The 72,089-nt window shown below is 44.5% G+C and overlaps 1 protein-coding gene and 1 long non-coding RNA gene across 2 annotated transcripts in view; one reads left to right on the forward strand and one right to left on the reverse strand.

The window, feature by feature from the left end:
• LOC306914809 overlaps window positions 1–26 on the forward strand; it is a 5,059-nt gene extending 5,033 nt beyond the window's left edge. Inside the window, exon 3 of the long non-coding RNA XR_013788745.1 lies at window positions 1–26. This exon is cut by the window's left edge and continues 296 nt beyond it. This is a non-coding gene — a long non-coding RNA (uncharacterized lncRNA).
• Window positions 27–22,559: 22,533 nt separating this feature from the next.
• Window positions 22,560–23,213, reverse strand: LOC306915007 (ras-related protein Rab-5A-like; the record flags this gene model as incomplete). Its single annotated transcript, XM_079492249.1, has 1 exon — window positions 22,560–23,213. The coding sequence occupies one exon, from the start codon at window positions 23,211–23,213 to the stop codon at window positions 22,560–22,562; it is 654 nt and encodes a 217-aa protein (XP_079348375.1).
• Window positions 23,214–72,089: the final 48,876 nt, after the last annotated feature.

A 72,089-nucleotide genomic window follows, 5' to 3' on the forward strand; every position in this document is an offset into this window, starting at 1 on the left:
AATGTATTAAAATTTGTTCAGCCCTGTTTCTGTTCATTGTTTCACAAGTAAATGGCTTATATCCAGAAAAGGGATCACTGGGCTACAGGATGTGTAGTGAAATTTATTTTATTTTAATCGCACCAATGACTCAAAATTCCTGCCACAAAAACTGGCATGCATGAGTTTGGCAGCATGCAACAGTCAGTATAGTGTTCTTTCAAATGAGTGCTTATATAGGTTCATAGCTGTCCGTTCCAGTGGGGTGAGAGTGAGCTTATAGAGCAGAGGCCATGGCATTGTGAGAGTTGTGAGAAAGTCTGGCACACAATTAAGATCGCTCCTGCATGGCTGGGAATTCTTCAAAAAGAAATAATGAACAATGCGGTCTCGAGTCAGCGGAGAGATCTCAGGCGCAGATATAACCCTCCATTTTCATTCTCATCACCTCTGGATAAGGGAAGAAGTAGAAGAAGAAAAGAAATATATGGTTTGCAGCCCCGGTATTGGCTGTGAAAACTGAAGTGATTTAATTATGGGAGAAAACTTCATAATTATCACAGTATTGGTCCTGATGAGATTAAAAAGCGTGAAGAGGGGGGGGAAAAGTATGTTGTCACTGCGTGTGCTTCACTGTTGCATGACAATATAGGCTATATGGCATTTATTTACCAAAAGAATGGAGATATGATGTTTCAGCCAGACAGTGACATTAGGCAGATGGACTGAGGAAAGATATCACGGACCTTGAATTTCTTCCTACTGCATGCCAATTCAGCCTGAGGATTGCGATAACTAAATGGAACATTCTAATGCGTGCCAGACCAAGAAGAATGTCTAAGTCCAGACACCTTGAAGAAGGTGTCTGGTTTTTGTGTATTGAACTCCCTGGCATCTGTTGATGAGAGAACACATTTACTCCGAGTTCCAACCAGACGAATGAGCACGTCGTCGTTATCGTCATTTTAATCAGGAAACCTTGTAACTCCACATTTCAACTTTTTTAAATGTTTATTTTCTTTCGTTGGGAAATGAATGTCCTACTTTGTGTCGTACAAGTGTGTCATGCGGAAGTGGTGAAAAGAGCTGATTTACAAGCTCGCAACGTGACAATGTTTGCTTTTTTTTTTTTTTTTTTTAAATGATAAAAAGTGAAAAGTTTTTCTTTGTGGTTTGTGTATACATTTAACCAACGAAAACAAGAGCTTGTTTTTTGATTGACTGAATACTTTATTACTCTCAAATGTAAACGGCACAAGCTACAGTCAGACATTCAAGCCAAAAGCAGAACACCGTAGTCTTGGGGACTACTTGTCGTCATTCCATTGTGGTCTAAATCATGTGATAACTATATTCAATCCATTGAAAAACAAGCAACTTGTTTGGACATACAAGGTTTCCAACCCACAGCGTTGATAATAGCGACACACCGTTTCTTTTCAGACCGATAGCGCCCACAGAATCAAATTGCTAGGAACACATATCGACGGCTGGATCGAGAAATCTTGAAATAGTCTCCCATGGTTTTCGAGACAGACATGTCATTATGAGGTGGAGTTGGCCCTCACATTCACATCAACGCTGCGTTAACGCTTCTCTCGCCCCCAGGAATCGGGCCAGACGGCATTAAGAGTGGAAGAGGAGGAGGATCGTCCCAACTCAAGCAAGAGCTTGAGTTGAAGTGGAAGTGGGGGAATGGAATGGTCTCTATTCTGCCAATGGGATTGACCGGCTGCTCAGATGGTTTTAAGTACATCTACTAGTGTACCATACAATCTTGAGGTTTTATTATTGGAGTATTTCGTTTTTTCTTTTTTACTTTATGGTTCTATTCAACGGGGGAGGCTTTCTAAAACAGAGTTTCGGGGTTGAAACCTCAATTACCACCCTATAGCATCCCTGTTCCAATGATCTGGGCATGTGGAAATAGGTGAATTTTCGAAGAAGACATTTGGAGTAGAAGGAGAAAATGAGGGGGGCCGAGGCCAGACCACTGGAGGACGCCGGTCAGCGAAGTAAATTAGGGTTTTACCCCTTTTTGGTGTTAGCATTATGTTATGCTTTAGCTATTGAAAAATAGCAGATCTACAAGCTCATAGCGCGCCACCGAGTGGCGCGCTACGAGCTTGTAGGTCTGCTATTTTTGAAAAATCAAAGAACGACTGACATAGAAACGTAGCTTTTTCAGAAAACTGTCAGGATGTAGAAGACATTTTCAGAATCTGATCTCAGGTCAAAATGGGTTGTAGAAGTGTGTAGAAGCTGCACGACGCCATGGGTTATTATCACACAGACACGCGGACCAGACCATCCTATCAGCACACAAACACCAAGACCCCACTATGTCTATGAATCATATTGACGCTGTCGGGTGGATATCTCATACTGGATGTCCAAAACTGTCACTTAATGAGGAAATAGAAACACATGACCAGGCTGTGTGTGTTCCAATGGATCCATTCCTATTCAGTGGTGGAAAGTAACCAAGTACATTTACATAACCCATTTAGGCCTGACGTCGAAATTAAAAAAAAAATCTTCTAAATCCTCCAGTTTTCTGAAATAAATATTTTCACGATTTAAAAAAAATAGCAGACCTACAAGCTTGTAGATCTGCTATTTTTCAAGAGCTAAAGCATAACATGTTTAAAACACAAAGGGGTTCCCGCCCAAAATAGGGAAATGAAAAATAAATTTTTCACACTTTTAGAGCATACATGTATCTGTGGTCATCATATGGGCATACTTAACAATGGATGTCAAAACAACGGGAACATTTTCAATTTTGTGTATTTTTATTATATCAAAAGTCCATAAAAAAAAAAAAATCTACTCCACTACATCTTGGATGATCCAAATATTGTTACACCATTACATTAACCACTTCAGCCCTACAGGTATACATTTAGCTTTTAGACCATTTGAAAATAGCCAATCTGCATGCTCATTCATTGTGTAGATTGACGCATTGTGAGCTTGTTGATTGGCTATTATCAAAATATATTTGAAAACTTGAAGTGGGACATTCGGCACAATGAGTAGGCTACTTTTACCATATTATCCCATAGCACTTGGCGTAGCACTTGCCCTAGCTTCGACGACCATAGAGGCGTCTGCAAAGGCTCAACTTATGTAACTTAGATAGCATTTTATGTAGACATAGCACTCTATAGTATATACACATAGTTTCATAGATATTCCACTGTTCTTAGCTTACGAATGATTCATGATGACTATTTTTATGTATATGATGTATTACCTGTCATGGTCTGTAGCTCTACAGGCCATGTCTCCACGCCTCCCACTCTCCATTCCCTCTCTCAGTCACACACCTGTTTCCACCCCCTCTTCAGCCCAACAGTGCCATGCCCATTCCACACCTGAGAACACTTCTGCAATCACCCTGTTCCCTATAAGACTGGACTCATTCCACAAACACACTGTCAGTACATACATTGTTGTTGCAGTGATCTGCCTTGGACTTCTGGTTTGTTATTTTGGTCTCCTAAAAGGTATCTTCGATTTCATGTGCTTTGTATAACTTTTGGACTTCTGGTTTTTGCATTTATGCTTTGAAAGTAATGCATTTTTGGACTTCCTGTGATTTTGCATTTTTGCTCCTGAAGTTTGCATTTTTTGGATTTACTTTTTGCATTTGACTGTTTACTTTGGCTAAAGCTTCGCTGCATGAATAAATAAGTTAATTCAAGACTATTCTGCGTTTGTCTCTGCACTTGGGTTCAGTCCTTCACTGCGAACCGTGACAGAATGTACTGACCAAAAATGAACCCAGCAGAGATAAAACTTTTTCATAGAAAAGTCACAGAATTTGAAAATGTGGTTTCCCGTCTCTTGGCCTCTCCACCTACACTGCGTGCTGAACTCCAAGTGGAGATATCATTGCAGCAGCAGTGGTTAAAGGAGAGACCATGGGTAAGCCATTTTGTCCCCCACCTGGATGTGGTCCTTGGGAGGCTCAAGAACTTTGAAAATGCCTCAATTCCCCATGCGTCTCAACCAGTTCCCTGCTCTCTCAGGCTTGGAGTGGTGAGTCTAGAATCTGCTAGCCCTGATAAGTTTCCTAACCAGCAGAAGACTCAGTATATGGACTTGCGTTCCTATTTTTGCAGTAAGGCCAAAATTCCAGTTTTTTATGAACAACTTCACGCCCCAGATCCTTATCTGGGCACACGCCTGGCTCTGGGAGGTCCCCGTAGGGCCAACAAACGGGGCAACATCTCACAGGATCGCCCAGCAACCAAGCCCACCCGGCCAGCCATCTCCAGTCTGCTGTCAGCCCCTACCCAGAGACCTTCAGTGTCTGCAGCTCCCCCTGCAGGCCTGCCTCCCATTTTGGCCGTTCCACCTCCAGTGTCTGCAGTTCCACCTGTGGTCCAATCTGCAGCATCCTCCTCATCTCCTGGGTGTGCAGAATCATCGTCTCCAGCATCCTCCGTCTCTCCTGGGTGTGCAGCATCCTCCGTCTCTCCTGGGTGTGCAGCATCCTCCGTCTCTCCTGGGTGTGCAGCATCCTCCGTCTCTCCTGGGTGTGCAGCATCCTCCGTCTCTCCTGGGTGTGCAGCATCCTCTGTCTCTCCTGGGTGTGCAGCATCCTCCGTCTCTCCTGGGTGTGCAGCATCCTCCGTATCTCCTGGGTGTGCAGCATCCTCCGTATCTCCTGGGTGTGCAGCGCCCTCCATGTCTCCTCAGTGTGCAGCTCCGCCTGCAACCCCGCCTCCTGAGCCTGCAGCTCCGCCTGCAGCCCCGCCTCCTGAGCCTGCAGCTCCGCCTGCAGCCCCACCTCCTGCAGCTCCGCCTGCAGCCCCACCTCCTGATCCTGCAGCTCTGCCTGCAGCCCCACCTCCTGAGCCTGCAGCCCCACCTCCTGATCCTGCAGCTCCGCCTGCAGCCCCACCTCCTGAGCCTGCAGCCCTCCCTCCTGAGTCTGCAGCAATGGCTCCTGCAGCCCTGACGCCTGCAGCTCCGGCTCCAGAGCCTGCAGCATCTCCTGTGACGTCGCCTCTGCCTGCAGCTTCTCCTGTGGCGTCGCCTCCAGCCTCTGCGGCATCCCGGGTGTCGCCTCCCAAATTCTACATCTCGGCTCCGCCACCTGGCCGACCTCCAGACGACGCGTCCTTCGCCTCGTCTCGGCCTCCCGGCCGTCCACCCGACGACAACTTCACCGCCTCGTCTCAGCCTCCCGGTCGTCCACCCGACGACAACTTCACCGCCTCGTCTCAGCCTCCCGGCCGTCCACCAGATGACGCCACCTCGTCTCGGCCTCCAGGCCGTCCGCCAGACGATGCCTCATCTGTCTCGTCCCAGCCCCCAGGCCGTCCGCCTGACACCTCGTCCCAGCATCCTGGCCGCCCACCTGACGTCATCTGCTCAGCATCAGTTCCCCTCCCCCAGACCCCCTCCACCCACCCTGCTCGGTGTTCCGGTCCAGCGTGGTGGGACGTCTGGAAGCCGTCCCTTAAGAGGGAGGTACTGTCATGGTCTGTAGCTCTACAGGCCATGTCTCCACGCCTCCCACTCTCCATTCCCTCTCTCAGTCACACACCTGTTTCCACCCCCTCTTCAGCCCAACAGTGCCATGCCCATTCCACACCTGAGAACACTTCTGCAATCACCCTGTTCCCTATAAGACTGGACTCATTCCACAAACACACTGTCAGTACATACATTGTTGTTCCAGTGATCTGCCTTGGACTTCTGGTTTGTTATTTTGGTCTCCTAAAAGGTATCTTCGATTTCATGTGCTTTGTATAACTTTTGGACTTCTGGTTTTTGCATTTATGCTTTGAAAGTAATGCATTTTTGGACTTCCTGTGATTTTGCATTTTTGCTCCTGAAGTTTGCATTTTTTGGATTTACTTTTTGCATTTGACTGTTTACTTTGGCTAAAGCTTCTCTGCATGAATAAATAAGTTAATTCAAGACTATTCTGCGTTTGTCTCTGCACTTGGGTTCAGTCCTTCACTGCGAACCGTGACAATTACCATGTTTTTGTTCTTGCTTACTGTAAATCGCTCTGGATTAAGAGTGTCTGCTGAATGCCTAAATTGTAAATTGTACTTTTACATTTTGATACCAATACTTTTGTGCTTTTACTCAAGCAAATGTTTCATTCCGAAAAATGTCATGAGGAGGGGGGATATCCCCTCGACTTTTGCGCAAAACTACGCAGATAATTGCATGAGGAGGGGCGGACATCCCCTCAACTTTTGCACAAAATTACGCAGATTTTCCGCGTTTTTTAGCGGATTTCACAGCAAAACACATGCAGCCACAGCAAAGCCAGCCATCCTTACCTGATTGTGTGTGCGCTGTAGAAAAACTGTGGCTTAATTGAGGGCACAAGCAGCAGTGTCTGCCTGCAGCATATTCTTATTCTACATGCTGAGGCATCAGGCATGACTGTCCTCTTCTTACCATTGATGATTGACAACGTAGGCTATTCAACTAACGTCATATGGACTCAAATGTTCACTCTTTGTTTTCAATAGTTTGAAAAAAGTTCCCAAAGATCCAGGCTCCAGTACAGCTGTTTATCTGTCACTTTATGTTACCTAATCTAATGTATTCCCATCAGTGTGCGTGGTTGTCATGACAACGCAGAGCGTTTGTCAGGAAAGTACTGTAAGTAGCCTAACAAAAGTCAAAGGGTTTTATTCCTGTACAAATAAAAAATAATGAAAATAAATAATAAACTAATCAAATAAACAAAGCTACTAATATGACTGTATATGAATTGTTTGGGGACAGGTCGATTTAAAAAAAATGTACCCCTATGAAGAAAATGTACCCTATATAAATTGCCAAATAGTCTATCTAACTGGGGGAAAAAAATCAATGTCCCCAAGTGATAGAAGCAAAAAGATGAACCCTCCTTAGGGTCGTCGATCACCATCGTCGAGATGCTGAATACTTTAATAGTCTCTCTCTCTCTCTCTCTCTCTCTCTCTCTCTCTCTCTCTCTCTCTCTCTCTCTCTCTCTCTCTCTCTCTCTCTCTCTCTCTCTCTCTCTCTCTCTCTCTCTCTCTCTCTCTCTCTCTCTCTCTCTCTCTCTCTCTCTCTCTCTCTCTCTCTCTCTCTCTCTCTCTCTCTCTCTCTCTCTGAGAGAGAGAGAGATTTGACTGGGTCATTCACACTCTGTGTTGATGGCTTGTTAACGACCGTCACTGTCTCAATGATTGACTAAACAACTCCAACTACAGCTCTCTCTATCTTGCACTGAGGGCTTTGCAATGACAATAATAATAGGCTACCTGACTGTTTGATTTGCACATCTTTGCTGCTACTAACTTTATCTCCAGTGCAGTGGAAGCCAGTGGTACATCTATCTATGTGCTCAGTAAGGATAGGGGATATATAACCCCCTCCTCATGAAAGTGAGGGGGTCGATCCCCCCCCCCCCCCCCCCCCTCTCTGCGTGCCTAACGATTAGGTTAAATATCACACAGGACTCCTGGAGTGAGCGTCGAAGTTCAGACGTTCACCCTGAATATCAACCGTCTCCACCGTGTCCCCGTGCGGTTCACTCTATTTTATCCCCCTCCCCGGAGTCTATTGGTCGGACCCTCGTACCATTGAATCCCTCCAACACCTGTTCGACTTTCTCTCGCCTTCGCCACCGCGTCGCTTCATCCCCCCCACCCCCATGCCGCCGCACGTGTCAAGACGGGACGTAGCAATACAGGGGTGACATTTCGAGCAGACAGATTAGGCCTCCTCTCTCTCCAATTAATTTTGCTTTCCTCCTCCTCCCGTTTAAATACACAATCAAGCAGAAGGCGAAATGTCAGTGAAACAAACGACGAACCGCCGCTGCCGCCGCGCCAGGCTTGACAATTACCCGCCAAGCACCTCAGAAATGCCAATATGTTAAAAAGAGGAGCGGGTGGGAGATGAATGGGGGGACAAAGGGCGGCGGCATGCCGGGGGGAGAGCCTCAGAAGATGGCTGGGACTGTCATCGTCTGTCATGGTGGGCGGAGGCGGAGGTGACACGACCCAAGATCAGACACAGTTGGAAGGTCGTAAGTTTCTTCCAGTTTGAGCAAAATCGCCAACTACCTTTTTTCACTGACAAAAACGAAATAAAAACTAAGCTATGATGATGAATACCGAGACTAAATATAGTGATAATTGTGTCATCAAATAAAAACTAGACTAAAATGTTAGGGAGGGACTAGTGGAGAAGAGATCCAGTAGAACAAAAAGACAAGTACAATACAAAATAAACTGTTGATTTAGTCAACTAAAACCCAATAACCACCAGGATGAATTAATAACTTTGATATAATTCACGGCAGGATTAATTTCCCCCCGTTCAACCGTTATTTTGAAGAGCCAAAATCCGCGACCGGATGTTACAAATTAATGTTACTACTACTGTGCGTGTTGTCGCATCCACTCCCGGTCTCCCGATCGGCACTGAGAAACCCTTATGGCGACCATCAGTGTCGGCTATGGGCCGTGGAATAAACCTTGTTTTGACCAGAAATGGATGACCACCTGGGACCTTAGAGTATATATGAATAGAGACGGCACCCGAGTTCTCCTCCCATCCACTTGCATTAAGTTGCTCTAAAGCGCATGAGGCGATTTCACTCCTCCTTCCGGGTAGGAACAGAGTGCATTCTGGGATGGATTTGCCCCAAACACATGAACGCGCTGCCGTTGACTATCATTGCACGCGTTCACGTGCGTCCACGTGTCATCGTGAACGTGCACAATGATAGTCAACGGACCAGCGCGTTCATGTGTTTGGGCCCACGCTGCAATACCAAATTCGGCCACTATGTCCATTTCTCCTCAGGGTTTTCTCCGGGTGCCGTCTCTATTCATATATACTCTAAGCCTGGGACAAGGAATTGGAGATACAGGCGATTGAAAGAAACAGATGAAATTTATGTTTTGTTTTGTTTGTGCAGAAATCTAAATGCTTTGGCAGAATCGACCCTCATAGGTAGAATAAAAGTGCGTTGCCCTTAAGTAAAAAACAGAATCTGAATTCTACCACTCTAAACACCTGCTTCTGCAAACCTTTCATTCATGCATGGCAGGGCTATTCACTGTAGCATCTTTACAAGATAGGTATTCGTACGTCGTGACAAAAACCTTTCATTTGGATAATTACTGTCTCAAGGTTCACTGGCATTGAAAGGAACAGTCGTTGCTTCATTATTGACCTGATATGTCTGCCTGCAGTGGTGGAAAGTTGTACTCAACTAGTGCATTTAATTAGATTTTGAGGTACTTTTATACTTTACTGAAGAATTTCCAGTTTACTTCTACCCCACAGTCCCACTACATCTCAGACGGAAAATAATGTCTTTTTTACTGCACTGGAATTATTTGAAAACTTTAGTTACTACAGTAGTTCATTTATAGATTTTGATTATTATTACAAAAACATTAACATTAACTACTTCAGCCCTATTTGAACTTTGGCTATTTGGATATAGCTGATCTACATGCTCACTAACACGCCACGATGCAATATGTGTTGTGTGCTTGTAGCTATTTTCAAAATAATAATAAATTAATACATTTTAGACATGATAGCTTGATATGATATTCGTGATATCCTGCATAATATTCTGCATTTACTTAAATATACATTTCTGCACTGCTGTATTGATACCATTTACATGTGTACATGAAGTACACAAGCTTCCATTCCCTTTGTATTAAAGTACTCAGATACTTTCCAACATTGACAAAGAATGCATGTCTGCATTATTCAGGTAGGATGTTGATTTGTGGTCACTGAGGTCACATTAAACCCTAGCATCCCTATTCTTGGAGGGGACAAAAAACTAGCAGATCTACTAGTACAACCTCACAACTAGGGTTGGGATCCGGAACCGGAGACACCAGATCCAACATTGAGGAACCAGGAATCGGTTGCATCACATTTGGAACCGTTTCCGGAACCAGTTCTATCACGCTGTCAGAGATGGTATGTGGACTCACTTCACATCTGATATGAAAGTACAAAACCAATGGTTCTCTTCTCACACTTTATTTGTTTTCTTTTTTTAATATCACAATAACTCTGAGAGTGTAGGCCTGACGTTTCCATGTGTACATCATATACAGACCTGTATGGGTACATTTGGAACCACCTAGGTATTGTTAAAGGGAAGGGAACCGTTAAGGAATCATACTGTTAGGGGGGAATCATTAAGGAACTGGAATATCGTTAAAATCCCTACACTCACAACACAGCGAAACGCATATTACTTTAAAATGTAGGGATTCTTGACACACGATGTTCTCCGACGAGGGTGCACGGTCCCATCAGTTTGGGGGTCCTTGACATGAAAATGTTTGAGAACCAATCACCGGGTTAAGTCGACCTTCTTCTGCCAAGATGCACACAGCCGTGTGATCCTCTGTGATGGACTTTGGCACGCAGCCACTTCCAATAGACTTTTGTAGCGTATAAATGCTGAATCGATGGGTCATTAGACTAATGAAATGACACGACAGAGGGACATGATGGGAGGATCAAGGTCCTTTATAACTGGTCCGCTGCCAAGATATGTTTCACTGAGGCTAAATCATCTTTCTTATTCTTCCGTGGTGATGATGAAAATGGCCTTGAATCCGGACGGTTGCCTCAATTTCAGCTTTTTTTTGGGTTTGTTTTACAGGCCAGGGTATATTGCTCATTACTCTACTTTTCTCTTACATGCATGCACGGCACATACACGCTCACACGTGTTTGTATTACCAGAGCAGAGAGACAGGTTGAGAGGAGAGCAATGCTAGCGGCACTTTTTTGTGTCTTTTCTTTTTTAATTTTTTTATCCCACAATATTTGCAACCCGTATTTTTTCCACCCAGTGTCAATTATCTAATGTAATCCTGGGCGCTACACTCCCTCTGCCAACCTGGAGAGCAATGGACTGACCTCGATGCTTCCTTCTATGTATGAGGAGTACAAGCCGCTTCTTTTCACCATGGAAGGAACACATTATTCCAACCAGTTCCTTTCCCTTCCATCAGGCGGGGCCGCAAGGTGCATATAACGTTGGTTAGACATACCAACAGTGCTTTAGGCCCAGGCCACACCACTCTGGATCTTTTGCAAAACGGATATTTTCGTCCTCCGTTTTAGAAAAAATCCCTGGCCATACGCAGTGATGTAAATAGGGTGCGTTTTGCGTCCCAAAACGCACTTTATAGTTTTGGGCCGCAACCTGCGCTCATCCTTTGCGTCCCCGGGATGCACTACTGTACTCAGTCAGCATGTACACAGTAATAATAATCCACGTTAAAAAAAAAAGAAATCGCGGGGGGGAAAAATGCGGTAAAACAATAATCTACGGACACGATCATTTTGCATGCCCGCATCCGACCTCATTCTATGTTATAAAACATAAAATCCACGTAGGAATCGTTCTTGTAGAACCACTAGTCTGTAACAACATTGTCAACACAGCGCGCTGTGCGCCGCCATGTTGGCTCTGACTGAGCGCACTCAGCGCAGCCTCTAGACTAGAGCTGTTTAGAGACAGAGAGTGACGACAATGGAGTGATCAGTGACGCATGCAGCCCCACGAATAAGCAGTGAACGGAGATGTCGCAACTCTCTCAACTAAACGGCGCTGCCTCCGACAGAAATATTTAGGGGAACATGTTTTAGCGTGACAAGCAGACCCGATTCAATGGGAAACACACATTGTGTAACACACGCCGATATTTTGACTAAGTATAATAATTGCAACTGCAAACAACTTTTGGTTGGTTTAAGCTATGTTAAATCCACTGTTGCCCACTATTAGTATTTCTTACTGAGTTGTGCTTGCTAATACTACTAGCCTACATTAACATAAATATACTGTATAGGCCTATTTGATATGTTTATATATATATTTTTTTTTTTTATAAAATAAAATAAAAAATGTTTTATTATTATTATTTTTGAGTGGTGCAACCACTCCCTTACGGAGCTATGTGTGTGGGTGGGTGGCTGGGTGTCTGGGTGTCTGGGTATGAGCACGAAAACAGCATGGTTGTTTTTCACCATCTGTGCGCAACCTAATGCACACACAAACACACACGTATTAACTGTATGCTTTCGGGGGTGCCAGTACATTACAGTACAGTAGAGGGGCCGCCACACGGTAACTCTGTCATTCTCAACCGTTTCGGACGTGACGCGGCACGCCGGAACCGGCCCGGCCCCCTGGGCGTGTTCCTGGGGGTCTGGAACACCCCCCGCCCCGCGAACCCCAACACGGAGTTGCATCCCCTCACTTCACACAGGTGTGATTTTTTTTGGGACTCATAAGAATTTTTTGGGACTCATTGGAATGACCACCTGTGCATCCCGGGACTCATTACATTGAAAACCTATTTACATCACTGCATACGACAGAGATATCTATGTCCACACCCAAACGCAGAAACGCATTGAACACTGGATAAAATCACTGCAGTAGCAGGTTTCAATTGTAGGCTATATTATATTTGATTTTATATTTACACTTATGAGGTGCCAATCATATTTTTAATGAAGGAATAAGTACCGCATTTTAAAAGCCACCTAAATTGTGAGTGGAAGTATATGTTTCTTTCATTGTCTGTCAGCAAGTCACACTATGTGCGTAAATCTCCAGATCCCGACTCTCGACTTTTCTCTCCATATAATTTAAAAATGATAGACACTTTACCATTGCTCTGGCGACCTGGCAAGTCCTGCACAGAAATTAATAGCAGAGTCAGACCTATAAGTGTCCACAACCAGTTGTGAGCTTGTAGAGTGGCTATATTTTAGGCTAATACAAGTTCACGCGCACATTGTCAGCATGTAGGCACAGTGACATGCAGTCAATGGTGCGCACTAAACATAAGAGATGTGCCATAATGTGCACGCACGATGCGATCCCATTCACACCTCTCTCTCTCTCTCTCTCTCCTCACATGACCATGACCATGATGCAAAATACAGCACGATATAGTTTCACATGCGGCTATGCACACACCACGCATATACTTGTTGGTGTAGGCTACTGCGCAATGGCATTTGGCCTGGGTCCTTATTGGTAGGTTAATATCCACAGTTTATCTGTAGCGGTCCGCAATGAACCTATTGGCTTCGCACTCGGCACCAATACAAATGAAACTATTTGAATAAAGGTTGTACACATCAGTGAAAATCCCTAATTGAGAGTGTAGACCTAGCAAGCGCACCACAGCTCATATAGGCTGCATGGCTATACGGGCTTGGGCACTACCCTACCATCTCTCTATATCATTTGATGAAGGCATATTAAAAACATGACTTGTACACCCAATGAAAATATAAACTTCACGGAATATATACCACTTCGAATTATAACAATCGGTTGAAGATTATCTGAATATAGCACGAGTAAAATCTCAACCTCTTTGCGCAACGGGCCATTGCGCTGAGGACTGGGCTGGCAGTGTTTTTTTTTACCTATACTTGTGAGGACCTCTGCTTGACAAGCTGCATGTGGGCGGTGGCGGTGACATCATCGTTTCTCAAAAACTCCGTTTCGCATGACTACACCGCTCCACTGATCCGGATATTTTCGAAAATCTTCACTTATTTATCCGTTTCAAAAAACCTCCGTTTGAGTGGCCGAAAACGCCGTTTGCATGTGGCTGAAAGGCCCAAACGCACAGAGAAATGTGCGTTTTGCAAAAGACCCATATACGTGTGGCCTGGGCCTTAGTCATGCAGACAAAGTCAGACAAATCCGTGGTGAGGGTTAAAAATCACCCGTGCTGCAGGTAAAAAAAATCACCCACACTAGACCGCAGGTTAAAAATCACCTGTGGCTCCGGACATGCGTGTCGGGTTAAAACTAATCCGTGCTGCGGGTTAAAAATCACCCGTGGCTTCCTGTAAGGTAGGGTTAGGGTAGGGTTTGTGGAGGGTGTCTGACTAAACACATGCACACCTGCATGACTGCATGTTCTTTGTGAGGGTACCTACCTACCCTAGAGGACACGGTATGATGGCCAGAGTCACAATTGACTCTGCATTGACTAATTGAATAATTAACAGTCCATCACCACTTAACGATGATTGACACCTGGCAATGTCCCTGCTCAGGACTGAAGTTGCCACAGGTGTGTCACTCAGAGTGGGAGAAACAGTTTGTATGCTGGCAGCAGCACTGCATTATCCTGACTCCGCCAGATGGGGCAGCAGAGAGTACACTGGGTTCCCCCCTCCTGCTCCCATCTGGGAACTCTCAGGCAGACTTGATGCCCGGCCACAAAACGGCCTGGCCAATCAGCAGCAGCTAGAGGCGGGAGAGCTGCTGCTGATTGGCCAGGCCGTTTTGTGGCCGGGCATCAAGTCTGCCTGAGAGTAGGAGGGGGGAACCCAGTGTACTCTCTGCTGCCCCATCTGGCGGAGTCAGGTTAGCACTGCATGACAGTTGTCCAGCACTCTACTCATTCTTGTGGTGCTTCCCCCAGCAAACTGTTCAGTTGGTTGGATCAAGGTTTTGTACTCAATGCTGGCAGCAACCAGGAGCTGATGGGAGAAGTTTTTGGCTGGTTGAAGGACCAGCCGTGCTACGGCTTTCTGGACCATTTGGAGGGGCTTACGTGTGCCTGTCGGGAGGCCAGAGTTACAGACAGTAGCCTATAGTCAAGCTTTAAGATGACTGAGGCCTGGATAAGGAGCTGGGGAGGGGGGCAGTCTCCTGGGTGAGGAAGGGTCTGATCCGTCAGATGTTATGAAGTGTAAATCTTCAGGAGAGAGTGGCTGCTGCAATGTGGGGCTTAAATGGACAGCTGACACCCAGCTCAGGTGTGTGTGTGTGTGTGTGTGTGTGTGTGTGTGTGTGTGTGTGTAAAGCGGCTGCTGGTTTTACCATCTAATCCATGTGGTTTCCAGGCAATAATGCCCCTCACTCTATCCACGTTTTCCCCGCCAAGGTACTGGGACTCCTTGTGTGTGTGCTTTGCTTCCTACAGGCCGTGTTGCCATGTCTGCTTATTATAAGCAACCTTTGACTTGTTTTTTCTGTCACTTGCAAGTCACTTGCAAATAAATTATTGGTAGTTGCTGGTTGACGTTTTTTTGGGCTTGATTCTAAAATGTATAGTAGTTGCTTATTTGGGCTTGCTTCCACATTTCTTCACATCAAGGAACCCCAGATTAATATGTAATTGTCCACAGACATCCATCTGAACATATTTTGTGCCTTTTTCCCCCGAAATATTTCGATTTATTGTCTCCACCAGGCCGAAGGCATGGGGAGAGAGTATGTTTTGCACTCCGTCCGTGTGTCCGTCCTTCCGTCCTTCCTTCCTTCCGTCCTTCCGTCCGTCTGTGAACAGCTAATCTCCGGCACCGTTAACCCGGTCGATGCCAAACTTTGCACACACACTCCCTGGATGCCAACGATGAACCTCTGCCCCACATTTTCCAGAACGGCCTGTTATAGCGCCACCATGAGGCAGCTTTTCACATTTTTTTTACCTAAAACTGCACCGATCTGTGTGAAACGTTGCATGCACACTCCCTAGAGGCCAAGGACAAACCTTTTACCTGCATTTTCCGCATCTGCCTTTTATAGCGCCACCAGGAGGCCGACTTTTGTAAAACAAATTTTTTGATATTACTCCTCCAGATTCTGTCCAAAAATCTCACAAATAGTTACACAGTATCTCTATGGTCATGTGCTCAAGTCGGATCTGTCTGATATTTCATATTCCATCCTAATTGCCTATAATTGGCTTTCACAGTTTGCAAGATTGCCCCGTTTTGAACAATAGCCTCAAATCATGAACGCAGCATGCAATTTACGTGAAATCTTTCACACATTTTCTTACTAGGCTGAGGAATATATCGCACCCTTTTCACATTGGCCTGTTATAGCGCCACCAACAGGTTGATTTTTGCAAAACACATTTTTGGAACAAAATGCCTCAAATCATCCAATTGCCATCAAAGGCAAACATGTTTATATTACTCCTAAACATTTTGCCAAACATCTCACACAGTCCTATCCTCCTGGTGGAGACCTGTGCCCAGAAGGGCACTTTTTTAGTTTTTTTTTTAGTTTATCATGAAATGATGACTCGCTGTACGGCTGTAGTGCGTGTGTGTGTGTGTGTGTGCTGCTGTACTACCTAAATAACTCATTTTTAGGGGTTAGGGCATTGTAAAAAAACGCAAAAATAATAAAATAAAAGGTAAAAAAAATATTGCGCGCCCATGGATGTACAACCTCACAATGTGTCGCTGTGAGCTTGTAGATCAGCTATTTTCATTTGTGCTTGTTTTCATAGACCTGGCCACTTGTTTCTCTTGCAAAACTGGCAACACAGCAACAGAAAGAGGAACTTATGCACACACAAACGCAATGCACTATGGGCTGTAAGAAAAAGGTGAATACACCATGATCATGAACAGATAGCTGAAGCCATGTCCCACATCTTAAATGGGTGCCATCATGTATACAGGGGACATAATTGTGGACAACATATATCATGCTGTACTATAAGCATTATTCCGTGAAGCCAAGCATGATTAGCCTGTGTAATGATGATCCTGTGTTCTCTAACACACCTGATGTCATTGTTGTTAATGAAAATCATAGGGAAGTGTTCCTTCTAGAGGTTGGCTGTACCGTTGATTGAGGAAGCCTTTCTCACAAAAGTGCTAAAATATCACCAGCTAGAGCAGACCATCTCACAGTTAGGCTCCAGAGATGTACAGTAGGCTACAGATTTGCACAAGTTAATTATTAGGGGCCTTCAAACGGCCGGCCTCTCCAAATGGAGGGCCAAACAGTTGGGGAGGTATACTGCTCAGTATCAGCTATTATAGGAATTTAGCGGAGGTGTTGTTTCCGTCATCCTGTAGCACAGTGTATCTCAAAGTGGGGTCCGGGGACCCCCAGGGGTCCTTGAGAGTTCCATGGGGTCCCCATGCTAAATGATAGTTTGGAACAAAATGGACCCTTATGTGTCTGTAACTCTGAGAGTGTACAAATGGAATTTGTACATTTGTACACTCTCAGAGTAAAATTAACATTGATTTTACAATATAAATTGGGGGTCCCAGAGATAGAAATGCGATTAAATTGGGGTCCGTAGACGAATGCATGTCAAACTGGGGGTCCTTGAAATTAAACGGGTTGAGAATCACTGCTAGAGCCATACAAATCTTCTCTTATGGGAGTCCCTGGCATATCTTTTCAAATGGGGGTCTGCGGGTGTCAATTTGTGGGTCCTTAATTGACATGAAGAAGTTTGGGAACCACTGCTGTAGCCTATGCTTAGTTGTCCATGGCTCTCTATACAGTATGTTCACTGAACTCTTTCTTTTCTCTCTCTAGAAGAAGAAGAAATGTCTTTGCTGAAATTAGCCGATCTAAAAGCTCACAACACAACATTATGCACTATGCACTATGCACAAAAACACGAATTCCATCCACTTTTTTTTACTAAAGCTGTGATGTGACAATAAAGATTATTCTGATTCTGATTGGCTTAGTGACCCTGTAGATCGCCCACAATCACAATATACGGGCATTGGGATTTAAACATGGAGAGAAACGGCATGTGACAACAAATGTTTAAATGTCTACACCATAGTGCTGCAAGCCGTGGCGTGTACACATGCTTGAGAGAGTGCGTGCGTGTGTGTGTGTGTGTGCCTGCCTGCACGCGTATGTGTGCGCGAGAGAGAGAGAGACGGAGAGATTTGTGATGCTCCTCATCCGTCCACCGGGGACCTCGCCTCTCTTTCCAAAGCGAGGTTTGAGGGTCGTCAATCATTGGCGCCGTGCAGCGTCTTAAAAACCCGAGACGGATGGCAGGCAGGCCTGGGCTGCATTTCAAAACGCACTGCACACTTAGAGAGATTGTGGATGAGAGGCAGCTTGCCTCGTGTCAGGCCTGATTACAGTCCCAAGGTAAAAGGATCGAGCATACTGTATTCAATAACAATAAAGATGTGTTAGCACTACAACGCTAGCTGATGTAAACGGTAAAGTAGCAGGAAAGGGGGGGGTTACAGTATACGGTCAGTGGTGGAAAAAGTACTCACATTTCTTTACTTTAATGTAGAAATGTATTGTTAAGTATAAAATTCAGCAATTCAAACGTTTTTTTTTTTTTTTATTTTATCCCACGATTTTGTAACCCATTTTTTCACCCGTGTCAATTATCTAATGTGATACTGGGCTCTACACACCCTCCGCCAACCTAGTCCCCATATATGGGGGACATGGGGAGAGCAACGGACTTGAACTCATGCTTCCTTCATGCCTGAGTGTCCAAGTTGCTCCTTTACACCTGACAGGGGGGAGTTTCCCTGGTTGGACGTAGCGCGTGGAGGAACACGTTATTCCAACCAGTTCCTTTCCCCTCCATCAGGCGCCCCGGCAAACGCCCCGGCAAACCTTAATTAAGAGTACAAGAGTATATTGGCATCAACATGTGATTAAAGTACCAAAAGTAAAAAGTACTCATTATGCAGAATGTTTTAAAATAAAAATGTGACACTAGAGCTTGTAGATCGGCTATTTCTAAATGGTCTAAATGTAGGGCTGAAGTGGTTATCTGTGTTTTGTAGTAATAATCAAAATCGACAAAGTAACTAACTAAAGTTTGCAAATAATTGTAGTGGAGCAAAGGTCCCTACACACTGCTGTGTTTTTCGGATTTTTAGCGGCGTTTTTCCGTCGGTTTTCCGTAAAATGTGTCCACCTTAAAAGTTTGCATAAAGTAACTAGTTCATGTACACTATTTTTTACTTATACTAGACCACTGTTTGAGGTGGCATAAGGTCTAGGTCTGTGTATTTGTATTCAAAACACTGTAACATGCAAATACCCCGACTTGATTATGCATTTTAATCAATAGCTAAATAAGAAATGGAGTGAGAAGCACAACCGTCAACCGTGGCCGTGTAATTATGGTCAGTGTAGCTCGAGAAAATGCCCTTGGCTTCTGACCTCTGAGAATCACTCAGCTTTGCCAATGAGGCTGTCCGGATTTCTGCCGGCTTTGCATCCACAAACGAGGTGTTTGTTGAATGTTGTTTGTAACTCTGTACCTAATTCCTGCAGTGTCAGCTGGCATGACAGAAAAATAACATTCTTCCGGTTTACATTTTATAATGTGATGAGCCAGAAGAGGTTGGCGCTGTAACGTAGTAATGGCAGGCTCTTGTGCAAGCTTTTTAGGGCCCAGTTTGTGTGTGTGCGCGCGTGTGTGTGCGTGTGTGTGTGTGTGTGTGTGTGTGTGTGTGTGTGTAAATTCATTTGTAAGCAAAGTTCAGGTTTTTTTGCTTGATTATACCCTTCTATGGGGTAGAGACGCACATTAACAATGTACAATTTTGGCCTTTAGCAGACGCTTCTAAATCCAGAGCAAACTAGAAAAAGTGCCCTTCCGGGCACAGGTCTCCACCAGGAGGAGAGGTTTTTTTGAGTGGTGTAAACCACTCCTACAACTGGCTTTTGTGTGCATAAAAAAATGACCATGGTTGCTATGTTCAAAATAATTTCTGACGTAATTAAATCACACCCGGGTGAACTGGATGACCGTAGCAACCGTGGTCATTTTCTCTGCACAAAAAAAGCCAGTTGTGAAATCACATCCAGGTGTGATTTCATTACGTCAGATCAGAGCTGATCAGGCTATATAATACCTTACCTTATATAATACCTCACATCGGACAAAAACTCCAGCTGAATCAACTTCATGGTCACAAATCATCACATCAGAAGACGAGTCTACCTAGCCAAAGATCTTTAACGTCAGACATTACGTCAGACCACAGCTGATCATGCTATATAAAACCTTACACCACTCAGTTCACACGGGTGTGATTTTTTCATTGTGTTGAGGAAATGCAGATCCAGATCACTCATAGCATCTCTGAGGATAGAATTCTGGATGAGCAGGACATGTGCAGCATTTTGTACAAAACGGGCCACTCCTGAAAACTTTGGAAGGCAATCTTAGCCAACACAATATTGTGATTGTTGTCATGATTTGTCACAACTCGAGTTGGCTTTGTACGACCCTTAAAAGGTCTTTAAATAAATACTTTTTGAAATGTCTATGGGGAAAATGCATTGGGAATTATTTCCTTGGCCTGGCGTCGTCATGAAAAGGGGCGGGACTACGACGCTCTATTCTGCTAGTTAGAATAGAGCTATTTGTCCCACAATACCTGACTTCCAAAGTGTGAAAATGTCCCAAACTTCAAGAGCCTATTTTTCTCAGCTTCGTGATTTCGAGGTTTAACGACCATCAAATAAGCATCATATTCTTCAAATGTAGAAAGTGTAGAAATGTAGAAGTTCAAATGTACTACCCATCAGCTTACAACCTGTACTTATAGAAGTGTTCTAAGCATTAAGAATGTTGCAGAGAAAAATGGCAGTCTAATTTACCCTCTAAGACTCGCCCCCCGCTGGAGGGATGAGGCAGAGAGATGCCAACGTAGCCCATCATGTTTGCCTGACATTCTGAGTTGATATTTTTTTTGGCGATGGATGCTTCTGCGGCGCTATTACTTTGTCGGTGTAAATCACGGCTATTAGAGCAGGCAGTATGAGGACGCCTAAGAGTGGAAATGATTCACCTTAGAGGGCTAAAGGCCCCAGACGAATGCCCAAGACTCCATCATACTCTCACAAATGTCAAATTAAACTAATGTCTGGATGGTTTGGAGCTGGCTTACTTTTTGATGCTTTTAAGAGGTTATTATTATGATTGCATGCCTGAAGAAGCTACCTGTCTGACTTAAAATCGTCTTAACACATTAGCAAGGGGATAGCATGTGTCATTTTGGATTTTTGCCATATCTTATAGGCTACTTCAGCTATTTAAAAATAGAAGATATACAAGTTCATAGCCCTAGCATTTGAACTTTGTACCCTCAAAATGTAGAACACCAAAGGCCAAGTGGCATTGCCCCTAAAATGATTAAATGCAGTCAGTCAGTCAAATACAAATAGAATGGAATACAAATAAGGAATACAAAGGAGGACAAATAACCATGAACTCCCTGAGAGCCTTTGCCTTAAGAAAGGGAGAAATATGTAAAAAGTAAAAATGTGTATTACTGTGATCTCCCATAGAAGCTATGCCCGTCTGTCATCTGGGAGAGCACTGGTTTGCACACCCTTTTCTGAGCATCAGTTGTCAGGAAAACGTCAGAATATGACAGAATAGTCAAAAAGATCTACCCGGTACATTCCTATCCTTTCTTTGACGTTCCCAGTGTGATGCTGACATGACATTTGACAGCTTCCTCTACACAGCTCTGCAGTCTGCAGACAGTGATGCTACACTAACCTGGGTTTGACACTATAAACAGTCCCATATCCGTTTGATATGCAATAGGCCACTTTGATACTCTACCTACCTACATAAACATGCATACCTAACCTACCAGTGGTGTAATGGTGATTTATTTTTTGGTGGTACGGCATTTTAACACTTTAATTGCCCGGAACTATTTAATCCATTACATTCATGCGCCCAGTCGATTTATAAACACGGACGCCTTTTCCGGACGGACCGGCCGGAAGTTCATGATGTTGTGTAGCAGCTAACAATAGCCACAGCACTTTAGAATCGATCGACAACAACGGGAGACAAGAATAAATCTATCGAGACTAGCGACTGGACCGCGGAGCGTCGTCTAACACAGGATCTTTTTTCAGAAAAAGACGGGATGATTTAGATCGCGATTTATGAACGTTTTAAGATTTTCGTTTTCATCAGCTAAACAGAGGAGGGAGTTTTTTGATGACGTCTCAGTCTTGCGCGTCACCGAGGAGAGCCCAGCAGGCGCGCCTGGGCTATACAGCCAGGCGATCTGTTCTCGTATCAATAAACTTCGTCTTTAGGACAATACTTCGTCCTGAGCGTCGGGCGTTACTAATAGAAAGGACAAAGAACTTCGTCCTGGGCGATTAATCTGTTAATGACGTGCACGCATGCACACAACAGCTGATAGCAGCTTGTGTATGAGAGTTTTAGACACACAAACCATACAATTTAGGCATTTAGCAGACGCTCTCCAGAGCGACTTACATTAAGCAAGAACAAAAAAGCTTACGTCATATGTAGACGAATAAATCGGCTAACCAATCACATAAATTCAGTTGTCATCTTACATGATCATGGTGAAAAGATGACTTTTTTTTTAGGGGAATCTTACATCTTACATCATATTGGTGAAAGGATAAGTGTCGAAATCTAACATTAATAAGCATTGTTATAATATGTTGTCATTATTACAATATACAGCTTTTTGTCACGTCACGTCACGTCAAATAGACATGATAGACTGAGCAAATAGACATAGTGTCTATTTAATGTCATGATGATTTAAAATGATGAGAGCACCCCTCACGTCACACGGGTGTGATTTTTTAAAACTTTCATCAAATCTAAATTTGTCAACTTGATTCAAATTGATTTAGCACTTTAAAACACGAAAATATCAGTCAAGAGCATTGATAGTCGGTAGCAGTGGTCGATCTCTACTTTTCTCTGCTACCCAAGGAGGAAGTTAAAAACGTTTCATGCCTCAGGCGTTTATGTCTTGCAGCACTTAGCCTTGGCTGGTGGAGTGTCTTCATGCAGGTCCACTCCCACTCGGCCGTGCCCGCTGCCTGCAGCCTGGTCCTCAATGCCCTTTGGGGGCAATAACCTCTCGGCCACGGCCCTGAAGATCTCCTCCACGTTTGCAGACGTCTTGGCCGACGTCTCCATGAACAGGAGGCCTTCGGCGTCCGCGTACACCTGGGCGTCCCGGGCGGCGACGGGTCTCCCGTCGGCCAGGTCGGCCTTGCCGCCCGACAGGGCGACGGCCATGCCGGGGCTGGCCTTCGCCCGCAGCTCCTCCACCCAGCTCTTGGCCCGCACAAAGGACGCCTCGCTGGTGATGTCGTAGGCCACGATGGCAGCGTGAGCGCCTCGGTAGTACAGGTTGGCCAGGCTGTGGTAGCGCTCCTGTCCCGCCGTGTCCCAGATCTCCAGCCTCACCGCGGTGGTGTCGTCCAGGCACAGCGTGCGGCTCAGGCGGGCCGCTCCTATCGTGCTGTCCTGTGACTCGTGGAACGTGCCGCCGGCGAAGCGGATCGCCAGGCTGGATTTCCCCACGGCCATCTCGCCCAGTAGCACCAGTTTGAAACAGGGGGCGCTGCAGGGCCCGTTGTGTGGCATAGCCCCTTCCCAGTTGGCACCCATGAACTCGTCAGATCGCCCTTGTTCCTAGTTTGTATGTCGCTATCAGGACTTCAGATTAGGATTATATTATGGACGTCATCGTGAGTGACATCACAGTGACATCACAGTGTACATATTGATTACTGCAATGCACTTTTTTCTGGATTGCCTAAGAAAACAACTGACAGATTACAACTTGTCCAAAATGCAGCAGCCAGAGTCTTAACTAGAACTAAGATGAGAGAACATACTCCAGTCTTGGCCTCATTGCACTGGCTTCCGGTTGTTTTTAGGATTGATTTTAAAATTCTTTTACTTGTTTATAAAGCTCTCAATGGTCTCGCACCTTCCTACCTACATGACTGCCTGCCGAAATATGTCCCAAACCGCCCCCTAAGGTCTTCCACTGCTGGCCTGCTCGCTTTGCCTAAAAAAACTGGCAACTAAAAAATACGGGGAAGCAGCTTTTTGCTTATACGGGCCGACGGCGTGGAACAAACTCCCACTGTACCTTCGACAGGCAGCCTCTGTAGACATTTTTAAAGCTCAGCTCAAGACCCACTTCTACACCCTTGCTTTTAATTGATTTATTTGTCTTTTTTTTAAAAACAATATTCATGTCCTCACTGTATTGTTTATGCCCTGCCTTTCTTTTCTTTTTTGTGTAAAGCACTTTGAGCTGCATTTCATGTCATGAAAGGTGCTATACAAATAAAGTTTTATTATTATTATTATTATTATTATTATTATTATTATTATATACCTCAGCTCGCTGTCGGGTGGAAAAAAACTGTCCAAAACTGATATTTTCACTACTTTTGTGACACTCTTGAATTTAATTCTCTGCAAAATAATAATAATCACACTTATCGTCATACATCATCATTCATCACATTCTGTGCTCAACCAATCAAATCATCGGTATTTGGTATTCACAAACACACAAAGCTGGGCGTAGGAGGGGCTAGCCCCACTCAAAAATAAAAGATACAAAGTTGAAATATGGATGCGTAAGGTTTATTACCAACTGCAACTAGATACATCATAGATGACTGACGTCACTGACTGGACACCTGAGGGTCTGAGATGATCCATCTCCACGGAAGCCATGCCTTTATAAGAGCTGTCCCTGCCACTGGCATGATAACAACATGAAACACCACTGGTCTTTGGTAGAACTCGTTGGACTTTGGCCGGGGGATTGAACCCTCGACCTCACCGTCCTCAGGGTGGACACTCTGAGATGGTTGAGCTGCAGCCGGAGGCTATAGTGCTCCTTGGGGTGGAAAAAAAAAGTTTGGGAAGACCTGTGATAGAAGACAGGCCTTAATTGAAACTAAGGAAACTAAGATTCTTTGTTGGCCAGAGAGAATTAAAAGAAAAATGTCCCAGACAGACGAAGAAAGAGAACGCGATGAAAGCAGAACTTTCCGAACCTCCTGGGCTACGTTTTCTTTTCTGTTTTTTTCCCTTTTTTTTTTTTTTAAGATTCTGCCAGGGATCAGGGTGTACTTTGTGGGGACGAGGCAATTACCCAAGATAAAAGAAGTGAGACATTGTCTGCTGTGAACTCATTACCACCTTCTCTGATATTGTCCTCAACATACTGTACGTGCACACATTTTATTTGCTTCAAACGCCACCCAAGCCCCACAACCGCTCTCCTTTTTTACGGCGCTCCATTTTCCAACCCCCCCAATTCAAGCTGTGGTAGATTAGTGTGAAATAGGCCTACAGTCGGGAGAGATATGAGCCACTGATAACAGGGTGTACAAAAAAGAAAAGGGAAACACACATGTACAAAGAAAAACAACTCAAACGCCTCCACCTGTTACAGAAACCAGGGTTTGTTGCTTACAACTAGTCTAGTCCTATACCGAAGTCCCCCTGCTGTGTTAAAAGCCTGATTCTTATCTTCGTTGCGTGCAGTGTCGCTCATTGTACAAGCTCATAGCATTGCTGTGAGCTTGTAGATCTGCTATTTTGGATGTGCGACACAGCAGAGCGACTATGTATAAGTCCTGAATCTCACACAATGCACAAACGAGCCTCATTCAAAGCAAAGCACTCGCCCATTTATACTCAGTATTCAGCCGAACACTTGGAAAAATCACCTTGAAGTGGAGAACTCTCTCTATCTCTCCCTCTTCTCGGCTGGTGCACCGTCTGAAAGACATGCACGCAGAGAGAGAGAGACGACAGGAACGCATCAAAACACTGCCATGTCTTAATACGTCCAAATATACATTTTGCGGAATTGTGCCGACACGGTGACTGCACACGCGTCGCGCACTGGCCTTCAAACTCACTTTTGATAAAGTAGGCTGCTGCACAGTGGCTGTTCCCGGAAAGTCAAGTACTGCCTTAATGTGTGCGCGCGCATGTGCGTGTGATTGCGTGTTTGTCTGTTTATGTGTACAATATCACATTTGAAGATTATTTCTCCCCTATAGTTCAATGTCTGTAGTGGGTTTGATTTGAAAGGATGTTTTTGGTACCACTGCGTGGTACTGCGTTCTACGAGCATGACACCACTGCTCTTGCCTATAGGCTTGACGACCTTGCAGGCTTATGCAAAAGGTTGAAATGTAATTTAGACAGCATGTTATGTAGACAGATGCCAGTTTGACTGCTGATGAAAGCTTCTCGGTTTAACTATTTCTATGCATTTGATGTATTACCTTGTGTTTACCTTGCTTACTGTGAAGACACTCTGAATTAAGCGTCTGCTAAATGCGGAAATTGTAAACCACTTTTAGCTAGTTTGAAACTAGCTAAACTTTATTTGTAAGACCACATTTACATAGCCCTATATTGTTTCTCCTCTCAATGCCATCGGATGGTAAATGGGGCGGCAGTGGCTGAGGTGGTAGAGCCGTCCATCAGAACCACTATTTAAGAAGTGCTCACAGCCTGCTGTGTTCTTTGGCAGTGTGTCATAGCTGTCCATGCTATGTGTACACACTGCCCAGGGCGCTGCTGCTGTGTCAATACCCTGGGACTCTAAAAGTGTGGAGCACCCTAGTAGTTCATCATCATAATCATTTTTAGACCGCGGTCGAGATCATGGATTCCACAATGCTACACCAGACTTCCCGGTCCTTCATTGCCACCCCCAGTTCAATTTACAATTGTAATTTCATAATGTAGGTGTAACCCATATGGAATATGGTGTCACTAATTCATAATATTCTGTCTGTGTTTTATGGTGTCTCAAATGCATGTTGCACTAGAGGGTTAGCCTGTATGTAATTCAACACCAATTCACATATTGACCAGTAGAGGGCATCTGCGTTTTTCACTCCATTCAATCTTCATTCTTCACTGATCCACCCTAGAGTGAAGCTGACAGAGAGAGAGCTCCTGCTCATTTTGAGAAACAAAGAAATAAGCTACATATCTTCTCAATTCTTAAACAGAGTTGCAGAAAAGTAGTTGTGCAAGCAGCTAACCAAGTGCTGCTTGTGAGAGCCCGGTTCCTGTGGAGAACCGTGTTCTGAGAACTCCAATTGTTTTTTGTGATCCTGGTGGAAGTCTGGTTTCAAACCATGCTGATTATGATGGCGAGCTTGTCCCAGTGAGCAACAGTCTGCAGAGGGAGTGTTTGGATGCAGTGTGGCCAGCTGCATTGGCTTCTCAGTCTGCAGAGTGACTGATTCACGGAACTGATTCACGATCACATCAGAGTCTCAAGTATTGAACTGAAATAGAATCAGGATTCAAGGATTCTCACTCAGGATTCATAAAGAACACTCAACTCAACACTCAACACAAGTGTTTTTGATTCACTACCCGGGTAGAACTTTTTTGAAGGACAATTCAAAAGGTCAATTTTCGTCTGATTTATCTAAAATTCTAAACGATAGTATTTCGCTTACAAAAAGTATATTTGGGGTGGATTCAATGACAACCATGAGACATGTTAAATAGCGGATTTTTACTTCCTGGCTCAGCGGGGTTTCGGGCCAAAAAGGGAGCCTCGCTCATTGAGATCTAATATATGGCCGCCTGCGCCACTCTAAGCCACCACTATATGACGGTGAAATCCCCCAGGGCTCTATACTAGGTCTGTTCCTTTTGCCTCTCTAAACCACACCTCTTCGCTGAAAATAGGAAATCTACAAGCTTATGTGGGATCTGTTATTGTTGCTGAATGTTCCCCACAGATAGGGTAGCAGCCTTATCTGTTCATGTTTTTACTATGACACATCTTTTAGATGTGAGAGAAAATCACAGCATTAAAGTCATAGAAAAGTTGGAAAAAATAGAAAAGAAGAAATGAACACCCATAATTAAATCGAAAACCCAATCCAAGGCACTCTTCACAGAGTTGAAAAGCTTTAATAACTGCCTGATGATTCATAATAATATGGGAAATAAATGCCTCACAAGTGGCCTTCATTTGAAGTCTTTTCAAAGTCTCTTCAAATCCTTCCAGTGCGTGATAGATAGATGTGTCAGACGTTAGTCTTTATAAAAGTATCTTCACAATCTCTTCAAAGTCTTCTAGTGCACAGTAGGTGTTAGAAATTAGATGATAATATACTGATAATAATGTGACAAGGCACACAAGAGTAACCCTGTTCCTCTCAAGTTCCTCAGGCAGCTCATTGTGGAGACTAATGGCCTCTAATGGGCCCTAATGGGTTCGACACACCGTTAGACAAAGAGCCTCTGCAACAAAGAGAGTTGCGAGGCTGCAATCTCACGCTGACGCACGATCATACAAACACACGCTTATGACGGGAAACAACAGTCTTTCAGCTTTGGAGCGATTTTTGCCTGACGAGTTGGAAAGCTACAGTATATTGACGCCCACAGCAGTGTTGATATTGGCAGCAAGTTTTCATTTTAGTTTAGTCACAGTCTTTGGCATAAAACTTAATTTAGTTTTAGTCATATTTTAGTCATCTGCAATGTGTTAGTGTTAGTCTAGTTTTAGTCGACTAGATATCATAAGATTTTGGTCGACTGAATCTACAGTTGATAGGGTCGACTAAAATGTATTTTGGCGGGCCTTGATGCCATCGTAAGGCTGATTTTACACTTGCTGAAAATAGCAGATCTACAAGCTCACAATGCGTCCTGTTGAGAGTTGCGACGCGGTGTGAGCTTGTAGATCTGGAGCATGTAGATCTGCTATATTCAGCATGCAACCAAGTGTAACATGACTTGTGTCTTTTACTTATACTGGATCTCTTGTCCACTAGTCCCCAACATTTTAGTCTAGTTTTTATTTGTTAATAATATTGTCAATATATTTAGTCATCGCAGCTTAGTTTTCATTTAGTTTCCATTTACAGTAGTTATCGTCAGTGAAAAAAGGTAGTCATAGTATCAGTCGATACTACCCCCCCCCCCCCCCCCCCCCCTGGAAATGTTTTGTGCCAGGACTGCCCCAAAAGAAGTCAAAATATTTCCAAACACTTTTTCAAGATTGATTTTTTTTTAAGATTTTTCATAAATAGCAGATGTTGTGACACTATGAGCTTGATCTGCTATTTTTCTGAATCTGACATGGATGCTTTAGCGGTTTTAAGCGTCTGTGTTGTGCCACTTCCCCCATGGTCTCGGCCTGGCGAAGGAGTGACATCTTAGGGGAATAGTTTTAAAGGCAAGCCAAGGTTGCTTCAGAAATATGACTTCTTTTTCATTCTGTGTTGTGTGAGCCATCTTATTTGGCAACTCTAATGGGATTATTTGACATGAGAAATCCCAAATGAATTAAACCCTGCTGTACCAGGACCATTTTTTCAACATGGCCCTTTGATTAAATTCTCTTCTTGTTATGTAGTTAATTGCTTTTCTTTGAGCGAAAGGATGTGACATAATATCTTGGAAATAACCAGCCAGAAACGGTGACGTGGAGACACTCGTCGTATAACCTCCAAGCATCCTCTTGATAACATTTTTATGAGCCTGCAAGCTCCGACTAGAAAGAATATGGCTGACAAATTAAAGGCAACACCGGAACGAGTGAAACATAATGAATGTCGATGTGTACGTACAGGTGTGCTACTGTACATAATACAATTACGCCAATTAACTTCCCATCATGTTCTGTGGCATGTTATAAAAATGCAGTGCAGGTAGGCCTATCTCACAGCATTTCCCCGCCCCCTTTTGGAGCTAGTGGTGTTATTTTTTTTGCGGTCCATAGGCTTCCATGTTAAAAGAGGTATTTTCACAAGCCACAAACTACCGTTTTGTAAAGGTAAGGTTTATTCTACTTATTTGAGTTGTTATACCATTGTGTTTTCTTCATATTATTATCGGTCTTTGACATTTTAACATTAGGAAATGTACTTAGATTCTCCAGAGAAAAAAAGTGTAAATGCCTAATGTTAAATGACACCACTATCTACCGGAAGTGGGCGTGGAAAGGGGGCTGTGAGATAGGCCTATAGACCTCAATTTTGGATCAAGGCGGCAACGGTTAGATCTTATATAAGATTATACAAGAGTACAATGCTATGTTTTTGTATCCTCAACTTTACAAGGAATTATACAAACAAACAACAAATAAATAATAAAACACAGCACAAACTAGAAAAAGTGCCCTTCTGGGCACAGGTCTCCACCAGGAGGATAGGACTGTGTGAGATGTTTGGCAAAATGTTTAGGCGTAATATAAACATGTTTGCCTGATGGCAATTGGATGATTTGAGGCATTTTTGAGGCATTTTCTTCCAAAAATGTGTTTTGCAAAAATCAACGTGTTGGTGGTGCTATAACAGGCCAATGTGAAAAGGGTGGGATATATTCCTCAGCCTAGTAAGAAAATGTGTGAAAGATTTCACGTAAATTGCATGCTGCGTTCATGATTTGAGGCTTTTGTTCAAAACAGGGCAATCTTGCAAACTGTGAAAGCCAATTATAATAATAATAATAATAATAATAGCTCAAATTTATATAGCGCTTTTCTAAATACCCAAAGCGCTTTACATAGGAACACTAGAAACAGACTTTAATAAGAAAAAAAACAAAACAAAGCAAAACATAACAGATACAACACCAGTACAGGGTTAAAAAGATAAAAGGATAAACGAGGGACATCCTATCCAGACCTCAGCTGGGGAAAGCTATCCTGAAGAGGTGGGTTTTGAGTGAGGTTTTGAAACAGAGGAGAGAGGGAGCAGCTCTGAGATGGTTGGGGAGTTCATTCCAGAGGTTGGGGGCCGAAACAGAGAAGGCCCTGTCACCCCAGGTGCGGTGCTTGGCCTTGCGGACCTTCAGGAGGTTGGCTTCACCGGACCTGAGGGAGCGGAGGGGGACATATGGTTCGAGAAGATCGGAGAGGTAGGGGGGGACCAGGTTATTGAGAGCTTTGTAGGTGGTGAGCAGGATTTTGTAGTGAATTCTTTGTTTGACGGGAAGCCAGTGTAGGTCGTGGAGGACGGGTGTGATGTGGTCTCTGGAGCGTGTACTGGTGAGCAGGCGGGCAGCGGAGTTTTGTACGTGTTGTAGTTTGTTGAGGATTTTGGAGGTGGTGCCATTGAGTATACTGTTGCAGTAGTCAATCCGGGATGTGATGAATGCGTGGATGAGGGTTTCGGCAGCAGGGAAAGACAGAGAGGGCCGGAGGCGGGCAATATTCCTGAGGTGGAAGAAGGCGGTTTTGATGATCTGGTTTATGTGAGGGAGGAATGAGAGGGTGGAGTCGAATGTGACACCAAGGTTACGGATGTGGGGGGAGGTTGTAACAGTGGTGCCATCGATGTTGAGGGTGAAGTTCTGGGTGGAGCTGGTGAGAGAGTTAGGGCCGATGACTAGGATTTCTGATTTGTTGCAGTTGAGTTTTAAAAAGTTATTTTGCATCCATGTTTTAATATCACTGAGGCAGGTGGTGAGGGTGGAGTGGGTGGCAGCAGTGATGGTCTTGGTGGAGAGGTACAGTTGTGTGTCATCGGCATAGCAGTGGAACTGGAGGTTGTGGTGACGGAGGATTTGCCCAAGTGGTAGAATATAGATAATGAAAAGGAGAGGACCAAGTACAGAGCCCTGGGGGACGCCGTGGGTGACTGGGGCAGTGGAGGAGTGACAGTTGTTGATGGAGATGAACTGGTGGCGGTCAGAAAGGTATGATTTCAGCCAGGAGAGGGCAGTGTGTGTTATTCCAAGGGAGGACTGAAGGCGTGAGATGAGGGTGGAGTGATTGATGGTGTCAAAAGCGGCAGAGAGGTCCAGGAGGATGAGGATGGAGAGGGAACCAGAGTCAGCGGAGAGTAAGATGTCGTTGGTGACTTTGAGGAGGGCTGTTTCTGTGCTGTGCATTGAGCGGAAACCAGATTGGAATGTTTCATAGAGGTTGTTTGAGTCCAGGTGTGATTTAAGTTGGGAGGCGACTGCTCTTTCTAGGATTTTGGAGATGAAGGGGAGGTTGGAGATGGGGCGGTAGTTGTTGGGGGTGTCAGGGTCTAGTCCGGGTTTTTTGAGAATGGGGGTGACAGCAGCCAGTTTGAGGGCAGGTGGGATGAAACCAGTGGACAGGGAGGTGTTAATGATGTTGGTGATGGTTGGGGAGAGAGCTGGGAGGCAGGCCATAACTAGGGAGGAGGGCATGGGGTCCAGGATGCAAGTGGATGCCTTCATGCCAGAGGTTATGGTGGATAGGTCAGATGTGGTGATCTCGGTGAAGATAGTGAGTGGTTGACCAGAGAACAGAGGGGGGGTAGGTTCAGGATCCGGGGGAGTGGTGGAGGAGGGGATGGCCAGTTCAGAGTGAATGTTGTCTATTTTGGTTTGAAAAAATTTGAGAAATGATTCACATTTACTGGTGGTGAAGGAGGAGGTGGTGGTATCCATGGGTTTGAGCAGGTTGCTGACAGTGGAGAAGAGCGTTTTGGGGTTATTGCTGCCAGATTGGATAATGGAGGAGTAGTGGGAGGTGCGTGCACTGTTGATGGCTTCCTTGTATTGCTGCTGGTGTAAGTTGTAGGCCTCAGAGTGAACAGTTAGACCGGTTCTTTTGGCTAGCCGTTCGAGCTTGCGGCCCTCTGCCTTAAGGTGGCGGAGGTGGTCTGTGTAATTATAGCCAATCAGGATCGAATATGAAATATCGGACAGATCCGACTTGAGCACATGACCATAGAGATACTGTGTAACGATTTGTGAGATTTTTGGACAGAATCTGGAGGAGTAATATTAAAAAATGTGTTTTACAAAAGTCGGCCTCATGGTGGCGCTATAACAGGTCGTTCTGGAAAATGCGGGGCAGAGGTTCATCGTTGGCATCCAGGGAGTGTGTGTGCAAAGTTTGGCATAGACCGGGTTAACGGTGCCGGAGATTAGCTGGTAACGGACGGACGGAAGGACGGACGGACGGACGGACGGACACACACACACACACACACACACACACGGACGGAGTGCAAAACATACTCTCTCCCCATGCCTTCGGCCTGGTGGAGACAATAATAAGAAAGTAAAATAACAAAGCATGTACATTGGCCATAATTAGTACTTTCTGAGGTGCTTGGATGTACAGTACTGTGTGCGATGCATTCCTACAACTTATGTTATCCATGTGTGTAGTGTGTGTGTGTGTGAGAGAGAGAGAGAGAGAGAGAGAGAGAGAGAGAGAGAGAGAGAGAGAGGGGCGTGCATGTTTTTCCTTGTCATGGCGACCAAAAACAAAATTAAACCAAGCAAGGTATAAAACAGTGTTTAAATGTTTAAGTAGATTAATTTAGGCTATTATATATATAAAAATAGCTAAGAACATAATTGATTGTTATGGCCGCCCTAATGAGCAATCAGGGTTTTTAAATGTCAAATTAGCCCTTTAATTGAATTCAATTCAACGTTGTAATTATCTCTCCGGGGAGGGACATTTAACAGGTTACTATTGGCATGTCTAACAACTCCTATTGCACAAATCCCACGTAAAACACTGTTTTATTACATGGCAATAACAGCACTGAAGGAAACGTAATCGCTCCCCACTGCCAAACAGATACATTTACTTAATTCTTCATCAATTAAAAGACCACTTCATCACTTTTCAACTTCTCTTCCTATAATTGGTCCTAACTAATGTTCATGATAAAATACCACAATTTTTTCCTACTCAGTCTGTGTCTCATAGGAAGGCTGTGGGCAGTTCAGAAACCCGTCCACCAGTGACATCATCGATGGTGAATCCAAGCTAATAGAAACGGCAGGCTTTCTTTTCCTGAAAAGTTGCAATGCAAAAGTTGAAGCCATCTTTCTCACGATAATAAAAATCTAAATATATTTTAAAACAAATCTTGTTTTAAAAAAAATCTGCCTAATGATGATGTCACTGGTGTGTCACTGGGTGTCCGAACTGCCCAAAGCCCTCCTATGAGACACAGACTGAGTAGGAAAAACAAACAACGTTATTCCTCCCGTTTTTTTGTACCAAACGGAAGGGGGGGCTTTCAGAGTAAAAGCTGCCATATCTGCGCGGCACCCCGAGCTGCTATTTTGAAAGAAATCCCTGCACTGATTGTGTTAAAGATGCCACGCACACGTCGCTTAATACCTACACAGGTCACACAATGGGTGACCATTATATGCATCTAGGCTCATTCCTATGTTAATGCACACTGATGTGACACTGTTTTTATTCAATGCACGTGCGCACGCGCTCTCCTGAAAAATCTTAGTGGGGGGCGGCGTGTTGCCACGTGACCAATGCAACACTGATTGTAGTGGAGTAAACGTACAATATTTGCGTGGTATGAGATGTAGTGGAGTAGAAGCATTGGGAACTTTGAAATACTCCAGTAAAGTACAGTAAAAAAAAATGAATAACTCAGCATTGTACTTAAGTACTTCCCATTACTGCCGCCAAGCCCCCAGAAATGGAAAGACAATGCTTCATTACTTTGCTACATATCACCAGCGACCACGCAGGCTAAAGTCAGATAGCAGCGGGAGAGGAGACAAATGTTTTTGTATTCCGGGGCCGATGCATTCATAATGCAAGATTAGACAGCCCATTACACTGTGCTTAACGGCAATCAGATTTCAAGCTTCTCGAAAAAATCCATTAACAAGCGAGGTCAAAGGAGAGGCACAGGCAGAGGTAATGAACAAATAAGTGGATCCGGTATAGGTACGTTCTATTAAATATGTTACGTGCAGGGGCCTAGGGTTAGCCAAAAAAATACTCAAACGATACACAGGAGAGGGGGGGGGGGGGGGGGGTGGATGCTAATGAAATTATCCGCGGAGCAAGACAGGGGCTGACGGCGGTGGTGGAGATGCAGCAGCAGCAGCTATAGGCCACTGGGCATTCTTCAAGAGACCAAGGAAATTACTTTTGAGCAATTAATTCGGTATGGAAATGTGGTTCTGAGCTATTAGGCAGCCGAAGCCTTTTTGTGCGGTTCTCCCTGATGGATAGTGGCGTGGGGGTCGTTTGACTGTCGATAAAAATGCCAGCGAAATGTTTGTGGAAGTCTGTGTGGGGGATTTAATGATGCACCCATAAGCACCCACGTACCGCACCCCACCCCAACTTCCATCATTTGGATGTTATTTTCAACAACAAGAACTAAGTGAACCATGGATAATGCTATGTGTAAATATGTAAATATGATGTATCTTTCTTACAATACCCCCCCTCCCCCTCCCCCTCCTCCTCTTCTCTCTTCCTTGTCTATTCTGGAACCAATCAAAGCAATTAAGCTCGCATAAAAAATAATTTCCCTGAAATTTTACACCTGAAAAGCTTGATGTTACAATAAAGATTCGTGCCATGACCATCAGATATTTCACAGGTTCTGGATTTGTTTCCAGCTCGGTTTCAGATAAGGTTCTCAAATAAGGCCTTATTCTTATTTTCAATTGCATTCTTCTGTATGCATTTGCACATCTTCCTGTTCTTCATTGTGTATTGTATACTATGTGTCCGGTGTCCCTGGATTGGTGGGTGGGAGGGGACATGGGGAAGGGTGGGTGAGCATGAAAACACCATGGACTTTAATGTTTTCAGAACCTACAGTAATGTGGGCGCTGCTCAGGAGCTATCACTAACCCCGAGTTCTGATAACCCGTAGGACGAGGAAGCCGTGTCCTGATGCTGGTGAAGCTGAGGTGAAGACACTGCGACCATGATGCACTCAAGCCTTATTTCATATGCACTGGACTGGTGAAGCTGAGGTGAAGACATCGCCGATCTTATCTCCCCCTATGTCCCAACCCGCTCCCTGAGATCCTCATCCAATGACCTTCTTAACCCTCAAATTTGTCGGCTAAAGTCTAAAGGAGACCAGGCTTTCAGCGCCATAGCGCCAATACTTTGGAACACACTGACCCTACATATCAAGCGTGCTGAATCAGTGTCCTCTTTTAAATCCCTTTTAAAAACACACTTTTATAGATTAGCTTTCACTCCCAATCAAATATTTTAGTATATATATTTTTCCTAATTTGTTTTATTTTGAAATGTCTTCTGCTGTATATTTGATTTGTTGTTGTAAAGCACTTTGTAATGAAAATTTGAAAAGGTGCTATATAAATAAAGTTTTATTATTATTATTATTAAGACACTGCGACCATGCACTCCAAGCCTTATTTCATACTAGCAGATGCACAAGGACTACTGTTCTGTTCTCGGCCTTGCTCTGCGGGCGACAGCTTCGCACGGAGCATACATTGGGCTTGAGGGGCTGCAGCTGTGCATGCAGACAGATAGTGCTCTGCTGCCGTAATCATAGGGAGCATTCCTTACGTTTTAATGACAGCGACTGAGGTGGGGTTTAGAGGACGACTGCTTTGACAATCGCTGTTATATATAGAGGGTATGCGCATGCATAAAGTGAGTGGCAAATCGAGTGGCAAAGTGAGTTGCAAAGTGAGTTTAACGTCGTATAACATTGTTTAATGCAATCAGATACAGTAGGACTTTTCTGTGTGGATGTATGGGCTGTCAAGGCCGGAAAGCAGTTTTTTTTGCCACTCAGTAGGCGTTCCCGCATAACTTCCGGGTATGATGATGTCATGCGCATATACCCTCTATTGTTTATACACACTAGAAACGAAGGAGTAGTCATGCATGTGAAGAGGTAAATGGTAAATGGTGCATTTATACAGCACTTTACATAGATTGTTACATTCACCCATTCACACACACATTCATACACCGATGGCAGCGGAAACCATGCAAGGCACCAATCAGCACATCAGGAGTAATTAGGGGTTAAGCGTCTTGCTCAAGGACACTTCGACACTAACTCTGGGGTCAGCCCGGGTTCGAACTGGCAACCTTGCAGGTTACCATCCAGCCACTCTACCCCTGAGCCACCGCCGCCCGCCAAGAGGGAGCGATTCATGTGAATATGTCTGATAAGGTGAAATTGCCTGATAAGTGATAAGGCTGCGAGGCGTTGTGAGCTTGTAGATCGTCTATGTTTGGCCAAGAGGTTTGGTGTAGAGGGGGAAAAAGTACAAAGTCAAAGGTCAGGTTTACTGGTATTGAGGGTTTATGGCGTTAAATGTCTGAGAATACACAACATTACCATAATCTCTCATGAACAGATTCTGAGCTGCGCTACTGAATCTGTTGGCGGGGGCATTCAGAACGTGTATACATGGTTGTTAGTGGGAATAAAAACATTGGTGCTCCACAGAAAGAGGAGGGCCTAAGGCGGAGCAAACGGGCAACATCCTGCTATCCACATTGTGTTTGGCACAGCCGCCAGAGGCAAATTCAAAGGAAAACAGGGCGCTGTTTTCTTTTTCTCTTTTTCTTTTTTGCCGATGGGTTCCCAGATTGACATGAATCCAACATATAAATACCGGTAGAGAAGATAAAAGATAAAACATGACTTGATACAACACTGACGATAGTGCTGTCAAAACAAGTCTATGAAGTTATATCTACAGTATGAAATGTAATACAATGTTTAATCTGCAAACACAATGTAGTGGGGGTCACTGCTTCATCTCTCTCTCAGCTAAGGGCTCCTTAGACCTGACATTTTTTCGCTAAGAAAATAATGGTTGGTTGCAGCCCTACTGATAGATCAGTGGCCAAGACGCAGCTGCTTCTTTGTGGCACATTTTGGCGTCATTTGGAGTTGGTACATTAGTCAATATTTTATTCTTTGCAAGCCCTCGCTGCATGCCACCTGCATGCCAACTGCATGCCAGCCCACTGCTGAGTGCAGCTGTGGAGAAGTGACCTTCTCCTCCCCGGTAATGTCCACGGGGCTCCTGTGGCCCAGGCCTTAGGGCCTCCCTTAAATTTCAGCTGGAACACACTGGTGTGTGACAGATGCCACAATAAGCCCCTCTCCCCCGCCACTCACCCAAAACACTGCACGCACGCACACGCACGCACGTGTTGAAGGCGTGGGTTGCATGTTGAAGGCCGTCACAGTTCACCTGCTCTAAGAATTGCTTTAACACAAAACGACAAGTTTATTAGAAAACACTTCAGCATAAATGTACCGTATAGCGTAAGGCACAATCAGCAACTTTTACCACGAGCCTTAAGACCACAGAGGAGTCTTAAGGCTCGTTTGAGAACAGACAGGGATATACGGTTGCTGTCAGAGTGGAAACACCACATATACCATATTTCAACGTTTTATGTTGTTTTCCCCCCTTATATTTTATTATGTCCTACTTCGTCATCCTGCGTTGTCACACAAAGGCATCAAGAATAGCCGATCTACAAGCTCACAACGCATCATGACGTGAAACGTTGTGATATATATATTTTTTTTTTTTCCTACTGTGGATTTGATCCCGGTTTCCTGTGCAAGTGCTGAAATGTTTACCGTTGATCTAATTCAACGTTACTGTGGAGCAGAAACTGCTGTGCGGACTTCCCTTCCTTCTTCACTGGATCAACCTTTAGTCCAGAACCAGCGAGGGACTGGATGTGCGCAACCCTCTTGTTTTTAAACTAATAGTTACCTTTGATCTAATGCCAGCCTGTGCCAGCTCACTGCGCATGTAATTCTTTCCACTCCAGTCAGAATCTAACTCTCCAACAGTGCTCACATTGAAGAGAGAGTACGGATCCCTCGTGTCCGGATCCGTACTCTCTTCAACTGAACACGAGCTATAGAGGTCGGACTCGGTAGATTCTGAGGGGAGTGGGAAAATGATGGGGAGTGGAAAAAGTACCCGACACCGTGCTGCAAGCTTGTACATCTGCTATTTTTGAAGGTTTTTGAAAATTCTTCAGTACTGATCTAGAAGTAATTTTGTAGAATCAGCCTCAAGTGATGTGTGATGTTCGTTGCAATGGTTATTCCGCAACTTTCCAGTAGTAGTACTAATAAATAACAACAAGAACAACAACAATGTCCCCTTTATGTGTTGTGGGGGCATTTGCTACCGTACGTTCAGCACATAAGTTCATCCATCTGTATTTGGCTGTCAATAATATGCCATCTGGGGAGCATTTAGGGGTTAAGTGTCTTACTCAGAGATACTTTGGCATATAAACCGATTCGATTCTGATTCTCAGGCTCTACCCACTCACTCAGCTACTGCCATGAGTGGTTAAAGTCACTGTTTAATGTGCTAGTTTTCCAGCTAATATGCATGTTGCCAGCGTAGTGACGTTCCACCAGCGTAGTGACGCTCCACATCCCCAAAGTCAGCCTCTGCTGCCCGGTTCTGGTCCGTCTGAAACTTCTAGTGTCACTGCCATCCGTCTGGCAGCACACCCGACCCCACTGCTTCCTGCCACCTGCCGGGTGGTGGATTAGACTAGGGAACTAGTTGAATTGGAGCATAGATGGCTAACGTTGCAAGGGACTAAACTAGACTAGGGACTAGTTGAGAGTGTTTATAGCTCTTGTCATTGCACAACAGACAGTGCTGTCCATGGTGCTGAAATATCTGTGATATTTGTTTTTAAATTGACGTTTACGTTGACGTTACAGTGGGAAAAAGAGGTTGGGTCAAACTTCTCCACGATCTGGACCCAGAGTGACATGGTTAGCAGAACAGATACATGGTCTGCCTGTCTTGATAAGCAATCAATTTGACTCATTCTATTCATTAGCCTATACTATGCAACAACAACAACAACAACTAGAGAAAAAAAATCACAATTTTGTCGAGAGAGAGAGAGAGAGAGAGAGAGAGAGAGAGGCGGGGGGGGGGGTTAGTTAGGGGTTAGTAATTGGGTCCCAAAATGACAGTAATATAGTACAACTTGAATACACTGGTATAGGCTATACACAGTATATACAACACAAGCAGCAGCAGCAAAGAAAAAATAAGTTCCTATACCTTGAGCCGTCTTCTACAACTTCATCAGTTCATCAAGTGATGTGTCCATGATGAGCCCTCCAGAGTCGTCTCCAGTCATCTCCATCCTCCATACATCTGGCTAGCTGGCCAGTGCTTTCCTCCCAGTATCAATGGCACCGACCAGCCTCATTCTCCTGGCTCACATCTTCTCACTCAGCCTTGGATGTTTGTTTAGCACTGCACATAGCATTCTGGGGTAGTGCAGTGGTCAGGGATTTAGGGCAGCCTCAGTCTCGGGTCCAGAATTCACAGGATGTCACAGGAGAATGGACTCAGGGCTGCAAGAAGCTGAGCTTGGAGGTCTGGGGTCACCCTGGCTTGTGTACCTGTGGAGTGTTGAAAGAGACACCATAAGCTTTGAGTATATAAGTATAAGCAAGCAAGAAAGAAAGAAAGAAAGCTGACCCAAGAGCCACATAGGCCTACTGTGGCCTACAGCGGTGGCCGAACGGATAGCGGCGCGGTCTAGATACCGGAAGGTTCCCAGTTCGAATCAGCCGTCCGACACGTTAAAAAATTACCACCGCTGAAATGCCCTTGAACAAGGCATCAACCACTACGATGAAATGTGTTCTATGAGCAGGGCCTGGCTGGAAACAAGTTCTTGAGCTTAGCCCAGATACCCTGGGTAAATATAGATTTCATTTCATTTCATTTCACTGTAGTGTACACTGTACCCTAGCTGATAGCAACAGCAGACAAACATACACAGCCTGTATACTGCATCCAATCTGGTTACAACATATACAGCCTAGTAGTATACAGTACAGTACATCATTATAGCCTATTATATCCTGTCACAAGTTCACAACACAGCCTAGTATACATACAGTAGGTGTATGTATATATGTAATGTTAGTTTTATATCGGATAAATAATCCTTCCTTGAATCCTTCCTAAATAATTCCTTTAGGAAGGAAGCTGTGGGGACTTTGGACATGCCTGGACTAGGGTATGCCTTGAACTAAATTAGTATAGAAATCTCGTGCAATTCAGTTGTACCACTTCAATATCACTTTCGATTAAACCAGTTGTCCTTGAGGGGGTTCCAGGTGGTCCCGAGTAATAAATAAACATTTTTCACCTCCCTCCCGCCCTCTCACTCACACCACGAATGCAGCACACGCACACGCGCACACACACACACACACACACACACACACACACACACACACGCACGCAGACGTTAATGCTTAGCATAGCTAACGCTAACTCACCTGCAAACAAATCGACCAAGCAAAAATATGAAGATGAATTAACTTCTGTTTCAAACTGTCACACACTTGTAAGTTGTGACTGAGCAGCTTTCACTTCCTAACAACCCACACTACTCCACTCTACTTCCATAAGGTGTGTAAAGTTACATTATAAGTTGTTTATTTCACTCTTTGGGAGCTCGTGTCTGTCTGTTTGCAGAAAAGTGACGTGTGGAGGTGGGAGGGGGCGTGGCTACAGGATGATGAAAAAGTGCGTACTTGAAGCCTGCTCAGGGTCTACTCAACTCAGTCAACTGCAATGCAGCACAGTTGTTTCACTGGGATTTGGGAAATCCAGGTTTGGGGGTTTTGTGTCTTCCATTTAAAAAATATATTATTTAAGAAATATTTTAAAACGAAAAAAAAAGAAAAGAAATAGGCCTACTACTATAATTGAATTCAACATTTCAAAAGTGTTTCATAAATCAAATAGGCCTACAAATAAAGATAACTGAAATCATTTCCATATACGCTGAATAAAATTGTTTAAGAAGTAGGTGGAAATAGCCGATCTACAAGCTCACAAAAAGCAACGCATTGTGAGCTTGTAGATCTATTTTCAACTAGTTTGGGTCACAGGGCGAAATGTCTAATTTATCGGCTGCAAACTGTTTTGGTGCCTCTCTCTCTCTCTCTCTCTCTCTCTCTCTCTCTCTGTGCTTAGCTGTAGGCAAACTATGGCCGCTTAATTGGGGCCTTTTTTACTGCAAGCTGGTCTATATCCTCTCGGAATGGCTACGAAGACCTATGAGGACCTTTGCGCGACCTAGTTGGATTGGGGGGTCAAATCTATACTAATCAAATGATTCCCGAGCACGGCACGGCTGCAGCTCACCGCTCCTTGGCTGCGGCTCACTGCTCCAAGAAATGGGTCAAATGCGGAGAACAAATTTCACTGCGGTAACGTGTGTGACGAATCTTATGACTTTGGCTGGCTCGTCTCTAGGCACTTCTTCCAGACACTTCTTCAGGATTGGCTGCGCAAGCAAAAACCCATTGTCTGAATGGCATAGTCCTCTGGCCAATGGGACAGCAAGCAGGGACGGCTCCAGGGACGGCAAGGGGAGGCCGCCCCCCCCCCCCCCCCACAATTCTCTGGAGCCGTCGCTGAAAGCAAGCAACGGCATGAACACCACAGTCACAACACTACACTACACAACGCTGTCTCTGGCACTAGGCATGTGGAAATTGACGACAGCAAGCCAACAACGCATCGTCTGCATGCTATGAACAGTAGTTACATAGCAGCTGGTGATAATATGACTGTCATCATTTCTTCTTTTTTTTTCTTTTTTTTTAATAATACATATTTAGCTTTCCAATCCATTCGGTGTGAGACGCACCACGCATGCACACAGCTCTGTGTATAGCAGTGTAATCATGGGATTTAAATTCGTCTTGCATATTTCATGACTTCTGGTCGATCAGTAGTACCTCTTTAGAGCCACATTATTATTTATTAATGACCATGGAACGTGGGCAGATACATTTATTTATTTGCCCTTTTGAATCTGTGCATGCAGGCTATTAAACCATTAAATCCGGGAAAACATTTTTGTTTGCGTGTTTTAGCTATTTTAACCACTTTAACCATTATTTTAAATACAGTACTTTGGCTATGGTGTGCTATGACTATGAGCTTGTAGGTTTTTGATTTTTTTTTTTTAAATTGGCACAAATTTTGTCTTCTGAGGGGTCTGTTATGGAAATTATGAGGTCCCATCATTGGCAATCAGCAGAGGGAGGCAAAGGCATGACACAGCACAAGGAGTCCGGCATATGGTCAGCATCGTTCTTTATTCGTTCCGATCATCTCAGTACAGCAGAATGGTCGCATGGTTGCTCATCGTCGTACAGTCAAGAGTGAAGCATCACCCCGTCTTTTCCCCTAAGTTGTTCCTTTCCCTCCCCTTTATTTCCCAACCACACACCCCCAAATTGACAGTCAGTGACAGGTGTTTTATTCAAATACAACAGGACATGGATAGATAATAACAGGTGGTCTCACTACATCTCCGTTTATGGTCGGAGTTAAGCAAGCAGGAAACAACATGCTATTCTCATCCAAGCTAAGATGAGAGAGCACACCACTAGCAACACCTTTGTTGACACTGGTCTTCGTGAGCATGGGAACTCCAGCTGTCAGATTTGACAGCTGTATTGGTAGTCTCCTTTTTGCTCTGACAGGAATAGTTATCCCAATGTATATTTGCTGACATGGTGTTTTACAGTAGGATGGAAAGATGAGATCTATTTGGCAATAGTAACACCTTCTGCCTGGCTTGGAAACTAATTCAGCTGTCAGGTGACAGCTGTCGGTCAGTCCGAATGCGTATTTGTGATAGTCCATCCTATTTGACTGAATGGAAAACAAGGTACTACTTATATATTTAATAGTTATAATTGACATTCTAAAATTGCCACTACAGGTCCCTGGAACAATTTAATGTTTTTGAGGTGGGGGTCAGTGGCCAAATACATTTTGGGGGAGTCCTTGACATGAACATTTTTGAGCACCACATTGTTTTTTGGGTTTTTTTGTTCTTTTCTTCCAGAAAACGGTTAGGATAAGACATTTTGTAGAATTGGGTCCTCAGGTCTTAATAGGTTAAATCCTTTTCCAGGATTTGTCAAAAAACATCAGAACCGGGTCCAACATTCTAGGCGGTGTAGCTCCCACGCGGTGTGATTACGATAAGACCCCCACGGTTCAAAACAGATGCTGCTGGCTGGCACCAGGCGCCGCAGCACTGCACAGCCCCGAGGCGGGCGCCTATTCTGGGTAAATGAATAAAGACAACAGTGGCTGCGCGGTGCAGGTGCTGCCATGCTGAGGCGTGGCGCAAAGGCGACAGAGCAGAAACTCACAGGCTCACCTGGGCAGAAGCAATTGTTTGAAACATTTAGTTACTAGTTACTTTGTAGATTTTGATTATTATTATTACAAAACAAAAACATACATTAACCACTTGAGCCCTATACATGTTGACCATTTGAAAATAGCAGATCTACAAGCTCACAATGAGCCTGTAGATCTGCTATATTTTCTAAATATTTGTGACATTTGAAATGGGACATTCTGTATAAGTAGGGCCGCTCCAAAATTCAAAATTCCATTGACCTGCATGCCTCCAACTCTTAGCCCCGCCTCCCACTATTAGCCCCGCCTCCCACTCTTGCTGATTGGACGGGCGCGTGGGCCAATGAAATGTAATGCTGCCCTCAGAACACATTTTGTTTCTGTGTGTATGTGTTTGTGTATACACTGACACCATGGCGCGCAATCAGCGCCTCAAACTGTGACTCCGCCCACCCCCGGGGGAAGTTGTGATTTGCGCTCGTTCATTGCAATGCAATTTGCGGCATTTTCAAAACAATATTGAGCAGAGTAGCGATTATCAAACGTATTTGCAATGCCATACGTTGAAAGATCTGTTGCCTGTGGACAAGGCACGCTACCTCCGCAAGTTAGATAGCATCGGCATAGATGTTTGTCCGTATGTGATTAAGGATTGGACCAAGTTGCATTGGCAGCCATAGAAAATTCTTACCCCAGGCTAAAACCGGATGTGGCGTTTTTGGGCGTTCCTGTCTTATGTGGTGTCAGTGTATACATGTTGACCATTTGAAAATAGCAGATCTACAAGCTCACAATGAGCCTGTAGATCTGCTATATTTTCTAAATATTTGTGACATGTATAAGTAGGGCCGCTCCAAAATTCAAAATTCCATTGAACCTGCATGCCTCCAACTCTTAGCCCCACCCCTCCCACTATTAGCCCCGCCTCCCACTCTTGCTGATTGGACGGGCGCGTGGGCCAATGAAATGTAATGCTGCCCTCAGAACACATTTTGTTTCTGTGTGTATGTGTTTGTGTATTATATCTTTTGTACTTTGTGTCCATGTCATGTACTGTATGTAAAATCATTGCTTTCTTTTTTTGTATACAAGCCCAGGGCGCCATTGAAAAAGAGACCCTCATGGTCTCAATTGGATTCCCCTGAAAAAAAGGTTTCAATCAATCATTCTAAGGTGTATAAGTCACATCTGCACGGTGCTGGACATTGATAAGCGCCTACTTTCCCCAGTGGATGCACTCTGAGCCCCCCACCCCACGTTTAAAATGCACTTTTTGGCCCGAAAATGATTTATTTTCACTGGAAGGAAACATCTCATCCATGGGATTTTCTCTTGGCAATATCGGTAGAGGGCGCAGTGGAGTACCTAAAATTATTATTATCTTTCAGGTGCAAATAAATTACTTTTCTGGCCAAAAAGTGCATTTTATACGAGTGGTGGAGGGTTCCGAGTGCGTCCATCAGGGAAAGTAGGCTTTCTAATGACAAAAAACGTCTTTATATTGGTGTGTAGCGAAAACGTTATTTTTATTTTAGCATAATTCGAGAGGCTGGTCTGCATTTCATGCGAGGGCAATTCATTGAAAGTCCCATAGCTAATGCAACAGCAGCAACGGCATTAGGGCTCTATGGACCAGAGCTATAGATAAAGTACCATTTACCATGCATGTATAAACTGAAGTATGGAACCATGGAAATACTCAATAGGCTATACTTACTATACAGTAAAAGTATCAATACCACAATCGATCAAGGCCTACTCTTTAAAATGTACTTGAGTTAAAGTACAAAGGTATTGGCATCAAACTATGCTTATTGTAACGAAGACTCTCACTTCAGTCATGTTCTTGGATCTGAGTAGTTGCTCATATGACATATGACATGTCTAGTATGACAATCCCTATATTTGGCCCGAGCCGACCTAGTGCTGATATCAGATAGATGTGGTAGAACCATATATGGATAGATCTAACTGGTTTAGTCATCGTGACAAGCATAGTCGGAGAATATATAACAAGGGTCGGCTTCAGGGAGAAGGCAGAAGTCGAAGCATCCTGGTTTAAGTTCTAATCGGACACCACTGCGGGGGTCCTAACCTAAGTAATCAGCAATAGAGCCTTGAGCTATTTAATACTTATAGTACCAAAAGTAAAAGCATTCATATGCAGAATGTCCCATTTCACAAGTTCAATACATATTTTTAAAATAACTATCTATCTACAAGCTTGTAGCCTAGATCAGCTGTTTTCTAAAGCCAAACTATATTTAAGGCAACAGTGGTTCATGTAATTTTGAGCGGTGCCTCCGCTCCATTACAGAGCTTTTTGTGTCCGTATGTCTGTCCCTGTGTCTGTATGTACGGTATGTCCAAGCAACGTAAAGCTGCACCACCTAAAGTGGCCAGTAGAGTTCAGCACAGAGTAAAGTGGCAGTACAGTAGAGAGCACAGTGCACTACAATGCAGTCTACAATCCACAGTACAGTGCATGCAGTAACTATAACAATAAATGTATAGTTGCACCGCTCACTTCACACAGGTATGATTTTTGTAATAATCCACATCTACTAATTTTCAAATAATTGTAGTGGAGTAAAAACTACAATACTTAGTAGTAAGTAAAAGCATTGGGTGAAAAAAAACACTCACATTTGTACTTTACTTATTATACTGTAAGTGCAATACTTGAGCACATGTACTTTCTGCCACTGAGTAAATGTGCTTAGTTTACTTCCCACCCCTGGGCATCTGTCATTTGGATGAGCTCCAGACACCACACAGAGTCTGTGGCTCTATCTCTGTGCAGTGTAACAGGTAATTAGCCATTCAACCCTGGCTGGCACGGCAAACAAGAGGTGGCAGCCACTGCCCCGGGCAGCAGACACACGCAGGATGGCTGGGAGGACATGTTGCATTGCTTCACGTCTCAGCGTCGAGGCTCATTTGTAAATGTATGCGTTTTTCGTGCCACCACTGATCACGTGAAACTGTGCTATTTTTGGTCGATGGATGGAAGTATAATCTAGCTTTATACAGCCTCATACACACCTTATGTCAGGCGTCTTCTACGTTTTTCTTCCGTCCAAGGACCCCCAACACTGAGAGTGAGATTCAGCGACCCCCGCATATTGTAACACTTGTGTTGCAACTTTGAGATTTGTCATAGATTTCACAGCTTCATAGACTTGTTTGACAGCACTATCATATCATTTAACAACTAAAACGATCAATACTTAGTAAACTTGACCTTTCACTCTGTACTTGGTCTGCTCTTTTCCCACTACACCAAACTTGATTGGCTAATTTAGGCAAAGAGGGGGAAAAGAGTGTGGTTGTAGATCAGCCTTTTTTCGGCTAATGTTCGGCTAATGTAAAAAACATGTTTTGGCGGCCCACCTATAGTAACTCTGAGGACCCCCCGCATGCCTGCCTTTGCTAGTTTTTACACCTTATGTGTAACCTTATGTACATAACTGCTGCTGTGTGGAGTGACTGCTGCTGCTCCAAAGTGATCGGTCACGCTGACTGGACCCACTAATGCCATCTACAAGTTAGACACCACCACTATGGTTTGGTCTTTAATTAACACCACACACACACACACACACACACACACACACACACACACACACACACACACACACACACACACACACACACACACACACACACACACACACACACACACACACACACACACACACACACACACAACTCACTCCCTACATGCATGAAGCACATAGGGTTGGGTGGGCTTCATTTAATTATGAATTCAATTGCCTATACAATATGATACATTATGCTATTATTGAGCACACAAGCATAGTGCACTCATTACGGCCTAATTGGTAAGCCCTGCAGTGCTACAGTGAAAGGTACTGACCTCCGCCGACCTTTTTTATGTGCAGGAACACAGTAGCGGTAATGACAATTTTATTTTCTTCCCTTTTCTGAGGAACTTCTCAAGGCTATCTGCCCCAGTGTTGATTCCGTCAACTACATCTCTGATGGAAAATGATCGTCGACTACAATACCTTTTCTCACTGATGAACTAAACTAAATTAAGACTTAATATATTGACAAAAACTAGAGTAAAATGTTATAGGGAGGCAGGAGTAGTGGAAAAGAGATCCAGCAGAACTAAAAGACAAGTAATTTTATGTATGCTTGAGTGTGGGTGTCACTCTCCGAAAGTCGCTGATCTACAAGCTTCTACGAACTTGTAGATCTGCTACTTTTGGCATGCAGATCAGATGCAGCCTACTAACTAAGCCGACTAAAAATGTATATTTAGACGACATTTTATTCAAAAGACTATGAATAAAACTACATCAAAATGTGGTGCCAAAATTAACACTGCCGGGACGGGGGGGGATTTGCTTTTGAAATCTCCCATTTCACTGGGAGCAAAATGAGGAACACAGTAAGTGCACTCAAAAATACTAGGAATAAACTGCCTAGAAACTTTACCTCACAGAGAACTGTGAAAATGATCTGGCAGTGCGTGGTGAGAAGACCAGAGATACTGTGGACGTTGATGTGAAACAAGATGACCAGAGACATGTGCCAATCTGGAAAAAACAGGAACCAAGCCTGCGCCCACACACGGCCACACCACGCAGACAGACAGATTAACACATAGACACACATACAGTATAGGACACAGGCAGGGACAGAAAACTAGCTTTTCCTCCCCGGGTGGACCACGATGGAGACGCACCGTCTCCATCCCAAATTCGCAGCGTTCAACACAGCAACTCGCTTGCTTTAGCTTGCTCGTTGGTGTCTCGTAGCTCAAGTTTGCTTGGGCTCGAGTCAGCGCAGTTAGAGTTGCAACCCAACCCGATAGGGATGAATAGTAAATCCCCACCCCCCTACAATGAACACAGCGTAGCGCTCCCTACCCCAATCACAAGCCGTGGCGCTCCTTCCAGCCATGCAGGGGAGGAAAAGCCAGGTCACGGCAGGGACTGTGCACAGGAAGCAAACTAAACAAAAAACTAAACAAATTAAAAGCCTTTGCTATAGTGTTGTTCAGTAATGTGGGTCTCCATGTCTCCACACTTCTGTTAGAAAATACATTTGCAGGTGTGTTACAGTTTTTCCAATTTTGTCTGCTATTTGTTTAGTGGCATCACTACATCACCTGTTTATCCTCTATCCTCCTGCACGAGTTCTCTCTGCTGATTTACAATTGGCACTCTATCCAGAGCGACTCACTAGTAAGCAAGGTAAATACGTGCATCAAATGCATGGAGACAGTGCATTGTAGCGCCTCAGTGATCTAGGATCATATATAAACCAAGAACCCACCATCAGTCTAAATAAAACAACAACGACAATTTGCAACTCCACTCCACTGCAAGAAATATACCTGAGTTGTATAGAACAGTTAGTTCTCAAACGATTTCATGCCAACTTGCCAAGGACCGTGGGGGTCCTTGGCAATAGGACCGTGGGGATCCTTGGCCAAGGACCGTGGGGGTCCTTGGCCAAGGACCGTGGGGGTCCTTGGCAATAGGACCGTGGGGGTCCTTGGGCAAGGACCGTGGGGGTCCTTGGCAATAGGACCGTGGGGGTCCTTGGCAATAGGACCGTGGGGGTCCTTGGGCAAGGACCGTGGGGGTCCTTGGCAATAGGACCGTGGGGGTCCTTGGGCAAGGACCGTGGGGATCCTTGGCCAAGGACCGTGGGGATCCTTGGCCAAGGACCGTGGGGGTCCTTGGGCAAGGACCGTGGGGGTCCTTGGCAATAGGACCGTGGGGGTCCTTGGGCAAGGACCGTGGGGGTCCTTGGCAATAGGACCGTGGGGGTCCTTGGGCAAGGACCGTGGGGATCCTTGGCCAAGGACCGTGGGGATCCTTGGCCAAGGACCGTGGGGGTCCTTGGGCAAGGACCGTGGGGGTCCTTGGCAATAGGACCATGGGGATCCTTGGCAATAGGACCATGGGGATCCTTGGCAATAGGACCGTGGGGATCCTTGGCCAAGGACCGTAGGGGTCCTTTGGCAAGGACCGTGGGGGTCCTTGGGCAAGGACCGTGGGGGTCCTTGGCAATAGGACCGTGGGGGTCCTTGGGCAAGGACCGTGGGGGTCCTTGGCAATAGGACCGTGGGGGTCCTTGGGCAAGGACCGTGGGGGTCCTTGGCAATAGGACCATGGGGATCCTTGGCAATAGGACCATGGGGATCCTTGGCCAAGGACCGTGGGGGTCCTTTGGCAAGGACCGTGGGGGTCCTTGGGCAAGGACCGTGGGGGTCCTTGGCAATAGGGCTGTCAATAATATTGACATAAATCTGAAAATGTTTTCTGCCAGGGACCCCAAAAGAGAAGATTTTTCTCTCTGTTTTATAACCTTTACTGCTCTATGTAAGATAAGGTGTTTTCCTTTGAAAATCCACATTTTTACATTAACAAATTATTATCAACAAAATTAGGCCTACATGTCTGACAGAAAAAAACAAAATTGCGTGAAAATCTAATGAAAACTCAGCGATGGACAGACCTCCTACCTCAAGAGACATTCTTGCTTTCAACCTTTTTCATATCAAGGTCCATTATTTATCTGGCACTTCAGCTTCGGACCACCATTGAGATTTAGCCTCTCAGATCCAAAACGTCCATGTTGCTGTATTGATGTGTACCATAGGAGAGATATTATGGTACACATCAATACAGCATGGACGTTGTGGATGGCCTGTTAAACAGGCCAACGTGATCAAACAACTAAATAACAATTCTTCTATATTATCTAATTGCGTAGACTTCTTGTAAATTAAGCAATGCAGATATTTAAGTGAAGTTTGAAGTGAGGGGCACTCTTATCATCATACATCATTATCATACATGATCATCATACACGTATCACAATCACAATGGTGTCCTCACTTTTCTGTCATATCGAACCAATCACAATTGGTGTCTTACATTTTCGGCCCTCACTTTTTATCCTCAATATGTACTTTGCTCAGCCAATGAAATCATCGCTATGGGGTGATCAGCCAATCAAAATAATCATCGCTAAAATTCACACAAAAGCTGGGCATAGGTGGGGCTAGCGGCCCCTCAAAAATACACTCTCAAGAGTTAAACATCTAATAGGGGTGCACTCATGGTTACCAACTCTCCATCATTTAGCTGGGGACCACCTGGGAATGCTCGCAAGGACCACTGGTGGTCCCCAAACCACTGGTTGAGAACCACTGCTTTAGTAGGCACGGTTCCTACAGTATAATGCAAAAAGGTGGCAGAGGGCAATGATGCAACCCTCCAAGAAACAACCCAGGCCAGTGAGGTGTCTACGTTGTCATTTATTATATGCCGTCTGTCCCTGGCACCTTGCACATAGTCACAGTTAGACCTGCGTGAGCGGTGGGGTGCATGCATTTGGCCTGCAGACACCCACTGGTGATTGGCGTTAAGTGGGTACAAGGATCTATGCAAATGGGGAACCCGCCTGGTGGGAAATCAGGCGAGGTGACTGCTTGAATATCGCTGCTATTGGGAAGAAACCTTGTATCTCCATGTTTCTTTTCTCCTCATTTTCTGTAGCGGCTGAGCTAAGTGCTCATTTCTCAGAAATGCTTTGCACACAGACACACACACATTAAAACCTGGGAGTTGGCCAGTACAGCCACAGTCCTATCCAGTCCTAACCACAGTCTTATACTGTTGTACTGGGAGCTGACCAGTACAACCACAGTCTTATACTGTTGTACTGGGAGCTGACCAGTACAACTACAGTCTTATATACTGTACTGGGAGCTGACCAGTACAACCACAGTCTTATACTGTTGTACTGGGAGCTGACCAGTACAACCACAGTCTTATACTGTTGTACTGGGAGCTGACCAGTACAACCACAGTCTTATACTGTTGTACTGGGAGCTGACCAGTACAACTACAGTCTTATATACTGTACTGGGAGCTGACCAGTACAACCACAGTCTTATACTGTTGTACTGGGAGCTAACCAGTACTACCACAGTCATACTGTATGTGACTCTTTTTGATACAGAGACAGTACTAACTGTTCAGGAGAGGAGAAAAACGGATTTATTTATCCAAAGTGAGTTTATAGCACAGGCAGACTCTTCACATATGAAATCGACATAGAGTGACATACACTGTAGAATCCACAGAAGTGAACCTTTCAAGCCATTGAGCATCTCTACTGGAGCAGTTGTAGGTTTAGTGCCTTGCTCAAGGGAACCTCATGGCAGGGGTGAGAGGTGGCTATTCACTTCCCCAGCACCCAGATCTGACCTGCTGGTCCGGGGACTTGAACCGGGAACCTTGCAGTAACAAGAAGTGCACTCATCTAATAACCTTTAGACCACCGCTGCCCCCATAACATTTTACAACTTTTAAAAAAGAAAATCAATGTCCTACTTATATCATTCAGTGTCAAACAGAAGTAGACAAAATAGCCGATCTACAAGCTCACAATGTGTGGCATCACGACAAGTTTTGGTCTTTTGACGACAACATATAGGGGGGGACATACAAGGTTTCCGCCAGACATCGACACTATTCGACCCCCAGGGGCCCAGCGGTCTAATTCCTCTCCCCTCTGCGCCGCGCGGACGGCGAAGGAAAGTGACAAAATGGCAAGGAGTGCAACTGGCAGGAATTTGCATTTTAATGTGCCTGTCAGAATTACTTTGTCTGGGAGCTGGGGGGAATGAGGGGGCCAGCCAGGTGACCCCCGGGCGGCCGGTCAGTGCCAAACGGCCAGTAATCGCAGGCTACGCACAAAACAACATCCTGCACGAGAGGACATTATTGTGTATTTTAATTAATTCATGCAGAGTATGGTATGGTAGAGTATGTTAACTTACTACAATATAACTTATAGAATCTGTATGGTGGAGTATGTTAATACAATATAACTTATACAACCTGTATGGTCGAGTATGTTACTACAGTATTATAACTTATACAACCTGTATGTTAATACAATATAACAATTGGGGTGGTTGTATTTTGTCTCCATGCTTTTCATTTAGATCGTTTCAAATGTCATGTCTCACCTTGACAGACCGGATCCGACATGCATTTTGACCTGCAGCCATGATTAAATGTGTCCCCCGAGTATAAGCATGTCATTCAAAAGTGCAATAGGGTTGCACAAAGACCCGCCCCCGTCTGCCTCTGATTGGCCCGTTCTGTGACGCACGCGGAACTGCTTCGCCTCATATTTGCGAGCATGGGAATGGTGCCGGTGTCACAGTATCAGTTAATGGTGACGGCCCCCTCGCGACATTCCCTATACTGGCAGGACTGAGGACGAGGATTTACTATTCTGTCCGTATCAGGGCAACTCGAGCAGGGCTGAGTCGGCTCTAGCGAACCTTGCAATGTTCGACACGGCAACTCTCACGCTTTAACGCGCTTGGTGTTGTCTCTCGTTGCTCAAGTTCGCTATAGACGGTGCCCCTCCGTCGTGGTCTAAAACTATACTTTATCGGGCAAAACAATTAGTCTGCGGTTGTTGGAAGGAGAGGGCCACTCAGAGGCAGGCGGGGACGGGTCTTTGGCATTGTGAATGATGCTGAGCCAGCAGGCCGGCTCTATTAGTTCGATGGTAAAACGTCAACACAAGTTTGTGCAGGAAACTGGGTTCAAATCCGGAGTAGAAGAGGTTACATATAGTGCTGCTTTAAGTGTTTGCCGTTTTGGATACTTACATATGACTTTCACTCGATATGTAAGCCTATTATACTTGGGATAATGGGATTATACTTCCAAAATAGTTAATAAATAAAATCTAGCAGCTCACACGCATTGTGATTTTCAACAATTTGGCTACTGTATCAATTGAAAAAGAAAAATAATACAAATTAAAAAAGTTATCAAACCAATTAGATTTTTGCACCACTGAAGGCAGCATGGTGACTCTAACCTTCGCTATTTTTTTATTTAATGACCTCAATCACAGTGGAGTTTTGGCAGAAGGTTGAATTGAGCATCACTGTGATTACATCAGTTCAATTTTAGCCCTCGCCGTTATCCACAGTGTATCTTTCACTTATCGACGGCCACTGTCGTGACTAGCCCAGACGCAAGGACATAGAGAGAGAGAGAGAGAGAGAGAGAGAGAGAGAGAGAGGAGGGGGGGGGGTCGAAAGTAACTAGGCACATTTAAGTAGGCCTATACTGTACTTGTTTTGTAGGTCTTTTTGCTTGGGTAGTTCAATTATTTATACTTTTAAATCTCAGAGGCAACTATTGTAATATTGTACTCCACTACAATATTTTTTGACAGCTTTAGTTACTATTGACTATTCCAAAACATAAATTAACCACTTAAGAGCTATTTTATACTTATACTTTATACTTACTTATTTTATACATTGGCTATTAAAAAAAAGAAAAGAAAAAAAGAGGCAATTGGGTACATTTTCATGCCAATTCTGTATTTTCACTCAACTGAAGTTTTTCATATTCTGGTACTACTGGTATTCAGACAACAATATCACCGGCATGCACTCTCTGAGGACAGTCGGTGGGTTTAGGGTGTGAGGGGGTGGGGGTATAGCGGGCTAATCAGACAGCCAGTCAGCGAGGCCAGACTTCAGGCCATTAAGAAGCCAGCGTCGTGTCGTCCCCAGACAGACGGGCTGCCGCGGAGGCGTGAGGCCGTCTCTCATTGTTGTCCCCAGCCTCTTTGTCCTCTCAAGGTCCTCGGTACAGTCACAGAGAGAGTGCATGGCGGCTGATACTCTACTGTAACTTCCCCCCCGCTTGACATTCCTCTGCATCGATTCTTCAACAAAGTATGTGTCTCTCTCTGTGCGAACATGCCAACTGACCTTGATGTGTCACCGTCTTGGATTGTTCTTTGTGCTCTCATACTGACAAACAAACCATAGCTGAAAGAAACTTCCTACTGCAAAGTTTTTCAAACCGGGGTTGTCTTTCGGGGTCTCAGGGGAATGTCAATTGCCATCGCCTAGCAGTCACATTTAACCTAAAATGTGGTGGTTTCATGCACATTTTCTGCACCTATAATCTGATTATAGTGAGTGCATCTACAATCCACTAGCCTGGTAAACCATCCCGGACGGTCACGTGAGTTCACATTATCACGTGTCTTCTGCAGACCTGGTCTGCCCCAAGCGCCTGCTGGAGGTTTTGCAGAAACCAAAAAGTGGAAGAGACAATCTGTGACACGTGTGACACACGTTATGGTTATGTCACCGTCCTCGGACGGTGGACTTTAACTGTCCTGATTTTTGTTTCGGACTTATTAATATGTTTCTGACTGTCATTTCAGTGTGTTATGTATAATTGTCATGTGTTTCGGTTCTGTTTGATTTTATGTTACTCTTTTGTTGCCTTGCAGTTTTGTGTATCTTATTATTTTGTAGTATTGTCCTGTGCCTTTCTGCCTTGGTTTGGTGTTTCCTGTTTGTTCCTGTTCTTACCAACCTGATTATTGTATCCTAAGTCACCTGTGTTCTGTTTGCTCATTTTCCGGTTAGCCAGCTGTGTTGATCAGATTTTGAGTTCACCAGTTCACCTGTGTCCTGTTATCCTACTGTATTTAAGCCCTGTGTGCATTGCGTTGTTGTTGAGTGAGTTATAGATCTATCTATCTATGCCTATATGTTTTGCCCTTATTTGGAAGAACCTTAAGGTTTAGTTTAATATTAAACACTTTGAAGTTAATCTGTTCTGCATCCTCTTGCCTGCTTTTGGGTCCTCCGTCCTCTCATTTTGGACAGGTTATTGTGTCTGTAACCATGCATTCATTAACAGATTAATCGCCCAGGACGAAGTTCTTTGTCCTTTCTATTAGTAACGCCCGGCGCTCAGGACGAAGTATTGTCCTAAAGACGAAGTTTATTGATACGAGAACAGATCGCCTGGCTGTATAGCCCAGGCGCGCCTGCTGGGCTCTCCTCGGTGACGCGCAAGACTGAGACGTCATCAAAAAACTCCCTCCTCTGTTTAGCTGATGAAAACGAAAATCTTAAAACGTTCATAAATCGCGATCTAAATCATCCCGTCTTTTTCTGAAAAAAAGATCCTGTGTTAGACGGCGCTCCGCGGTCCAGTCGCTAGTCTCGATAGATTTATTCTTGTCTCCCGTTGTTGTCGATCGATTCTAAAGTGCTGTGGCTATTGTTAGCTGCTACACAACATCATGAACTTCCGGCCGGTCCGTCCGGAAAATGTGTCCGTGTTTATAAATCGACTGGGCGCATGAATGTAATGGATTAAATAGTTCCGGGCAATTAAAGTGTTAACCACATGCAACGCATTGTGAGCTTGTAGATCTGCTATCTGCTCATATCATCATGTATTTTTGAAAAATGCTATACTCAACTACTGAGGAGGGGACCACCCTCACTTTCTCTGTGTTATTGCATTCTTCACCTCACTCAGACTCACACGTATACTGCAGACACAGTATACTCAGTTATCCACAGCTTTGCAGACCTCCCCCAGATGGGGGGGGGGCAGTTGGTCCGACATACCAGTGGTCCGACATGTGTGGCCGGTTAAGACTCACCCATGGCTCCGACATGCATTGCCGGTTAGACACATACGTCACGTGGTCGGTTAAGACTTGCCCGTGGCTCCGACATGTGTTGCTGGTTAAGACACATACGTCACGTGGCCGGTTAAGACTCGCCCGTGGCTTCGACATGTGTTGCTGGTTAAGACACATACGTCACGTGGTCGGTTAAGACTTGCCCGTGGCTCCGACATGCATTGCCGGTTAGACACATACGTCACGTGGCTGGTTAAGACTCGCCCGTGGCTCCGACATGTGTTGCTGGTTAAGACACGTGTGATGTCACCCGTGGCTTCCGCGTGCAGTTAGGGTTAGGTTAGGGTTTGGTGTCGGACCATGCCGACTATTGCATGTCGGCCTGTTAGTACGTCGGACCAAAGACATGAACCCCTCTGGATTGCCATGCCTCACTTATCTACTCCATTGTCTTTAGTTCCCAGATCTTTGCTGCCAAAGCGGAAACCTTGTATCTCCATATATCAAATATTATTTTTTTTTAAAAGCCCTGCTTTTTGCATCATACAGTGCACAAAAGTGTGCACTACTACAAGATCACGCCGCATGCATTGTGAGGTTTCTTTATTTTCTTTGTGTGAGCATGTTTGAAAGTTAATGTGAAAGTGAAGGTGGTTAAGTGTGTATGTGGGTTCTATATACTTTACAAGCACTAACAATAATATCTGACTAAATAGCAGTGGCGTGAAATATTAACTCATTTTATGTGATGTATTTCCAATTCTCAGTGCATTTACTTCTACTCCACTAAACGTTCAATAAGTTATTATTAACCTATACTTTCTAGATTTGAATTTGTATTACAAAACATAGGCTACTGTACTGTACAAGTGTACAGTGTACATTACCCACTTTATACATTTCGGAAAATGAAAATAGACAATATACATTAAGCTCGCAATGCACCGCGATGCAACACACAGTGTGCTTGTAGATCTGCTATTTTCTACAGATTTATATATTTCATACATTTGAAAACGTGTGAAATGAATGGGACATTCTGCAAAAAGAGCACTTTTTACTGTTGGTACTTTAGGTACATTTTGATACGTATAGTTTTAACACGTTTTACTTCTAACATTGCAGTATGTGATTACTTAATCCACTATAACTAACTAACTAACTACATTGGGTCCAGTGGGAAACCATGTATTTGTTTCCATTTCCCATCGAGTAACGATTGTGGACATGCAAGGTTTTCACCCGACCACGATATTATGTTTCCTCATTTTGTTTATTTTATTTAGTTTTGCGTCCCCTCTCTCCCTTGCAGTCTGTCTGGCTGCCTCTCTCTACCTATCTCTCTCTCAGGACATTCCCGCTCCACTAAACCCTTTACCGCTCTCTCTCTCTCTTTCTCTCTCTCTCTCCTGTTATCTGACCCGGTGCTTCCGTCCCGTTATTGCGTCCCGCCACTCCTCTGATCCAGTCCTAATGCGATTGGCAGAGCTTTCCCACTCTCGCAGTTTCCCCCATTTTCACTTAATAGAAGCCATCTCATTGTTGTTGTTGTTTTTTTAAGGTGCCTCGAAAACAGAATTTTCACAGCGATTGGATTTGTGTAGGGCCGCTAGCTCGGAGCTTCACACAAACAACACTCTGCCACTCGCTGCGAGCACCTTTTCTTTCCTACACTGTAGCTTGTGCTTGTCTGATAGGCCATAGTCTTGCGTGGCCAGACTGTTGCCTCTTGCAATTTTCGAATGCTTCTGTCATACGGAAGCTCTGATCATGAGCAAGTGATAAAGCAGAAGTGAAGCCTCCTCCCCACTTCCGTTTCATCTTTACAGTCGTGCACATTTATCCTAATATAAATAGAAATCATATAATCATATAGCTTGCTGCTTAGCAGAAATGCAAATAAAACAATACAATGTATTCAGAGATTGTGGAATAGTTGTCTGGCTTCCCGAGACTAGATAGAGCCATGGTTCCCCCGTGCCACCCCCTTAAGGGGCACCAAAGGTCATGGGCAGTGGTGTAAAGTATCTAAGTACATGTATTTCTAATGTTCTATAGTCTACTCAACTACACCTCAGAGGCAAATATTATACCTTTACTCCAATGCAATTATTTAAAAACATTAGTTAATAGTTACTTATTATTATTGATTATTATTACAAAACATACATTAACTACTTCAGCCCTATTTCAACATTGGCTAATTGAAAATAGCCAATATACAAGCGTTGCATCACAACTTTTAGTACATTTTAGTAAAGTTTGATGACCAGACCTGAAGTAAAATGTAATTTAATTGCAGTATTGATATGTTTCAACACACACACACACGCACACGCACGTGTAAGCGCTGAGAAAAATTCAGGAACCAATCAGAAAGTATGAATGTCATGTTTGTTTGCCGGTGATGCAAAGTCATTACAAAGTTACCGAGCCCAATATTGGAGTCAATGTTGACTAAATGGTTTATAGGTCATGAATGTTTGAATTTCATTTCTGTTCTGAGAGGACAAATTTTCTCCAGACTCTTCAAACCGCTTAATTCTACACTGTGCAATCTAATGCACAAAATATATGTGTGTGTGAGTGAGTGAGTGAGTGAGTGAGTGAGTGAGTGAGTGAGTGAGTGAGTGAGTGAGTGAGTGAGTGAGTGAGTGAGTGAGTGAGTGAGTGAGTGAGTGAGTGAGTCCTATCGTTGATGACCTGAGGGAGTCGTAAGTGGAGTTGTACCATGACAACCTATACGATACATCATCCTAAATCTCTGTCTGTCCATCTGTCCGTATGTCTGTGTGCATTTGGCATAAAGGCGCATTCACATTGGGTACGTCATCGGACGTATCCCATTCATGTCCAATGGGACCGTGCAATGCAGTCCGTTGAGTACGGCACGTCCATAGCCGTCATCACAAATGTGATGAGGTCATCACATTTGGGCTCAATTGGGCAAGTCGCTATAGGCCGAATTTAGGCCAAGGAGTGTTTTTCGTGCAAAACAAATGCTTGGAATGGATTCAGAATTGTGAAAACACCCTAGTTTGACACGTCACATGCTACTTAAACCATAATGAAATTTGGAAAGGTTTGCATGCCTACTAGGTTGTTAATGGTATGGTCACATATAACTGGCATTAAGATACTGGACTGGAATAGTTATCATACCAAAATATAAACTAGAAATGTAGGAATACAAAAATACAAACTATTTTACGGTCACCTTAGGTGGTACCAAAATCTGGCTCGGCCCCTGGATTACATCATGTTACAACATAGAGCAGTACATATAGCTATCCATGGTGCTGAATAAGTGACTGGACTTGTATTGAACTTTCCATGGTACTGAGGTCTCTCTCTCTCTCTCTCTCTCTCTCTCTCTCTCTCTCTCTCTCTCTCTCTCTCTCCACAGACAATGGGCTCTCCCCCACGGTAACGAGGAGGCTCCATGTGTAATTGGCAGAATGAAAACATGTGACACTCGTGTTTCATTTGTTTGGGCAGCGGGGGCGGAAGTGGCCACTCCGAGTTGGCTTTCCTCTCAATTTCCTCCTCTCCGTTTATCTTTGGGTCCACACTTGTACGTGATTCTCAACAATAATCGACAATGCACACACTGCCACTTTCAAGGTGCATGTACATAATGTAAAGCATATGCATTTTAACTATTATTTAATACTTTGACTCTTGAAGAAATCGCACATCTATAAGCTCATGATATGTAGCCTCAGGCATCTTGTGCGTCTTTAAACAAATGATCCTAGATGTACATTGCAAGTGGCAGTGTGCAGGTTATCTTATATTGTTGGTGTATGGTGTTCATCGTTTCACTCACAGACCTGCTTTTAGCCTTTCCGGGTGTGCAGATAGATGTCTTGAATCGAATATAAGACCAAAATCAGTTTGGGCAACTTTAAACATTGAAGACAGTGAGATCTACATTCTACAAGCTCACAGGCCCTGACATTTAGAAAGTTTGAGAACCACTGTGCTACACTAAACGGAACAGAGCCTTCATTAATACCATTGGTAACACCTGCAAGGAAGAGGCCCAATTTCTTTCCAATATGGCTGCTGTGCATAGAAACCATTGGTTCCCCTTTGCCTTGGGGGAGGCTGAGTGTCATTAACATTCCGGAAGAGCAGCGCGGTGCTGGCTCCATTATCTGCATGCTAACCGCAGTCGTTGCACAACGGAGGAAGTGAGTAATCTTCTAATTGGAATACAAGTGGAGTTTCGAAGATGTGAAATTAATTCAACTTGAGATCAGCGGGGAACTAAATACATTTCTGTGGAAATATTGTACTTTTGACTGCACTACATTTCTAGCAAGGGAACAGTGCATTATGAAATAACCACCAAGTGGATGATCGAAAACAGCACATCTACAAGCTCACGTGTCGTGTCATGTGTCGCTTATGTCTGCTATTTCCACTGCTAACCACTGTGATTGCACAGCAGTTCAGGAGACTGTCCTGAGAGGACGCGAGTAATCTGCTAATTGCAATATAAGAGGAGTTTTAAAGATGTTTGGGCAAGATTCTTATTATGAAGTATTAACCAATTCAGATTCAGATTCCTTTATTTGCCATTGTGTAAAACACATAGGAATTTGTTTTGACATTTGCGTGTGTGCATTCCTTATTCCTTTTTTCACATATAACAAATAATAACAAACAACACAAATACAACACCGTGCAAGAAGTATAAACCAAACATTGTGGTGCATTGTTGCAACAAAAAACTAATATTGAAAACGCATGACTGTGGGTACCTTGGTTTTTATTATTATTATTTTTTTTAATTATATTTATTATTATTGTAATGCATGATTAAATTATAATCCTTTGATTATAAAATTTTTTCACCTTGCCTTGCCTCAAAGTTGTAAATCATTTGAAAGTGAAAGTGTGTGTATCTGTATTATTTGTACTAAATAATAACTGCATCCAGTGCAACACAGGTTCTTGTTTACATGCATGCATAGTCTAAGGCCTCACTCACACCTTTCGATCTAGCATACAACATTGATGCATGCTAGATGTATACAAAGGGTTTGTTTACATCTTTCCCCAATGCATTTCCAATGGAAGTCACATGGTTTGAAACAACATTTGTGTTGTACAGCTTTTGGCTGTGTTTCGACTGCCCCCCACCCCCTCATACAACACAAATGTTGTGTCAAACCATGTGACGCCCATTGGAAATGCATTGTGAGCTTACATCAGTCAATAAGTCTCATCCATCAGCTATACATCAATCTGTTGCGAAGGTGTGAGTCAGGCCTAAGTCCAAATACAAGAAGGATTGAAACAATGTGTATTATTAATGAGGAGGTTTTGGAGTATCTGGTGCTGTACTTGTTTTTGGAAGCTCCCGACTTTCACACCACTACATTTGAAATACATTATTTATGTCTTTCAAATGTAGTGTATATTGTACTTTTGACTCCACAACATTTCCAGGAAGGGACCCCTGGGCCCCAAACTTATGACACAGACTTGTATTATCTCTCTCTCTCTCTCTCTCTCTCTCTCTCTCTCTCTCTCTCTCTCTCTCTCTCTCTCTCTCTCTCCCCCTCCCCCCTCGGCACAGTTGGCACCAGATGAAGTGCAGGGTGCTTTTCCAGTGCCAGTAGAAGTCCCAGGTTCCACACAGAGCCGGGGGCAGGCAGAGGTTCAACTCAAAGCCAAAAAGAGAAGTCTTGGTAATGGGTTGGTGGGCATACTACTGACAGCCATTCACAACTCTCCTCCTATCGCCACTGTCAGGTGGAAACCTTGTTATGTCCAAAACTGTTACTTTTCAGGATTTCTGACATGGTAGAGTATACTGCCGTATGGAGACATGGACCCTCAGAGCGCAGCAGGAAAGGATGGCGTGTAGGATGTTACGAATGGCACTAGTTGTCACAAGGACAGACCACATCAGAAACGTGGTCCTCTACGGGGACCTCCCATGGGTCAGAGAGAGAAGGATGAGGCTGGCAAGCAAACTGACACTGTGGGAGCCAGTATTGAGAGATGGGAAATGTTGAATATTATTGTACCGGAGGCATAGAATTATCACCTATCGTATTTGGAAGAAAACCATCATACACATCCTGACAGCCAAAAAAGAGAAATCACAGGTGTACACAAAAACGTGTGTAATTAGTGTAAGAAACAACCTTGTTTGACACTCCGCATGAGCATCACACATGCAGAGTGGAAGCAGGCAATTTCCTGGAATTTAACACAAATACAAGTCTGAAACTGGACTGGAATTACTTATTTTGAAACGCTAAACCAGATCCCAAAGCAGCAGCCAGGGCATTTAATAAATGAATGCACTTTTTGTTATATGGGCAAAATTATCGCACTTTTGGGCATTTTTGGAATTATTGATTGTACATCATACAGAGGGTCAAATTATCATACAAATACGATAATTATCGTACATCTGGCAATACACGACACAGCCAGGGCAAAGCCAGGAAAGGCAAGAAGCGCACCCCGCCTACATACAGTATACAGTAGATGGGCGGCGGTGGCTCAGGGGTAGAGTGGCCGGATGGTAACCGTAAGGTTTGCTGTTCGAACCCGGGCTGACCCCAGAGTTAGTGTCGAAGTGTCCTTGAGCATGACACTGAACCCCTAATTGCTCCTGATGTGCTGGTTGGTGCCTTGCATGGTTTCCGCTGCCATTGTGTGTGTGTGTGTGTGTGTGTGTGTGTGTGTGTGTGTGTGTGTGTGTGTGTGTGTGTGTGTGTGTGTGTGTGTGTGTGTGTGTGTGTGTGTCTTCAGAACTCCCGGCCCGACGGTATACCGGTTTTACTCTCAATCTCATTATTCTGAAACATTTTGTAACACGTTGGCCAAAACTCGCCCCGTAATTAGTTGTTTTTGGCAGGGGGACGGTCGCTTGGCCGGCAGCGGATGCTCATTTGTGGCTTTGGCACAAAAAAGCTTAGCAGTTAAATTGTTTGCCTATAAGCCATTAAAACCGGGAAAGAATGTCATTTTAGATTTTTGCGTTGGCCGTTTAAAAAATGGCAGATCTACAAGCTCACACAACGAGTCACTTGGTGCCGCACTGCCTGCAAGCTTGTACAACACTTTCAAGAAAAATCTTGTGTAAGAACTATAGGCATGTATAGAATGGGCAGTTTGTAGAATGGGTCTTTATGGGCTAATACTCTCACAGAATTATTCACCATGCACAGCCATACTGTACCTCTGGATTGCCACCAACTTGGAACACAGCTCAGAAGACAAAGGCCTCTCTCTCGTAGGAACGGAGCCAGCGTGGTTGGAAGCAATCATTTGCGACTATGGCTCAGGAGGTAGAGCAGGTCGTCCAATGATCCATGGATCGGCGGTTCGAATCCCGGCTCCTCCTGTCTACATGTCGAAGTGTCCTTGGGCAAGACACTGAACCCCAAATTGCTCCCGATGTGCCGGTTGGCACCTTGCATGGCTTCCGCCGCAATCGGTGTATGAATGTGTGTGTGAATGGGTGAATGTAATGCACAATCTATGTAAAGCGCCTTGGAGAAAGGCGCTATATAAATTTACCATCTATATAAATTTACCATCTATAAAGATTTTACACGATTTTGTCTGTCTGTCTTTGTGTTTTGATGGTCATAAAGGTGAGGCAAGAGCAAGTTGTGGAATGTACTCGAATGCTGTACTTAAGCACAATTTTGAGGACTTTGCTTCCATATTTTTTTATCCACTATAGACTCTTTGAAGAACTTAAGTTCCTTTACTATTTTAGATTAGATGAAACAAATGTTATGCTTCTCGAAAATAGCCGCTCAAAGTGAGGTTTTGTAGATCGGCCCTATTTTCAAAATAGTTTTACATATTTTGAAAACTTTTCAGAATGTTTACCTTTTGGCAGTTTACGTATATTTTGATGCCAATACTTTTGTGTTCCTCAAGTAACATTTGTAACTCCTCCTGGTATTACTCAACGGCAAATGAGAGTTGCTCTAACAATCTTGTTGCCTATACTTTAGGAGTTAACGCGTTGTGAGATAAGTTGTAGATCTGCTATTTTCACAATTTTAGAAAAGTCCCTGTTAATAGGGAAAGTCCTGCGAGGATAGATGTTTCTCTTGAAACCGTCTTGCATGTGAACACAGACGGGTGTGGGAGCGCTGCGTTGAAGTGAAACAAAAATTGTGAGCGTCTTGGAGACGCCAGACGGGTAAAGCAGCTGCTGCCTGCTGGGGTATATTGTGTTATAAGTATAAACATACAGAGACGACAACGACGATAAGTGAAAGCTGCCAATTACACCAAAACCTCTTCCTGATGCTGTCATATCTTTGATGTCGGGTGGAGACCTTGTATGTCCAAAACCACTTCTTTCCAGGAAATGGAAACACAAAAATAATCTGATTACTGTTAATCATTTTCATTGGTTCAATATTTTTGAAACTCACAGACATAACCACTTTCACTTTGAAAACAGGCTCACAGCGCTTATAGATCGGCTATTTTCACTACTTTTGCCCTATATACATATAGGCTACAATGAAGGACTGTAGATCAATAATATATAGTCTCTGTCGGATGGAAACCTACGGAGCCCCTGAATGGCCATGCATTCAAAATATATTTTATCTTGTACGTACAAGATAATTATTATCTCTAATTATATCTCGTACGGACAAGATATTATCTTGTACGTACAAGATATAACTTGTACGTACAAGATATTATCTTGTGGTGCTGTTGTGGTGCTGTTGTGGTGTCGGACTATTGGAGTAGTGGGACTATTGGTTGTCGGACTATTGGTTGTCGGACTATTGGTTGTCAGACTACTGGCTGCTAGACTATTGGCTGTCGGACTATGTTGTCTCGTCTGTGTACTGTACTGTACTGTACTGTACTGTACTGTACTGTACTGTACTGTACTGTACTGTACTGTACTGTACTGTACTGTACTGTACTGTACTGTACTGTACTGTACTGTACTGCCTCTCAACATGCACCTGTGCATGTGCTACACCGTAGTCTGTACTGTACTGTGCTCTGTGCTGGTGTTACACTAAAAACTACCGGTGTTACACTAAAAACTCAGCCTCCCATCATGCACCTGTGCACAGTGTGAAGCTCGACAGTGCCACTTTGAAACCTGTTGGTACTCGAAACATACAAAGGGACACACATTGCTGATCCTTGGAGTGGCTGCACCACTCCTAAAAAATGCAAAAAGTCAAATTATAGAGATAAAGGTTTATGCCTCGACAGCGACGATATGGTAAAGAAAGAGGAAAGATAATAATAATAACAACAACATACGTTTAAATATAGAGATACAAGGATTCTATCCACCTCTTTATTTACATGCCACTGAAACAGCTGTTCGTCTCCACCGCTGTGCGTGAGAAGAGAACAGAGACGTATTCTAGACCAGTGGTTCTCAACCTTTTTTCAGCAAGTACCACCTCAGAAAATATGTGGCTCTCCGGGTACCACCATTATGATGTTAAAATATGTCAAACAAATACAGTAGCGTACACCTAACCTATCCCATCCTATTCACACAGGAGGGAGATTTGAACGGCACTAATTTGTGCTGGGACCTCAACAATTGACCTGGATGTCAATTCATTTCACTGGAGCATTAGTGCTGTACGTCCACCACTGCAGTGTTTACGTGCAGCTGCTGCTGGTCAAACTATTCTCCTTAGTCCTTACACTTTTATAGTCCCATTTTAAGTGACTGCGTTGCCACCATTTAGTTTGTTGTACACACACACACACACACACACACACACACACACCTTTGTCATAATCAGGTAGATTTAAAGAGGGGGTTCTTGGTACCACTAGTGGTACTAGTACTGTTGTAATCTCTAAGTACTGGACCCTCGTCTGGTTCTGACAGACAGGTAGTGTGTGCAGGCTGGGTGGTGTGTAACAATCCAGTTGAAGTATTCCTTTGGTACGGCGACTGCGGCGGCGGGCCCGGGAGAACAAATTAACGGACACGAGACAGTATCACGCTAAGGTTCACAAAGTTTATTACACAAACAGGAAACATATATTGTGCTGGATCATAATGACGTGACAATAAGATATGAGACAGAATAACGTGCCTACTGCAGCAAGGCTGACCTTGCTGCCGCCGAGATGTCTCTCGTAGCCTATCTATAAAGTATGCTACAGTACAGGCAGTACACAATACATATCAAGTACACTGTATCTCAAGTTCAAGTACACAGACTAAGATATACTGGGCATGGGCTAATATCATAACAAGTACCACAGGTTGAGAATCACTGTTCTAGACAGATCTCTCTCTCTCTCTCATGTTCTGGTGGTGTGGTGAGAACCCAAATGCAGGACAGCCAGGCAGAATAGTGTTCAAAACCCATGACTGGGAATTTACTACAGGTGAACTTTTAAGACCTTATAACACAAACAATGATCCAACCAACTGGGAGCAAGACTAATATACACATGAGTGCTGATTACACATGAGATACAGCTGGTGACGGCAATGGCATAGAACCAATTAAACAACTAGAATATAACATAGAAATACTAGAACATAACATAGAAATACAACACCTAGACAGGCAAAGACTGCGACAGTACCTCCCATCTAGAGACGGCTCCTGATGTCCCGCAATGTCCAAGAGGAATAGTGATACGAGAGAAACATGGAGTCTGTGACAGTGACGGTCACAGACTTGCCTGTGTCTAGGTGTTGTATTTCTGTGATATGTTCTAGTTTTTTTGGTTCTATGTTCTTGTCACCAGCCAACTGTATCCCATGTGTAATCAGTCCTCACACGTCACGCGTGTATTAGTCTTGTTCCCTGGTCAGTTTTGGTCGGATCATTATTTTGAAAGGAAAATGCATGTGGTCTTCGAGGCTATACTGTTTGTGTTGCATCCTTTGACTGTAAAGTCTTGTGTTGTTCACCTGTAGTCAATTCCCAATCATGGGCTTGTTCACTATTCTGCCTGCAGTGCAGTGGCGTTTCTAGGAATTACATTTTGGGCAGACAAGAATTATATTTTGGACAGGCAAGATGTGTTAATTGTCGTCTCCCCGCGCACAATCACTAAAGGTTTTCAAAGAGATATACCTGCCAGACGAGTAGTATACAAAGGCTGAAAGGCTTGCATATACATTCCAATGGGTGATTGAGGGTCGCGCTCTACCGCAACGGCCAATCAGCTGTCCACTAATAGTTCTCATGTCTTGTTTTTGTCTTCTTTTTTTCTCATTGTATGGATTTTGGCCAGGCCAGAAATGGATTTGGACAGGCGGACGCCTGCCCTCGCCTTATTGTAGATACGCCTCTGCTGCAGTGCCTGGCTGTCCTGTCCACACCACCAGATCGTGACATCACCCCTCTCACTTATTCTGTTTTCTCTGCTCACTCAACAACCTCCTCCCCCCCCCCAACCCTCCAACCCCCGCCCAATTCGTATTTTCCCATTTTCTGTAAAGTGAGGGAGTGGGGGACGGACGAGGGGGGACGTCACGCGGTGTCAACGGCTGACACCTGACACGGACCCGCTGAGCGCAGTCAATAGAGTCGTCTAATTGAGTGCCACTGGCTGCTGTTTATTGAGCAGAATAAGACCTGGGAATTAGGTGTGTCTCCACTGAGCAGCCGGAGGCGGCACCCCCGTCCTCGCACACACACACACACACACACACACACACACACACACACACACACACACACACACACACACACACACACACACACACACACACACACACACACACACACACACACACACACACACACACACACACACACACACACACACACACACACACACACACACACACTGTCCACGGTGTCCACTTCCCATCAATCTGAGGCTCAGCCTGTTGTCATTCTGGCTGTCACAGGATATACCACATACCCTGGAGAAAAGAGAAAAGAAAAAGAAAATAACACATTTACCTTTACAGCCCTGGACCCCAGAGGGATGAGAGAGAGAGAGAGAGAGAGAGAGAGAGAGAGAGAGACACACACACACACACAGAGGGGGGTGGAACAGACAGGGAGAGTGGGGTAGATTGTTGTCATAGCAGCAAAACAGCGGTAAGTGTGAAAACACACGTGACGGGTAAGAGTAAAGAGAACGATTTAAATCATCAAATATAAATAAAATAATATAAATACTCTTCATGCTCTACTGTATGTCAAGGGTACCCAAGGTTTTCAAGCCACGACCCCCCGACCAAAATAATATGAACTGGGGACTCCCCCACCCTGACAATCACTTGGAATGTAGGCATTACATTTTGTTTGACTCGGTTCTACAGATGAATATTCATGTGAAAATAGCCAAACCAAAAGCTCACAACACTACGTTGTGAGCTTGTAGATCGTCTATTTTCACGATGTTTACCTCGATCTTTCTCACGTCATATTTGACAATTTTGCCTTTTTGGTATTAAAACTGTCTTTCAATTGACTTTATAAATGTGCAGTATACCCTGAATACACTACTGTAGGTTGGGTTGCTTGCTGTTGAGTGGGAAGACAATTGTTGCACATTAAGCTAATGATTTGGTGACCCCGAATAATAATGTGGGGATGCGACCCCCAGTTTGGGAACCGCTGCCCTATGTTATACATTGTCTTGTGAAAGTATATTGCTCAAATGTAACAGAATAATAACCCAGGAGCTCCCTGGAGCTCTGACAGGAGGCCTACCAGGTTGATCCTACCAGTAGCATTATGCTTGTCTCAAACAATTCAAAACTGTAAAATGATTGTGCACGCGACCTTGCCCTTTAGGGCGAGGTCGCTTCTCGCCCTCAGGGTGTCTTACTGGTATGTGTCAATATGCTTCTATCACCAATGAATATACCAGTAAGACGCCATTCTCTTGAGTGTACAGGTTTTGATGAGGGCCCAGATAGGGCCGTGCCTAATTTTAGGGCCTGTTGAGAACTGTTGAGAAGTTTTCGCCGGCTGCCGGGTGCGGCCCGCCCCGCGTCCAAAACGGTTGAGAAATGACAGAGTTACCGTGTGGCGGTCCCTCTACTGTATCCTCTACTGTACTGTACTGTCACTATACTGTACTGGCACACCCGAAAGCATCATATATACAGTTAATATGTGCGTGTGTGTTTGTGTGTGTGTTAGGTTGTGCACAGGTGGTGAAAAACAACCATGCTGTTTTCGTGCTCATACCCACCCAGCCATCCACCCACCCACACATAGCTCCGTAAGGGAGACCACTCAAAAATATGGAGACGAGAGGTTTCTGCCCAACAGCAACGATATGCAATATGCACAGTGTGTGTGTGTGTGTGTGTGTGTGTGTGTGTGTGTGTGTGTGTGTGTGTGTGTGTGTTTGTGTGTTTGTGTGTGCACGCGTGCACGCGTGCTGAGGAAAGACACTGAAGAATGCATGTGTTTCTTGATTAGCCAATGTGTGTGTGTGTACACGTGTGTGTGTGTGTGTGTGTGTGTGTGTGTGTGTGTGTGTGTGTGTGTGTGTGTGTGTGTGTGTGTGTGTGTGTGTGTGTGTGTGTGTGTGTGTGTGCAGCGCGCACCTGCATTTTCCCCCTGTAATGCCCATCGCAACAGGGCCCAGAAAGGTGATGGCTGAGCGGGCAGAGACTCTGTTGGTAATTAATTAGCGTTTATGCTGATCTGCGCTATCTCTGTCGCCGTGCCAAGCGGGCGCAGATAAGATCCAACCGGGCTCCCTCCCTCTCTACCTGCTTAATTAGAGGCCGGGGTGGAGCCAGCTCGGGGGCCGATAGGCGATGAACCCCTATCTATCTGCCATTCGCCGCCTCAACAGGAAGGGCCTCTTATCGCCTTCAAAAATTAACTCCAATCATGCGATAGCTGGAGGACATTGCATAATCACATCTGCATGCATGCGGCCATTGACTGGAAGAAGGGCTATCTGGCTACATTCAAGGAACCTTTGATAAAAATAAATTGGTTAGGGAGGGTGTGCAGTGTTGGACAATAACAAAGTTGAGTATTTGTACCGGTATTTATTTTTGGATACTGGTGACTTTCGCTTTCGCTCCACTATACATTTCAAAAGACAAATATGACCCCACCACTATACATTTCTAATGGGAAAACAAAACACTGCATTATGAATTAAGCCCTATTCAATTTATGATAACTATTATTACAAAGAAAATATCTATAAATGCACCGTCTCTGTCTGTCTGTACGTACGTGTGTACGGCTGTAATGTCCGTTACTTGAGAACCGTTCGCCCCACCAACTTCAAATTCGACACACGTATTCCACACCCCAACATGGAGGATAGTGCCTGGTATCAAGTCGGTCGGACCCACGGTTGTCCAGAACCACCACAAAAGGCCTCTGCCCGGACTCTGGACAGGGCCCCTGCCCAGGGTACATATGGAGGTGGCACACTCCATATTTGGGCATGCCTGACACAGAACTCCATAAGAATAAAGGGACACAGAGAGGCAGATACAGAAATCTCCATATATGGGCATAACATAGACAGACAGATGGGTGGAACGGGTACTCTGACACTGGTACAACGGCTATAGCCGGGTTGGGCATGGATCTCCAACTTCCATCGTTACCGACTCAGTGCTCTACAGCCAGGCACCGGTCTAGTACCTACAAATACAATATTCAAGGAATCTTTGTCAAAGCCCTCGGGTGGCCCAAGGGGAAAGTACCGGTCTCTGCCGAAGCCTATAGGGATCGGAATGCACTGCTGGAGCATGCGTGCACGCCAACACGCACACACATGCATCGGTCAAAAACAACCTTTTTATTTAATTTGAATGTATTGTAAAAGTTTTGACCACAGGAAGAATAGTCTCTGCTGTGGCAGTGACTAATGGGGATCTAAAATAAACAATAAACAATAAACCTAACCCACACCCGAACCCAACAAGGTTTTCAAAGGCTGCCGAGTGTCACATAGGAACATTAACATAGGAATAGACCCGAATGAGCCCATTGTGTAACCAAAAGATATAATCACCAATGCAACACTGGGTTGAACTGTGTCATTATAAGGAAATGGCGTGTTCGGGGAAGCCGGGCAAGGACGGTGACTATACTCTTGCGGGTTTGGGTGGCACCTCTCAGGGGGGGAATGTTGGCCGAGAGAATTATAGGACAGAGGTGCTGCTACCTACCTACGTCCTCCCGGTGGGCCCTCCATATGCTACTGCATAGCAGATGAACCCGTTGGGGTACAACAGCATGTACAACACACAGAAATGTGTTGGGAGGGTCTAATGGCAAAAAAGTGCAAACAAATAAAAGACTCTAAACAAAAAATGTGAACAAAACAAATCTTTGAAGATGCACAGCGTGCCCGTATATGTGAAGGCAGCTGGGGGACACCCGTACATCCGTCTATCCTCAACCACGACGGCGCCCTCGCTCTTTAGACTCCTTCGCCTCTCTCTCTCTCCCCTCTCCCTGCGTCATGGACCCCCACTCTCCTCCACCAGCCCCTCCTCTCTCTCCTCTCCTCTTCCGCTGTGTGGATCTCTGGAGGCCAGGTGGGGGGGATTGTATAGCTGCATGGCGGACAGACGGGGGAAGACGCCACACTCGCAGGCTCCGGGGCTGACAGTGATGAACGAGCCGTCCGAGCCGCTGATAATTCGTCACTCACGGGCAGAGAGAGGTCCATTAATCAAAACGAGCGTGTTGGAGGCGTCACGTTTTCTAATACCACTGCCCGCCGCCCCGACACTAACACCACCCTCTAACACCACCACCACCCCTCTACCACCACCATATCCCTGCTAGCGTCCATCGCTTCCATGCACCAGCTTGACATGAGGTGACATTACCAGCAAGCGGCCTGCTGCAGCGATGGTCGCATGCAGGCTCCCGATGGCACACACAGCGGTGCGTGCATGCGTGCGTGCGTGCGTGCGTGCGTGCGTGCGTGCGTGCGTGCGTGCGTGCGTGCGTGCGTGCGTGTGTGCGCAGTGTGTGTGTGTGTGTGCTTATATTACTATGCTTGTGAGGGCCAAATGCCCCCGCAAGTATACTGTATAATATAGATTTATAGGCATAGTGA

Source organism: Electrona antarctica (genome assembly GCF_951216825.1).
Source record: "Electrona antarctica genome assembly, chromosome: 22".
NCBI classification, from domain to species: domain Eukaryota; kingdom Metazoa; phylum Chordata; class Actinopteri; order Myctophiformes; family Myctophidae; genus Electrona; species Electrona antarctica.